This window comes from Ranitomeya variabilis, chromosome 5, assembly GCF_051348905.1.
Source record: "Ranitomeya variabilis isolate aRanVar5 chromosome 5, aRanVar5.hap1, whole genome shotgun sequence".
NCBI lineage: Eukaryota > Metazoa > Chordata > Amphibia > Anura > Dendrobatidae > Ranitomeya > Ranitomeya variabilis.
The window spans coordinates 507,992,768-508,064,856 of NC_135236.1; the positions used below are offsets into that span (position 1 = coordinate 507,992,768).

General features: G+C 42.3%; 2 protein-coding genes across 2 annotated transcripts in view; both read left to right on the forward strand.

Moving 5' to 3' along the window:
• Positions 1-34,537: 34,537 nt before the first annotated feature.
• On the forward strand, positions 34,538-44,570 carry LOC143773781 (uncharacterized). The gene is made up of 12 exons (XM_077261136.1): positions 34,538-34,657; positions 34,731-34,894; positions 36,597-36,659; positions 38,209-38,265; positions 39,416-39,460; positions 41,243-41,308; positions 41,459-41,491; positions 41,641-41,670; positions 41,761-41,811; positions 41,941-41,973; positions 43,638-43,719; positions 44,416-44,570. Exons 1-11 carry the CDS (start codon positions 34,588-34,590, stop codon positions 43,689-43,691), a joined length of 666 nt encoding a protein of 221 aa, XP_077117251.1. The 5' UTR covers positions 34,538-34,587; the 3' UTR covers positions 43,692-43,719; positions 44,416-44,570.
• Positions 44,571-68,355: 23,785 nt separating this feature from the next.
• Positions 68,356-72,089, forward strand: part of LOC143773782 (uncharacterized) — a 16,470-nt gene continuing 12,736 nt past the window's right edge. Inside the window, exons 1-4 of the mRNA XM_077261137.1 lie at positions 68,356-68,445; positions 69,892-69,938; positions 70,368-70,430; positions 71,935-71,991. Of these exons, the coding sequence (XP_077117252.1) occupies positions 68,397-68,445; positions 69,892-69,938; positions 70,368-70,430; positions 71,935-71,991 (216 nt within the window). The 5' untranslated portion in view covers positions 68,356-68,396. The remainder of the gene's footprint in view (positions 68,446-69,891; positions 69,939-70,367; positions 70,431-71,934; positions 71,992-72,089) is intronic.

Consider the following 72,089-nt stretch of genomic DNA (forward strand, 5'->3'; position numbering starts at 1 on the left):
AGAGGTCAGACGAAGTCCAGAGTAAGTATGCTGCCTCATTATAGTGAATGGATCCCTCATGGATTTATTCAGAATCATGTCACTCGGAGATAAGATGGAAACTCCAAAGTAAAGTCCTCAGCATAGAGTGTCGGATAAATGTGATCCCAAATGTTATGGAAAATGTTCCCAGTAAAAGCTTGAAATCAATTCACAAAAAAAGGCCACTCAGGTCCATTATCTGTCAATGGAAATATAGTGGCTTCCACGTTACGGGTAGTACAAGGGCTGTAAAAAAGCAAAATGGCTCTTTGCACCCCAAAACAAATCTAGCGAATTCTATGCTCCCAAATCACAATGCCTCCTTCCTTCCAAGCCTCACACTGTACTGGAACCACATTTAGTCTCCATGTGTTTGGCACTTCTGTGGCGATGAGAGCCCACCCAATCTACGAGTGCATGTCTCCCGCTAGTCACTGAGGCTGCTGAGCTCATTTAACAGTGGTTCTCAACCTGGAGGATCGCATCTTGAACTGTCCAGGTTGAAAACTGTTTATCCTCCAGACATGGATTACAGCGTGGGGCAGAACAACGGAGAAGTGAGGGATATTGCTGTTTTTTTTATTTTAGTTTTATTACAAAAGATGAGGGTTCAGCGGAATAAGGTGTTAGATGAGTATAACTGTTTATTATTATGAAAATTATTTAAATGAAAATGGAAAGTGTGTTTTTTATAAATTATTAATAAAGGACTGCTTTCTGGCTGTTATATATCAAATAGTTGTAGGGCCGCACCCTAAAGCACCATAGTCTCTCTGGACTCAGAAGCGCACGTCCTTACCAGGGGGTCCAACCCAGTCCACAGTACCAAAATGTAAATAAAGAAAGGACAGCGCCACTCCAAGATGTGAAGAAGACCAGTTACATCTTTAATCCGCCTCTTGTGGCAACGTTTCGGTCATACGACCTTTTTCAAGCACAATACAAAACACGTTTCAACCACCATTATATACCTGTAGACACACCCATTAGCTGAACACCACCCAATGGAATGACCACTTCCCTTGAAAAACACAATATGTTAAAATACAACAATATAAATATAAAAACAGTCCCACAAAGGCAGTCCCACATAAGTCCCATCAACTAACAGAGTTCCACTATACCTGATCGCTCCCACCAATGTATATACATCCATAAAACCCACACGACATACCCAGCTCCCAAAATGTAAACAGAATACATCGCACCAATCAGAATAATGCATCAGCAATTGCCATAGCGATATAGGCGTGTATAAGGCAAGAGTCACCAATCATACGGATAAGGGGCCATATCCGCTGACCGGCCCACAGCCGGCATGCAGTGCGCAGCACCGCGTCAGCTCCTAGGGCATTTACCCAGTCAGTTCATCCTTAGTGCCGGAAATGACGGCGAAGGGATCCTATTGCGCATGTCAAAGACTCCTTCCTTAGCGCGCATATCCATAAACTTCTCCTACTCCAGCGCTAAACTGCGCATGTCCGCGTCGTCATGGAAACATGATGTTATTTCGCCGGAGGGAGTCCCAGTACGCATATCGAAAGTACATCTATTAATCATGCCGCACAAATCCATAGGTTTCTCCTGTCCAGGGGTTGTACAGCGTCTCCCATCATATGTACGCTCCATAGCACGTATGTCCATAATTCATGTAACCCCATTGCCAATGCACATGACAATAGTTGCATAGTTGTCTATAATAGAACATATTGCACATATCCCAATTAGGCCAATATTCATGCAAATATCCCCGCTAATCCCCATACAAAAGAGGGGGCATTCCATACATAATATATCACGGAGATGCATCAAGTATTCATCTGGGGCAAAAAAGCATGTCATATAATAGGGCATATAGCAGGATCATATCAGATAGCAGTTGGATCTCATTACACATTCCAATATGTCGCAGGCTTCCATATTTAGGGTGCCCATATTTAGGGTGCCCAATATGTCGCAGGCTTCCATATTTAGGGTGCCCTCATAATACACAAACATATAAATAAACAGGGCTCACTCCTCGCAGGACACAAATCCACCCGTAATATAATATTACATATTGACCTAAAATTATAACAGTCAACACATAAATAAAGAAGAAAAGAAGAAGAAAAAAATATTTAGACATTAACACTTCAGGAGACTGTCTAATCCGGGACAACAATTCTCAAATAAAAACACTATAAGAGGTTAGCGCTGGAGTAGGAGAAGTTTATGGATATGCGCGCTAAGGAAGGAGTCTTTGACATGCGCAATAGGATCCCTTCGCCGTCATTTCCGGCACTAAGGATGAACTGACTGGGTAAATGCCCTAGGAGCTGACGCGGTGCTGCGCACTGCATGCCGGCTGTGGGCCGGTCAGCGGATATGGCCCCTTATCCGTATGATTGGTGACTCTTGCCTTATACACGCCTATATCGCTATGGCAATTGCTGATGCATTATTCTGATTGGTGCGATGTATTCTGTTTACATTTTGGGAGCTGGGTATGTCGTGTGGGTTTTATGGATGTATATACATTGGTGGGAGCGATCAGGTATAGTGGAACTCTGTTAGTTGATGGGACTTATGTGGGACTGCCTTTGTGGGACTGTTTTTATATTTATATTGTTGTATTTCACATATTGTGTTTTTCAAGGGAAGTGGTCATTCCATTGGGTGGTGTTCAGCTAATGGGTGTGTCTACAGGTATATAATGGTGGTTGAAACGTGTTTTGTATTGTGCTTGAAAAAGGTCGTATGACCGAAACGTTGCCACAAGAGGCGGATTAAAGATGTAACTGGTCTTCTTCACATCTTGGAGTGGCGCTGTCCTTTCTTTATTTACATTTTGCTTTCTGGCTGTGTCTTTATTTACCATATAACTATAGGATTAGTAATGGATAGGTATCTTATAGTCACCTCTGCATTACTAAGACGTTGGCTTGATGTCACCAGGCAATACAAAGGTGAAATCAACCCTACATATATGAACCCCACTTGCCACCACTATGGGGAAAGAGGGAAGAGCTGGGCAAAGTGCCAGAATTGGCGCATCTAATAAATGTACCTAATCTGGGCAGCCGCAGACTGCTATTTTTAGGCTGGGGAAGGGTCAATATCCATGGCCCCTTACCAGCCTGAGAATACCAGCCCCCAACTGTCTGTTTTAGCAGGCTGGTTGTCAAAAATGGGGGGATTCCACACCATTTTTTAAAATTATTTATTTACCAGCCTTGCTAATGCTGACAGCTGAGGTTTTCAGCTGTGATGTTTTGACTGTTTATCAAAAATACAGGGGAACTCAAGCCAGATTTTTTATTCATTTATTTATAGCGCATGTGGCGGGTGAGGAATACTCCCATCAGCCACTCCTGCTGTTACTGTTATTAGCGGCTGCAGGTGTAGGCTGATGGGAGTAATAGTCCCAAAAGCCGGCACCTGCTGTCATTGTTCTCACATGAATACAACTCTCATCATTTTCCCCTGCTGCTCTGATTGCCGGCAGAGCAGGGGAAAATGATGAGAGTTGTCTTCAGCACCTGGTGTCAGGGAACAGCGCTTAATCAGTAAGTAACGCTGCTTCCCTGGCACCTGCCATGTGGTACTGATGCGAAACACAGGTGGCACATAGTTGCCACACGTGTAACACACACTGATACATGGACACTGACATCTCTGGTACAATTTGTTTCCGGAATCGGAATCAGGACATGTGAAAGTGGTCTTAGGATGTAAATCGGATACATTTTAAAAATAGGACTGTAGGCTCATGAAAAATGCATGACACTTGAATTACATTCATAAGACTTTGTAGGTAAAAATCAGACCGATTTTACATTTGCTAGTGTAACTCGAGCCGTAGGGTATGTGCGCATGTTGAGCACATAAAAGCATATTTTGCCGCATTTTTTGGCTCATTTTTCCCGCGGTTTGTATGCATTTTTATACCGCAATAAATATTTTTTTGACTAAATAAAGATATTCAGAAAAAAGTTTAGTGATGTAATTTCTTCATTCAACAACTTTTTCATTCTAATGCAGTAGCATTATGTTAATGGAATTAGGGCTTGGTGTCAGCAGCTGTCATTGACACCATGCTGTAGGCTTAGGAATGAAAAGGTGTCAGCCAGACCCCCTCACTAAGCTGCTAAGTAAACACGCATGCATGCATACACTGTAACCAGTCTATGTGGGAGTGTTAACAGAATGAACCTACATAGGCTGTAAACACACAGCAGCTGTTAATTTTTACAAAAAATGAAAAAAATTGCGGGGGCTCCTGTGTAATTTTTAACCGGCCGGGGGAAAGCCGACTGCTGAGGGCTGATGTTAATATTCTGGGAAAGAGCCAATAGCCATAAAGGTTCCTAGGCTGTTAATATCAGCTCACAGCTATTTGCTTAGCCTTTACTGGCTAGTTTACAGGGGGACGCCAGAAAAAATTGATATAGGGTTCCCCTATAAAATCCAACTAGCAAACACTAGGCAGACAGCTGCGGGCTGATATTAATAGCCTAGGAAGGGGCCGTGGATAAAACTGATAAAACATCAGTTCTTAGTCACCCCAGAAAAGGTGCATCTGTAAGATGCGCAAAGTCTGGTGCTTAGCCTCGCAAGTGGGGTAATAGTTGGGCGATTGCTGTTACCTTTGTATTGTCAGGTGACATCAAGCCCACAGGTTAGTAATGGAGAGGCGTCTATAAGACGCTTCCACTACTGACCACAGAGTGATATAATATGTAAAAAAAATCAGAACTTTGGTTTATGTTGCCATTATTCAAAACTTTTAGTTTTAAGTTGATGGAGTTCTGTTTGGGCTTGTTTTTTTTGCATGGTGAGCTATTGTTTTCTGGGTACCATATTAGGCATATGCACTATATAATTCCATGATCAATTGCTATGTTGTTGAATGGAGGTGTAGTGCCCAAGTGTGGTGATCAGTTATTTTCATAGATTGGACTTCTATAAATGTGGTAAAACCAAATAAAATTACTTTTTAATTTCTTTTTTTAATTGCTTGTATTATATATACATACTGTACATAGCAAAAATCACAATCTCCTATGACGACATATCAACTCTTTAGCACCCTGCAAGTTTGTCGCTGGGAACTTATGGGTGCCTGAACAAACATCTCACTGGTGCCACACAAGGTACTGAAAATGTTGATATAAGTCAGAAATTAAACAGGATGCTTAGGCTGGTTTCACACTTGCGTTTTTTGCTGCTGCGTTTTAGCGCTAAAAAACGCATGCTTTTTTTTTCTATACTTAACATTAAAAACTCGTTTTTTAGCATGCGTTTTGACGCGTTTTCGGCAACGCATGCGTTTTTTGACGCGTTCGTTCAGTTGCAGAAATGCAACCTGTAGTAATTTCTAGCGGCGTTTTTTTGCGGCAAAAAAATGTATTGCTGTCTATGTAAATGCATGCGTTTTTAAGCACATGCGTTTCTATAGAAAAACACAAGAAAACACAAAAAAAACAAGAAAACCCTAACCCTAACCCTTGGGTTACTAGGGATCCTAACCCTAACCCTAACCCTAAGGTTAGGATCCCTAGTAACCCTAGGGATCCTAACCCTAACCCTAGGGATCCTAACACTAACCCTAACCCTTAGGGTTAGGGTTAGGATCCTAACCCTTAGAATTAGGGTTAGGGTTAGGATCCCTAGGGTAACGGTTAGGGTTAGGATCCCTAGTAACCCTAGGAATCCTTACCTAGCCCTAACCCTAACCCTAGGGATCCTAACCCTAACCCTTAGGGTTATGGTTATGGTTAGGGTTAGGGTTAGGATCCCAAGGGTTATGGTTAGGGTTAGGGGTAGGGTTAGGGTTAGAGGTAGGGTTAGGGTTAGGGTTAGGATCCCAAGGGTTATGGTTAGGGTTAGGGTTAGGGGTAGGGTTAGGCTTTGGATCCCTAGGGTTAGGGTTAGGGTTTGGATCCCTTTATCACCTTGATGGTGGGGGGTGGCTTATCAGTGATCTGGTGACCAGGACATTCTTCTAATAAAAAGCCACCCCTAACCCTAACCCTAGGGATCCTAACCCTAACCCTAACCCTAGCTAATTCTATTAATAGTTGGTTTTCTAGTTGATTTTGATGATTGGCAGCTGTCACACACTTCTCAGCATGCGTTTCAAAAACGCAAACGCAGGAAAAAACACATGTAAACGCGTCAAAATGCCGCATTTTTTTTCTGCATGCAAAAACACATGCGTCTAAAAAACGCAACGTTTGCATGCGTTTACATGCATTTTTTCACCAACTGCATTTTTTTTGCAGAACAAAACGCAAGTGTGAAACCAGCCTTACAAATTACCTAATATTTTTTTGCACTGTAAGTTGTAATAGTAACACTAGGCTACTAATGTGATTCGATTTGGGGTCAATGTTTCTGAAGCAAGCAAAAAAATCTTGCTGGGCAAAGATGTTTCTTTGATCCAGTCTAGGGTTTACAGAACTATTAAAAACAGCTTGGCTAGCTCAGCAGTGTAGAGTGTGATGAGACTGGAGAAAGGCAGATCTGTTGGTTAGTCTGATGTGCAAAGAGAGGTGTGTTTGAGCCAATCAGGCAATTGCTTGCTTGGTGAACACGTTTAATACAATTGTGAGCTGCTGCTGCTGGGAATACCAGGGTTGGTGGAGCTTGTACATTTATGTTGTTTCATTTTGCCTGAAGAAAAGGACTGTTTATGTTATGTTATCAATTGATACTGAAGGAAGGTATTTTCATTTTGGGGTTGTAAAGTTTATGATGAACAATAGAGTAGTGAATATACATTTTTTGATCCACAGTCGATTTTACAAGTTTTCCCACCTATACAGAATGGAGAGGTCTGTAATTGTTATTGTAGATACACTTCAAGTGTGAGAGACAGAATCTTAAAAAATAGTCCAGAAAATCCCATTGTATTATTTTGAAATAATTAATGTGCATTTCATTGCATAAAATAAGTATTTGATACAATAGAAAAACAGAACTTAATATTTGGTACAGAAACCTTTGCTTGAAGATGTCAGATATGTCTTGTAGTTCCTGACCAAGATTGCACACACTGCAGCAGGGATTTTTGCCCACACCTTCATACTGATCTTCACCAGATCTTTTAGGTTTCAGGGCTGTCACTGGGCAACATTTATTTTCAGCACCTTACAAAGATTTTCTATTGGGTTCAGGCCTCGAGACTGGCCCACTCCAAACCCTTGAAATGCTTCTTATGGAGCCACTCCTTAGTTGTCCTGGTGGTGTGTTTTGGGTCATTGTCATGCTGGAAGACCCAGCCTCAACCCATCTTCAATGCTATTACTCAGAGAAGGAGGTTTTTGGCCAAAATCTCCCAATGCATGACCCCATTCATCCTCCCTTCAAATGTTGGAGTCCTCCTGTCCCCTTTGCAGAAAAGCACCCCCAAAGTATGATGTTTCCCCCACTATGCTTCACGGTTGAGACGGTGTTCTTGGGGTTGTACTCATCCTTCTTCCTCCATAAACGAGTGAGTGCAATTGATACCAAAAAGTATGTTGCTCTCATTTGACTATATGACCTTCTCCCTTGCCTCCTCTCGATCATCCAGATGGTCATTGGAAAGGAGAAAACCGTTTCATTCAACCACTATCATGCAGCCACTATTTCAAAATGTGGCCAGCTTAAGATACCGATGAAAGAACCTCTTTAACACGTTTTTGGTGTCTTTTTCATTGGTGATGTACATTATTTATTTTCTAAAATCCTGCTACCTATTATACTTTACAGTGACAAATCAGTAGTCTACAAAGCCTTCTACGTATTTTGCCATTTTTTTGCATTTCCATTTTTAGGTTTTCATGGTAGAATTTTTGCAAAGCACAGTATGGTGTATGTATGAAGGTTTTCCTAGAAAATGAAAAATATCACATATACAAGCTTACAAAATAAAAATGGTATTAAAAATTCTTGAAATGCATGCTATTTTTTCAATTTAAAAAAAATTGAAAAGAGGGAGTCTAAGAAAAACCCCTAATGTTGCTTTTCTCAACTATTTTAAAAAAAATGCTTTCATGCTGCAACATGTCCTGATGATTTCAATTTTTGAGACACTACAGAAATATTAAGGACATTTGATTCATGGCTTCATTCTGATGATTGTATTTGCCATCTATAAGTTATGAATCTCGAACACAATGTACATTAGTGCCATATCTAAAACTCAGCTCTTTCACTGTAAAGGGTTCATCAAAGTTCATCAAGCTTATTCAAGCAATGGAGTTCTTTATTTTTATTAAGAATCTCCATTAAAAAAATAACCTTTACAGAAAGAAATAAGATAACAAGACTGCGTAGGTTGAAGATAAGTTCCCGGAACAATGCCTTCTAATGCATTAATAAAATAATCTCTATCAAATATTTAAATAAGAAATATTTTACTGTTAAGATTGCAGATCTCATTGATTAAAAATCACAAAATAAACTAGAACTATAAAAAACTATAAAACAAATAAGCTAGGTTTAAAGGGATTTTTCAGTTTATAAAAATAAAGTTGAAAAATGTGAAAAAAAAGACCAAACTTTCTGATCACTTAACATTTCTGATAATCTTTGTTTATCAATATAATATCTTGTAAAATGACCACGACTCCCAATTACTTCTGCAATATGAGGTGCTTCTACAGCTATTCTGATCTAGAAATTTTTTTGGATATGAGTAAAAAATAATCTAACTGATCAAAATCTAAAAAATATACATGTTTCAACAATAGATCACATAATTTAATCACTTCTGAAGTCAAATAAGCAGATCAAAGAAACTGGAGGTATAACATATGAGGAGTTGTCTTGCATGATATGTGAAAAGGAGAGCGACTAGCTGTTTGTTACTTTGAAACTGTACCTTAATATGGTAACATCAAATAAGTCCCAAAACCTTAAAAAATGCATGTATTCTAGAATTCTGTAAGCACTATAGAGTTTTGTTGCTATAGACTATACTCTACATTGTATTATCCATAAGTCAAAATGTTTATGGGAAAATCGAGTCCATATTCATAATTCTTATTACTGCAATTTCAAAAATAGTACCATTCTATGATAACACAAAACAAAAACATGGTAGGATATCTTTCATAGATACAGCATTATATTACAAGGCAAATAAAGCACTACACACCTCCTATTTTCACAGCTAAATCAGCCCTCAAAGCTCAAAATATTTATCCCAATCTTAATCTACAGAATCTTTGTCTATTTTTCCATAAAAAATTTGCATATTCTGTGTCTCTTGATAAGTTTGTGCAGCACATCACCATCACCTGCCATGTTACAGTTACAGTTGACCTGCAGACCTATCAAGGTCACTGTTTTTGAAAGATTGCTACTTCACATTAAACTTGCCGCCATGACCCCTTTCCCTTATAATAACAGCAGAGTTCCAAAGTTCTTCTTTACTTTACATCAGTACAAAACTGTGTGCTGGGTACTTCATGACATGGGATTCCATGACTGAGCAGATGCATGCAAGCCTCACCTCACTAAGCACAATGCCAAGCATTAGATGGAGTGGCAAAAAGTATGTCACTACTGGACTTTGGAGCCATTAAAAATAAAAGTTTTGTAGAGTGATGATTCACAGTTTTCTATCTAGCTGTCTGATAGACTAGTCTGGTCTGATATTGGCAATTGTTACTAATCTGATCTGCGATGAGAGGTTTTTTTAGGGGTCGACAAAGGCCCCTTAGTTCCAATCAAAATAAATCTTAATGCTTCAGCAAACCAAGACATTTTGGAGAATTGCATTCTTCCAACTTTGTGGGAAAAGTTTGAAAAGGCAGTTTCTTGTTTCAGCATTACTGTACTCTAGTGCATAATGTCAGGTTCATAAAGGCATGGTTGGGGGAGTTACTGTAAGTGTAAAAGTACTGTAATACCCTGCTTTTAGACCTGATTTAAACCCCATTGAACAGCTTTGTGATAAATCAGACAGAGATTGTGAGCCAGGCCTGCTAATCCAACATCAGTGTCTAGCTTTAGAAATTCTCTTCTGGGTGACATGGCAAAAATTTACACATGCTCTCTCCAAAATCTTATAGAAAGCCTTCCCAGTAGTGTTGAGCGATACCATCCGATACTTGAAAGTATCGGTATCGGAAAGTATCGGCCGATACCGGCAAAGTATCGGATCTAATCCGATACCGATACCCGATACCAATACAAGTCAATGGGACTCAAGTATCGGATGGTATCCCTGATGGTTCCCAGGGTCTGAAGGAGAGGAAACTCTCCTTCAGGCCCTGGGATCCATATTAATGTGTAAAATAAAGAATTAAAATAAAAAATATTGCTATCCTCACCTCTCCGACGCAGCCTGGACCTCACCGAGGGAACCGGCAGCGTTCTTTGCTTAAAATGCGCGCTTTTGCTTCCTTCCGTGACGTCACGGCTTGTGATTGGTCGCGTGCCGCCCATGTAGCCGCGACGCGACCAATCACAGCAAGCCGTGACGTAATTTTCAGGTCCTCAATGCCTAATTCTAGGCATTCAGGAATTTAAAATTACGTTCCGGCTTGTGATTGGTCGCGTCGCGGTCACATGGGCGACGCGACCAATCACAAGCCGTGACGTCACGGGAGGCAGGAGACGCGCGCATTTTTAAAATTACGTCACGGCTTGTGATTGGTTGCGTGCCGCCCATGTGACCGCGACGCGACCAATCACAGCAAGCCATGACGTAATTTCAGGTCCTGATGCCTATTTCTGCATTGAGGACCTGAAATTACATCACGGCTTGCTGTGATTGGTCGCGTCGCGGTCACATGGGTGGCACGCGACCAATCACAAGCCGTGACGTAATTTTAAAAATGCGCGCGTCTCCTGCCTCTCGTGACGTCACGGCTTGTGATTGGTCGCGTCGCCCATGTGACCGCGACGCGACCAATCACAAGCCGGAACGTAATTTTAAATTCCTGAATGCCTAGAATTAGGCATTGAGGACCTGAAAATTACATCACGGCTTGCTGTGATTGGTCGCGTTGCGGCCACATGGGCGGCACACGACCAATCACAAGCCGTGACGTCACGGAAGGAAGTAAAAGCACGCATTTTAAGCAAAGAACGCTGCCGGTTCCCTCGGTGAGGTCCAGGCTGCGTCGGAGAGGTGAGTATAGCAATATTTTTTATTTTAATTCTTAATTTTACACATTAATGTTGTTTCGATACCGATACCCGATACCACAAAAGTATCGGATCTCGGTATCGGAATTCTGATACCCGCAAGTATCGGCCGATACCCGATACTTGCGGTATTGGAATGCTCAACACTACTTCCCAGACAAATTGAAGCTTTTTTTTAGTTGGAAAGGGGAGGACTAATTTCACATTAATTCCAATAGACTAAGTATAACCACTTCTCAGAGAACAGGCAAGAGAAGCTTTGCTTAGACTTACCACAGCAGTCCAAGATGCCATTTCAACAGATATTTTGAGCATGAAGAAAAGAGCATCAAGCTAACACAGAACACTCAGAAATTTCTGTTCAGAAGTCTGAAAAATTAGCTAAGATTTATGCTAATAACCACCTCTCGAACTTCAATAAAATATTCCATGGCACTAGAGAGGGTTGCCTCTTGTACCCTTAACTGTTTGCCTTGGCAATTGAACCTTTATCTCAATCTATTAGGGACAATCCCTCTATTAAGGGGATACATACTCCAGTGTTGTGAATTCTGCTTTTGGGCTCCCTCCGGTGGTTGTATTTGGTAATGCAGTTGTCTCTGGGTTGCAGCCCTGGTCAGGTGTTTTTGCTGATTGCAGTTCTGACTGGGGTATTTAGGTGAGCAGGATTCATTAGTCCTTGCCAGTTGTCCATTGTTTTTGGAGGTTTTGTCCTTGCCTGGTTTCTTCTGCCTTGCTGCCAAATCTGCAAAGATAAGTGTCTGGTTTTCGTGGCACACATGCCGTGTGCTTATGATTTAGTGCTATTCAGTGTTTTTTTGTCCAGCTTAGATTGTATCAGCAATTTCTCAGTCTTGTTGGATTCTCAGGAGTTGCAGATATACATTCCATGTCTTTAGTTAGATTGTGGAACTTTTTGTATTTTCTGCTGTGGATATTTTTAGAGTTTTAATACTGACCGCTTAGTATTCTGTTCTATCTTTCCCTGTTTAACTAGAGTGGCCTCTTTTGCTGGAATCTGTTTTCTGCCTGTGTGTGTCTTTCCTCTCCTATTCACAGTCAATATTTGTGGGGGGCTGCCTATCCTTTGGGGTTCTGCTCTGAGGCAAGTTAGGATTCCTATTTCTATCTATAGGGGTATTTAGTCCTCCGGCAGTGTCGAGGTGTCTAGGGTTTGTTAGGCACACCCCACGGCTACTTCTAGTTGCGGTGTTAAGTTCAGGGTTTGCGGTCAGTACAGATTCCACTTCTCCTGAGAAAGTCTCATGCGGCCCCAAAGTCATCGGATCATAACAGTACAACTGGCAAACAATGAGTTAAATGCATCTCAGAAGAAGGGAAGAAAGGTGTTGAGTCATTTTTTTTTTTCTGTGGTTTGTTTTGCCTGTTCCTCCCTCTTTTTCCCTGGGTGGCTGAGGAGTCTTGTGTTAGCATGGATGTTCATGAATTAGCTTCTCGTGTAGACCAGCTTACTGTTAGGGTGCAGGGAATTTCTGATTATATTGTTTAGACTCCTGTTTTGGAGTCTAAGATTCCTACTCCTGATTTGTTTTTTGGTGACAGGTAGTGTTGAGCATTCCGATACTGCAAGTATCGGGTATCGGCCGATACTTGCTGTATCGGAATTCCGATACCGAGATCCGATATTTTTGTGATATCGGGTATCGGTATCGAAACAACATTAATGTAAAAATGTGTAAAAGAGAGAATTAAAATAAAAAATATTGCTATACTCACCTCTCCGACGCAGCCTGCACCTTACCGAGGGAAGCGGCAGCGTTCTTTGTTTAAAATTTGCGCTTTTCTTTCCTTTACGTGAGTCCCGGCTTGTGATTGGTTGCGTGCCGCCCATGTGACCGGGACGCAACCAATCACAGCAAGCCGTGACGTAATTTCAGGTCCTTCAGGATTTTAAAATTACGTTCCGGCGTTGTGATTGGTTGCGTCGCAGTCACATGGGCGACGCAACCAATCACAGCAAGCCGTGACGTAATTTCAGGTCCTTAAGGATTTTAAAATTACGTCCCGGCTTTGTGATTGGTTGCGTCGCAGTCACATGGGAGACGCAACCAATCACAAGCCGTGACGTCACGGGAGGCTGGACATGCGCGCATTTTAAAATGGGCGCGTGTCCAGCCTCCCGTGACGTCCCGGCTTGTGATTGGTTGCGCCGCGATCAGCCAATCACCAGCCGGGAGGCTGGACACGCGCCCATTTTAAAATTTTAAAATGCGCGCGTGTCCAGCCTCCCGGCTTGTGATTGGTTGACCGCGGCGCAACCAATCACAAGCCGGGACGTCACGGGAGGCTGGACACGCGCCCATTTTAAATAGCGCGCGTGTCCAGCCTCCCGTGACGTCACGGCTTGTGATTGGTTAATGGCGGCCATGTTGCCGGGACGCGGACCAATCACAGCAAGCCGTGACGTAATTTCGTCACGGCTTGCTGTGATTGGTCCGCGTCCCGGCAACATGGCGCCGTGACCAATCATAAGCCGGGACGTCACTGGAGGCTGGACACGCGCGCTTTTTAAAATGGGCGCGTGTCCAGCCTCCCGTGACGTGCCGGCTTGTGATTGGTTAATGGCGGCCATGTTGCCGGGACGCGGACCAATCACAGCAAGCCGTGACGTAATTTCGTCACGGCTTGCTGTGATTGGTCCGCGTCCCGGCAACATGGCCGCCCTGACCAATCACAAGCCGGGACTTCACGTAACCAAGTAAAAGCGCGAATTTTAAACAAACAACGCTGCCGGTTCCCTCGCTGAGGTCCAGGCTGCGTCGGAGAGGTGAGTATAGCGATATTTTTTATTTTAATTCTTTCTTTTACACATTTATATGGATCCCAGGGCCTGAAGGAGAGTTTCCTCTCCTTCAGACCCTGGGAACCATCAGGAATACCGTCCGATACTTGAGTCCCATTGACTTGTATTGGTATCGGGTATCGGTATCGGATTGGATCCGATACTTTGCCGGTATCGGCCGATACTTTCCGATACCGATACTTTCAAGTATCGGACGGTATCGCTCAACACTAGTGACAGGTCTAAATTTCTGAGTTTTAAAAACAACTGTAAACTGTTTTTTGCTTTGAGACCTCGATCCTCTGGTGATTACATTCAGCAGGTTAAGATCGTTATTTCCCTGCTGCGTGGCGATCCACAGGATTGGGCATTTTCCCTGGAATCTGGGAGTCCTGCTTTGCTTAATGTAGATTCCTTTTTGCAGGCTTTAGGACTATTGTATGATGAACCTAATTCTGTGGATCAAGCGGAGAAGACCTTGTTGGTTCTGTCTCAGGGCCAAGAGGCGGCAGAATTGTATTGTCAGAAATTTAGAAAATGGTCTGTGTTGACTAAATGGAATGATGATGCTTTGGCGGCAATTTTCAGAAAGGGTCTTTCTTTATCCGTTAAAGATGTTATGGTGGGGTTTCCCACGCCTGTCGGTCTGAGTGATTCTATGTCTCTGGCCATTCAGATTGATCGGCGCTTGCGGGAGCGCAGAACTATGCGTACTGTGGCGTTGTCCTCAGAGCGGAGTCCTGAGCCAATGCAGTGTGATAGGATTCTGTCTAGAACAGAACGACAAGGATTCAGACGTCAGAATAAGCTGTGTTATTATTGTGGCGACGCTTCTCATGTCATTTCAGTCTGCCCTAAGCGGACAAAGAAGATCGCTAGTTCATTTACCAACAGTACTGTACAACCTAAATTTCTGTTATCTGTGTCCTTGATCTGCTCATTGTCATCATTTTCTGTCATGGCGTTTGTGGATTCAGGCACCGCCTTGAACTTAATGGACTTTGAGTTTGACAGGCGTTGTGGTTTTCCCCTGCAGCCTTTGCAGAACCTTATTCCTTTAAGGGGCATTGATGCTACACCTTTGGCTAAAAAAAAAGCCCCAGTTTTGGACTCAGGTGACCATGCGTATGGCGCCGGCCCATCAGTAAGATTGTCGATTTCTGGTGTTGCATAATTTGCATGATGCTATCGTGCTGGGCTTTCCGTGGTTGCAGGTACATAATCCTGTGTTGGATTGGAAGTCTATGTCTGTGACTAGTTGGGGTTGTCAGGGGGTTCTGTTGTGATTCGGTTCGTGGGCTCCCCCGGTGGTCTCTTGTGGTACTGGTGTCCTGCAAGCTTTGCCTTCTCAGTTCACCTGTTCCTATCAGGATGTGGGAGTATCCTATTTAACCTTGCTCCTCAGTCATTCTAATGCTGGCCATCAATGTATCCAGAGTGATTCTGTTGCATGTTCCTGCTCCCAGTTTTCTGCTCAGCTAAGTTGGATACTTTAGTCCTTAAGTCTATTTTTGTATGTTTTGTCCAGTTTGCACTTATGTGAATCTCTGCAGCTGGAAGCTCTTGTTGGGCTGAAATTACCACTCCAGTGGCATGAGTTGTCACATGAGTTAAGGTAATTTCAGGATGGTGTTTTGAAGGGTTTTGCAGCTGACCGCGAAGTCCTCTGTTGTATCTTTCTGCTATTTAGTTAGCGGGCCTCTCTGTGCTAAATCTGCTTTCATACTACGTGTGTCTTTTCATCTGCTCTCACCGTTATTATATGTGGGGGGCTGCTATCTCCTGTGGGGACATTCTCTGGAGGCAAGCCAGGACTGTGTTTTCTTCTACCAGGGGTAGTTAGTTCTCCGGCTGGCGCGCGGCATCTAGAGACAACGCAGGAATGCCCCCTGGCTACTTCTAGTGTGGTGTGTAGGTTTAGCATCGCTGTCAGCTTTAGTTTCCATCACCCGAGAGCTTGTCCGTTTATTCTATGCTTCTGATGTTTCCTTGCCATTGGAAACCATAACAGTATGGCCAGCCAAAATGTTTAATCTATAGGCTGAAGCAGGAGAGAAAAGGAACTGTGTGAAACCTTTTTTTTTTTTTTTTTTTTTCCTTCCTCTGAAGTTGCACTCCAGCTCTAATTGCAGTCTCCTGTTTTCCTCTCCTCTTAACCCCTGAATGGCTCAGACTTTATCTGTTGAAATATGGATCCCCAGAGTCTGGCTACCAATTTGAATAATCTTGCCTCTAAAGTTCAGAATATACAAGATTTTTTGTTACATGCTCCTCGGTCTGAACCTAAAATTCCTATACCGGAGTTTTTTTCTGGAGATCGATCTTGTTTTCTAAATTTTAAATACAATTGTAAATTGTTTCTTTCGCTGAGATCTCATTCTGCTGGAGATCCTGCCCAGCAAGTAAAAATTGTTATTTCTTTACTGCGGGGTGACCCCCAAAATTGGGCATTTTCATTGGCACCAGGGGATCCTGCGTTGCTCAATGTGGATGCATTTTTTCTGGCTTTGGGGTTGCTTTATGAGGAACCAAATTTGGAGATTCAGGCTGAGAAAGCCCTAATAGCCCTCTCTCAGGGGCAAGATGAAGCCGAAATATATTGCCAGAAATTTCGAAAATGGTCTGTGCTTACTCAGTGGAATGAGTGCGCTCTGGCGGCAATTTTCAGAGAAGGTCTCTCTGATGCTGTAAAAGACGTCATGGTGGGGTTTCCTGCGCCTACGGGTCTGAATGAGTCCATGACAATGGCAATTCAGATTGATCGGCGTTTACGGGAACGCAAACCTGTGCACCAGTTGGCGGTGTCTTCTGAAGAGGCACCACAGAGTATGCAATGTGATAGCTTTCTGTCCAGAAGCGAACGACAGATTTATAGGCGCAAAAATCATTTGTGCTTCTATTGTGGAAATTCTACTCATGTTATATCAGCATGCTCTAAACGAACAAAGAAAGTTGATAAATCCTCTGCTATTGGCACTTTGCAGTCCAAGTTTATTTTGTCTGTAACTCTAATTTGTTCGTTATCTTCTATTGTTGCGGATGCGTATGTGGATTCTGGCGCCGCTTTGAGTCTTATGGATTGGTCCTTTGCCAGGCGCTGTGGGTTTGATCTAGAGCCTCTGGAAGTTCCTATACCTTTAAAGGGTATTGATTCTACACCATTGGCTAGTAATAAACCACAATACTGGACACAAGTGACTATGCGTATGACTCCAGACCATCAAGAGGTGATTCGCTTCCTTGTACTGTATAATCTACATGATGTGTTGGTGCTGGGATTGCCATGGTTGCAAACTCATAACCCAGTCCTTGACTGGAAAACAATGTCTGTACTAAGCTGGGGATGTCAGGGAAATCATGGGGACACATCTTTGGTCTCCATTGCTTCATCTATTCCCTCTGAAATTCCTGAGTTTTTGTCTGATTATCGTGAGGTTTTTGAGGAATCTACTCTTAATTCTCTTCCTCCTCACAGAGATTGCGATTGCGCCATAGATTTGATCCCTGGCAGTAAATTTCCTAAGGGTCGTCTATTCAATCTGTCTGTACCTGAACATGCTGCCATGCGAGAGTATATTAGGGAGTCCTTGGAAAAGGGACATATTCGTCCTTCTTCGTCTCCTCTTGGAGCGGGGTTCTTTTTCGTAGCTAAAAGCGATGGTTCTTTGAGACCTTGTATTGATTATAGACTTTTGAATAAGATCACAGTCAAGTATCAGTATCCTTTGCCATTGCTGACAGATTTATTTGCTCGCATTGAGGGGGCGAAGTGGTTCTCTAAGATTGATCTTCGCGGTGCGTATAATTTGGTGCGAATTAAGCAGGGGGATGAGTGGAAAACCGCATTTAATACGCCCGAGGGCCATTTTGAGTATTTGGTGATGCCTTTTGGTCTGTCAAATGCCCCTTCGGTCTTTCAGTCTTTTATGCACAATATTTTCCGTGAATATCTGGATAAATTTATGATTGTGTATTTGGACGATATCTTGATTTTTTCGGATGACTGGGAGTCTCATGTTCAACAAGTTAGGAGGGTTTTTCAGGTTTTGCGGACCAATTCTCTGTTTGTTAAAGGTTCAAAGTGTGTTTTTGGGGTTCAGAAGATTTCTTTTTTGGGGTACATTTTTTCCCCCTCGTCTATTGAGATGGATCCTGTGAAGGTTCGGGCTATTTGTGACTGGACGCAGCCGACTTCTCTTAAGGGCCTTCAGAAGTTTCTGGGCTTTGCTAACTTTGATCGTCGATTCATAACTGGTTTTTCTAGCGTTGTCAGGCCTTTGACTGATTTGACTAAAAAGGGTGCTGATGTTGCAGATTGGTCTCCTGCTGCTGTGGAGGCCTTTCGGGAGCTTAAGCGCCGTTTTTCTTCTGCTCCGGTGTTGTGCCAGCCTGATGTTTCTCTTCCTTTTCAGGTGGAAGTTGATGCTTCCGAGATCGGAGCGGGGGCGGTTTTGTCGCAGAAAAGTTCAGATTGTTCAGTGATGAGACCTTGTGCGTTCTTTTCTCGAAAATTTTCGCCCGCCGAGCGAAATTATGACGTCGGTAATCGGGAGCTTTTGGCGATGAAGTGGGCATTCGAGGAGTGGCGTCATTGGCTTGAGGGTGCTAAACATCAGGTGGTGGTCTTAACTGATCACAAAAATTTGATTTATCTTGAGTCGGCCAGACGTCTGAATCCTAGACAGGCGCGCTGGTCGTTGTTTTTCTCCCGGTTTAATTTTGTGGTTTCGTATCTGACGGGTACTAAGAATGTGAAGGCGGATGCCCTTTCTAGGAGTTTTGAACCTGATTCCCCTGGTGATTCTAAACCTACGGGTATACTTAAGGATGGGGTGATATTGTCTGCTGTCTTCCCAGACCTGCGACGTGCTTTACAAGAGTTTCAGGCGGATCGGCCTGATCGTTGTCCGCCTGGTAGATTGTTTGTGCCGGATGAGTGGACCAATAGAGTCATCTCGGAGGTTCATTCTTCTGCGTTGGCAGGTCATCCGGGAATTTTTAGTACCAGAGATTTGGTGGCTAGGTCCTTCTGGTGGCCTTCCCTGTCTCGGGACGTGCGTACTTTTGTGCAGTCTTGCGATGTTTGTGCTCGGGCCAAGCCTTGTTGTTCTCGGGCTAGTGGGTTGTTGTTGCCCTTGCCTGTTCCTAAGAGGCCTTGGACACACATCTCTATGGATTTTATTTCTGATCTCCCTGTTTCTCAGAAGATGTCCGTCATTTGGGTGGTGTGTGACCGCTTTTCTAAGATGGTTCATTTGGTGCCCTTGCCCAAGCTGCCTTCCTCATCTGAGTTGGTGCCCCTGTTTTTTCAGAATGTGGTTCGGCTGCATGGTATTCCGGAGAATATCGTTTCCGACAGGGGATCCCGGTTTGTGTCCAGATTTTGGCGGGCGTTTTGTGCCAGGATGGGCATTGATTTGTCTTTTTCGTCTGCATTTCATCCCCAGACAAATGGCCAGATGGAACGTACTAATCAGACCTTGGAGACTTATTTGAGGTGTTTCGTGTCTGCTGATCAGGATGACTGGGTCTCCTTTTTGCCGTTGGCGGAGTTTGCCCTTAATAATCGGGCCAGTTCTGCCACTTTGGTCTCCCCTTTCTTTTGCAATTCAGGGTTCCATCCTCGTTTTTCATCTGGTCAGGTGGAGTCTTCGGATTGTCCTGGAGTGGATACCATGGTGGATAGGTTGCATCGTATTTGGGGGCAGGTGGTGGACAATTTGGAGTTGTCCCAGGAGAAGACTCAACGTTTTGCTAATCGCCATCGTCGGGTTGGTCCTCGTCTTCGTGTTGGGGACTTGGTGTGGTTGTCCTCCCGTTTTGTCCCTATGAGGGTCTCTTCTCCTAAGTTTAAGCCTCGGTTCATCGGTCCTTATAAGATTTTGGAAATTCTTAACCCTGTGTCTTTTCGTTTGGACCTCCCAGCATCCTTTGCTTTGTCTTCCATCGGTCATTATTGCGGAGGTATGAGGTACCACTTGTGCCTTCTGTTGAGCCTCCTGCTCCTGTGCTGGTTGAGGGTGAATTGGAGTACGTGGTGGAGAAAATCTTGGACTCCCGTGTTTCCAGACGGAGACTTCAATATCTGGTGAAATGGAAGGGCTACGGTCAAGAGGATAATTCTTGGGTTACAGCTTCTGATGTTCATGCTTCTGATTTGGTCCGTGCCTTTCATAGGGCTCATCCAGATCACGCTGGTGGTTCTTGTGAGGGTTCGGTGCCCCCTCCTTAAGGGGGGGTTACTGTTGTGATTCGGTTCGTAGGCTCCCCCGGTGGTCTCTTGTGGTACTGGTGTCCTGCAAGCTTTGCCTTCTCAGTTCACCTGTTCCTATCAGGATGTGGGAGTATCCTATTTAACCTTGCTCCTCAGTCATTCTAATGCTGGCCATCAATGTATCCAGAGTGATTCTGTTGCATGTTCCTGCTCCCAGTTTTCTGCTCAGCTAAGTTGGACACTTTAGTCCTTAAGTCTATTTTTGTATGTTTTGTCCAGTTTGCACTTATGTGAATCTCTGCAGCTGGAAGCTCTTGTTGGGCTGAAATTACCACTCCAGTGGCATGAGTTGTCACATGAGTTAAGGTAATTTCAGGATGGTGTTTTGAAGGGTTTTGCAGCTGACCGCGAAGTCCTCTGTTGTATCTTTCTGCTATTTAGTTAGCGGGCCTCTCTGTGCTAAATCTGCTTTCATACTACGTGTGTCTTTTCATCTGCTCTCACCGTTATTATATGTGGGGGGCTGCTATCTCCTGTGGGGACATTCTCTGGAGGCAAGCCAGGACTGTGTTTTCTTCTACCAGGGGTAGTTAGTTCTCCGGCTGGCGCGCGGCATCTAGAGACAACGCAGGAATGCCCCCTGGCTACTTCTAGTGTGGTGTGTAGGTTTAGCATCGCGGTCAGCTTTAGTTTCCATCACCCGAGAGCTTGTCCGTTTATTCTATGCTTCTGATGTTTCCTTGCCATTGGAAACCATAACAGGGTTCATAATAAGGTTCCTTTAATGACCATCTCCTCTTCTTCCTCTTCCGAAATTCCAGAGATTTTGTCTGATTTTCAGGATGTATTCGATGAGCCCAAGTCCAGTTCTCTTCCACCGCACAGGGATTGTGATTGTGCTATTGATTTGATTCCAGGCTATAAGTTTCCTAAGGGCCGACTTTTCAACCTGTCTGTGCCTGAACATACCGCTATGTGGAGTTATGTTAAGGAGTCTTTGGAGAAAGGGCATATTCGGCCATCTTCTTCACCGATGGGAGCAGGGTTTTTTTTGTTGCTAAGAAGGATGGCTCCTTGAGACCCTGTATTGATTATCGCCTCTTGAATAAGATCACGGTCAAGTTTCAATACCCTTTACCCTTGCTTTCCGATTTGTTAGCTAGGATTAAGTGGGCTAGTTGGTTTACAAAGATTGACCTTCGGGGGGTGTATAATCTTGTTCGTATTAAGCAGGGTGATGAATGGAAAACTGCGTTCAATACGCCCGAGGGTCATTTTGAATACCTTGTGATGCCGTTCGGGCTCACTAATGCTCCATCTGTGTTTCAATCTTTCATGCATGATATCTTCCGGACTTATATTGATAAATTCTTGATTGTATATCTGGACGATATTTAGATTTTTTCTGATGATTGGGAGTCTCATGTAGAGCAGGACAGGATGGTGTTTCAGATCCTTTGTGACAATGCTTTGTTTGTGAAGGGGTCTTAGTGTCTCTTTGGGGTGCAGAAGGTTTCTTTTTTGGGTTTTATTTTTTCTCCTTCATCTATTGAGATGGACCCGGTTAAGGTTCAGGCCATTCATGATTGGATTCAATCCATGTACGTAAAGAGCCTTCAGAAATGTTTGGGTTTTGCAAATTTTTATCGCCGTTTCATTGCTAACTTTTCCAGCATGGTTAAACCCTTGACCAATTTGACGAAGAAAGGCGCTGATGTGGCGAATTGGTCCTCTGCAGCTGTTTCTGCCTTTCAGGAGCTTAAACGTCGATTTACTTCTGCTCCGGTGTTGCATCAACCTGATGTTTCTCTTCCGTTTCAGGTTGAGGTTGACGCTTCTGAGATTGGGGCAGGGGCCGTTTTGTCTCAGAGGGATCCTGCTGGTTCCTTGATGAAACCGTGTGCCTTCTTTTCCCGTAAATTTTCGCCTGCTGAACGCAATTATGATGTCGGTAATCGGGAGTTGTTGGCTATGAAGTGGGCGTTTGAGGAGTGGCGACATTGGCTTGAGGGAGCTAAGCACCATATTATGGTCTTGACCGATCATGAGAATCTGATTTACCTCGAGTCTGCCAAACGGCTGAATCCTAGACAGGCTCGATGGTCTTTGTTTTTTTTCCCGTTTTGATTTTGTGGTCTCATATCTTCCGGGTTCTAAGAATATTAAGGCTGATGCCCTTTCTAGGAGTTTTTTGCCTAATTCTCCTGAGGTCCTGGAACCGGTCGGCATTCTGAAAGAAGGGGTGGTTCTTTCTGCCATTTCCCCTGATTTGCGACGGGTTCTTCAGGAATTTCAGGCTGAGAGACCTGACCACTGTCCAGTGGGGAAATTGTTTGTTCCTGACAGATGGACTAGTAGAGTGATTTCTGAGGTTCATTGTTCTGTGTTGGCTGGTCATCCTGGTATTTTTGGTACCAGAGACTTGGTTGGTAGGTCCTTTTGGTGGCCTTCTTTATCACGTGATGTGCGTTCTTTTGTGCAGTCCTGTGGGACCTGTGCGTGGGCCAAGCCTTGTTGTACTCATGCTAGTGGGTAGCTTTTGCTATTGCCGGTCCCTGAGAGGCATTGGACGCATATTTCTATGGATTTTATTTCGGATCTTCCGGTTTCCCAGAAGATGTCGGTTATCTGGGTTGTTTGTGACCGGTTCTCTAAGATGGTTCATTTGGTGCCTTTGCCTAAATTGCCTTCCTCCTCAGATTTGGTTTCGTTGTTTTTTCAGCATGTGGTTTGTTTACATGGTATTCTGGAGAATATTGTGTCTGACAGAGGTTCCCAGTTTGTTTCTAGGTTTTGGCGAGCCTTTTGTGCTAGGCTGGGCATTGATTTGTCTTTTTCCTCTGCATTTCATCCTCAGACAAATGGCCAAACCGAGCGAACTAATACGACCTTGGAGACTTATTTGAGACTAGACTGTGGCCCGATTCTAATGCATCGGGTATTCTAGAATATGCATGTCCCCGTAGTATATGGACAATGATGATTCCAGAATTCGCGGCAGACTGTGCCCGTCGCTGATTGGTCGAGGCAACCTTTATGACATCATCGTTGCCATGGCAACCATTATGACATCTATGTCGATACTGTGCCCGTTGCTGATTGGTCGAGGCCTGGTGGCCTCGACCAATCAGAGACGCGGGATTTCCAGGACAGACAGACAGACAGACAGAAAGACAGACAGACAGACGGAAAAACCCTTAGACAATTATATATATAGATGCTTTGTGACTGCTGATCAGGATGATTGGGTGGCCTTTTTGCCGTTGGCCGAGTTTGCCCTTAATAATCGGGCTAGTTCGGCTACTTTGGTTTCGCCTTTTTTTTTGTAATTTTGGTTTTCATCCTCGTTTTTCTTCTGGGCAGGTTGAGCCTTCTGACTGTCCTGGTGTGTATTCTGTGGTTCACAGGTTGCAGCAGATTTGGACTCATGTGGTAGAAAATTTGGTGTTGTCTCAGGAGAAGGCTCAACGTTTTGCTAACCGTCGTCGGGGTGTTGGTTCCCGGCTTCATGTTGGGGATCTGGTCTGGTTGTCTTCCCGTCATGTTCCTATGAAGGTTTCTTCTCCTAAGTTTAAGCCTCGGTTTATTGGTCCTTATAGGATTTCTGAGATTATTAATCCAGTGTCTTTTCGATTGGCGCTTCCGGCCTCTTTTGCTATCCATACTGTCTTCCATAGATCTTTATTGCGGAAATATGTGGTACCTGTTGTTCCCTCTGTTGATCCTCCGGCCCCTGTATTGGTTGATGGGGAGTTGGAGTATGTGGTTGAGAAGATTTTGGATTCTCGTTTTTCGAGACGGAGGCTTCAGTATCTTGTCAAATGGAAGGGTTATGGCCAGGAGGATAATTCTTGGGTTTTTGCCTCCGATGTCCATGCGGCTGATTTGGTTCATGCTTTTCATCTGGCTTGTCCTGATCGGCCTGGGGGCTCTGGTGAGGGTTCGGTGACCCCTCCTCAAGGGGGGGTACTGTTGTGAATTCTGCTTTTGGGCTCCCTCCAGTGGTTGTAGGTGGTAATGCAGTTGTCTCTGGGTTGCAGCCCTGGTCAGGTGTTTCTACTGATTGCAGTTCTGACTGGGGTATTTAGGTGAGCAGGATTCATTAGTCCTTGCCAGTTGTCCATTGTTTTTGGAGGTTTTGTCCTTGCCTGGTTTCTTCTGCCTTGCTGCCAAATCTGCAAAGATAAGTGTCTGGTTTTCGTGGCACACATGCCGTGTGCTTATGTGTTATGACCCCAATGGCGAGGGTCTCAGAGAAACAAGTAAGTCTGCGACGTACAAAAATCCAGCTCATAGGGCAGTGGTAACTGGGTTGACCATATATCTACTCCTAACGCCAACACTAGAAGTAGCCGGGGAACATGCCTATGTTGGTCGCTAGATGTCTCGCGCCAGCCGGAGGACTAACTACCCCTAGAAGAGGAAAACAAAGACCTCTCTTGCCTCCAGAGAATAGACCCCAAAAGTAGGATACAAGCCCCCCACAAATAATAACGGTGAGGTAAGAGGAAATGACAAACACAGAGATGAACTAGGTTTAGCACAGAGAGGCCCACTTACTAATAGCAGAATGTAGTAAGATAACTTATATGGTCAACGAAAACCCTAACAAAAATCCACACTGGAGATTCAAGAACCCCCGAACCGTCTAACGGCCCGGGGGGAGAACTCCAGCCTCCCTAGAGCTTCCAGCAAGGTTAGGATACAGATTATGTGCAAGCTGGACAAAAATGCAAACAAAAACAAATAGCAAAAAGCAAGAAAGCAGACTTAGCTTAATTTAGCAGGAACCAGGATCAGTAGACAAGAGCACAACAGATTAGCTCTGATTACAACGTTGCCAGGCATTGAACTGAAGGTCCAGGGAGCTTATATAGCAACACCCCTGACCTAACGACCCAGGTGAGCATACAAGGGATGGCAGACATTCCCAGAGTCAAATCACTAGTAACCACTAGAGGGAGCCAAAAAGATAAATTCACAACAGTACCCCCCCCCTTAGTGAGGGGTCACCGAACCCTCACCAAGACCACCAGGGCGATCAGGATGAGCGGTGTGAAAGGCACGAACCAAATCGGCCGCATGCACATCAGAGGCGACCACCCAGGAATTATCCTCCTGACCATAGCCCTTCCACTTGACCAGGTACTGAAGCCTCCGCCTGGAGAGACGAGAATGTAAGATCTTCTCCACCACGTACTCCAACTCGCCCTCAACCAACACCGGAGCAGGAGGCTCAGCAGAAGGAACCACAGGCACAACGTACCGCCGCAACAAGGACCTATGAAATACGTTGTGGATGGCAAACGACACCGGAAGATCCAGGCGAAAGGATACAGGATTAATGATTTCCAATATCTTGTAAGGACCAATGAAGCGAGGCTTAAATTTGGGAGAGGAGACCTTCATAGGAACAAATCGAGAAGACAGCCATACCAAATCCCCAACGCGAAGTCGGGGACCCACACCGCGGCGGCGGTTGGCAAAACGCTGAGCCTTCTCCTGTGACAACTTCAAGTTGTCCACCACATGACTCCAGATCCGCTGCAACCTATCCACCACGGAATCCACCCCAGGACAGTCAGAAGGCTCCACATGTCCCGAGGAAAAACGAGGATGGAAACCAGAGTTGCAGAAAAATGGCGAAACCAAGGTGGCGGAACTAGCCCAATTATTAAGGGCGAATTCAGCCAACGGCAAGAAGGTCACCCAATCATCCTGATCAGAAGAGACAAAACACCTCAAATAAGCCTCCAGAGTCTGATTAGTTCGCTCCGTTTGTCCGTTAGTCTGGGGATGGAAAGCGGATGAAAACGACAACTCAATGCCCATCCTACCACAAAAGGATCGCCAGAACCTGGAAACAAACTGGGATCCTCTGTCCGACACAATATTCTCAGGAATGCCGTGCAAACGAACCACGTTCTGAAAGAACACAGGAACCAGATCAGAAGAGGAGGGCAGCTTAGGCAAAGGAACCAAATGGACCATCTTGGAGAAACGATCACATATCACCCAGATGACAGACATGCCCTGAGACACCGGAAGATCAGAAATGAAATCCATAGAGATGTGTGTCCAAGGTCTCTTCGGGACAGGCAAGGGCAAGAGCAACCCGCTGGCATGAGAGCAGCAAGGCTTAGCTCGAGCACAAGTACCACAGGACTGCACAAATGACCGCACATCCCTTGACAAGGAAGGCCACCAAAATATCATCCAGATAAACAATCAAAAATTTATCCAGATACTTCCGGAAAATGTCATGCATGAAGGACTGAAAAACTGAAGGTGCATTAGAGAGCCCAAATGGCATCACCAAGTACTCAAAATGACCTTCGGGCGTATTGAATGCGGTTTTCCATTCATCGCCCTGCCTAATGCGCACAAGGTTGTACACACCACGAAGGTCTATCTTGGTGAACCACTTGGCACCTTTAATCCGGGCAAACAAATCTGACAACAGCGGCAAAGGATACTGAAATTTGACAGTGATCTTATTTAAAAGCCGATAGTCAATACAAGGCCTCAAAGATCCGTCCTTTTTGGCCACAAAAAAGAATCCCGCACCAAGAGGGGAAGAAGAAGGACGGATATGCCCCTTCTCAAGAGACTCCTTGATATATGAACGCATCGCGGTAAGTTCAGGTACCGACAGATTAAACAGTCTCCCCTTAGGAAACTTACTGCCAGGAATCAAATCTATTGCACAGTCACATTCCCTATGAGGAGGCAGTGCACTGGACTTAGACTCGCTGAAGACATCCTGATAATCAGACAAATACGCCGGAACTTCCGAAGGCGTAGAAGAAGCAATAGACAAGGGCCGGGAATCTCCATGAATTCCATGGCAGCCCCAACTTGACACTGACATAGCCTTCCAGTCCAAGACTGGATTATGGGTCTGTAACCATGGCAAACCCAAAACAACCAAATCATGCATTTTATGCAGAACAAGAAAACGTATTACCTCCCGATGTTCGGGAGTCATGCACATGGTAACCTGTGTCCAAAACTGCGGTTTATTTTTTGCCAATGGCGTAGAATCAATACCCCTAAGAGGGATAGGATCTTCCAATGGCTCAAGAACAAATCCGCAGCGCTTGGCAAATGACAGATCCATAAGGCTCAGGGCAGCACCCGAGTCCACAAACGCCATGACAGGATACGATGACAGTGAGCAAATCAAAGTTACAGATAGAATAAATTTAGGTTGCAAATTACCAATGGCGACCGGACTAACAACCTTAGTAAGACGTTTAGAGCATGCTGAGATAACATGTGTAGAATCACCACAGTAGTAACACAAGCCATTCTGGCGTCTATGAATTTTCCGCTCATTTCTAGTCAGGATTCTATCACATTGCATTAAATCAGGTGCCTGTTCAGACAACACCATGAGGGAATTTGCGGTTTTGCGCTCCCGCAACCGCCGGTCGATTTGAATAGCCAGGGCCATAGAATCATTCAGACCTGTGGGAATGGGAAAACCCACCATCACATTCTTAATGGCTTCAGAAAGGCCATTTCTAAAATTAGCAGCCAATGCACACTCGTTCCACTGGGTCAGCACGGACCATTTCTGAAATTTTTGGCAATATACTTCAGCCTCGTCCTGGCCCTGAGACATCGCCAGCAAGGCTTTTTCTGCCTGAATCTCAAGATTGGGTTCCTCATAAAGCAAACCGAGCGCCAGAAAAAACGCATCAATGTCAGCCAATGCCGGATCTCCTGGCGCCAGCGAGAAGGCCCAATCCTGAGGGTCGCCCCGTAAAAAAGAAATAACAATTTTTACTTGCTGAGCGGAGTCTCCAGATGAACAGGGTTTCAGGGACAAAAACAATTTACAATTATTCCTGAAATTTCTAAATTTAAATCGGTCTCCGGAAAACGGTTCAGGAATCGGTATCTTATGTTCTGACATAGGACTTCTGATAACATAACCTTGTATGCCCTGCACACGAGCAGCAAGCTGGTCCACACTTGTAATCAAGGTCTGGACATTCATGTCTGCAGCAAACACAAGCCACTCAGAGGTAAAGGGGAAAAGAAACAAAAATGAGAGAGAGAAAAAAAAACTCAGAACTTTCTTTCTTATAATCCCGCTTCTGCAATGCATTTAACATTTAATACTGGCCTGGCAAACTGTTATGACCCCAATGGCGAGGGTCTCAGAGAAACAAGTAAGTCTGCGACGTACAAAAATCCAGCTCATAGGGCAGTGGTAACTGGGTTGACCATATATCTACTCCTAACGCCAACACTAGAAGTAGCCGGGGAACATGCCTATGTTGGTCGCTAGATGTCTCGCGCCAGCCGGAGGACTAACTACCCCTAGAAGAGGAAAACAAAGACCTCTCTTGCCTCCAGAGAATAGACCCCAAAAGTAGGATACAAGCCCCCCACAAATAATAACGGTGAGGTAAGAGGAAATGACAAACACAGAGATGAACTAGGTTTAGCACAGAGAGGCCCACTTACTAATAGCAGAATGTAGTAAGATAACTTATATGGTCAACGAAAACCCTAACAAAAATCCACACTGGAGATTCAAGAACCCCCGAACCGTCTAACGGCCCGGGGGGAGAACTCCAGCCTCCCTAGAGCTTCCAGCAAGGTTAGGATACAGATTATGTGCAAGCTGGACAAAAATGCAAACAAAAACAAATAGCAAAAAGCAAGAAAGCAGACTTAGCTTAATTTAGCAGGAACCAGGATCAGTAGACAAGAGCACAACAGATTAGCTCTGATTACAACGTTGCCAGGCATTGAACTGAAGGTCCAGGGAGCTTTGTTGTGAAATTAGATTCTGGGCTCCCCCGGTGGCCACTTGTGGAATTGTACTTGTGTGCATCATCCCCTCTGTTCACCTGTTCCTATCAGGATGTGGGAGTCGCTATATAACCTTGCTCCTCTGTCAGTTTCATGCCGGTCAACAATGTAATCAGAAGCCTTCTGTGCATGTTCCTGCTACTAGACAACTCCTAGCTAAGTTGGACTTTTGTCCTTGTGTGTTTTTGCATTTTGTTCCTGTTCACAGCTGCTGTTTCGTTACTGTGTCTGGAAAGCTCTTGTGAGCGGAAATTGCCACTCTGGTGTTATGAGTTAATGCTAGAGTCTTAAAGTAATTTCTGGATGGTGTTTTGATAGGGTTTTCTGCTGACCATGAAAGTGCCCTTTCTGTCTTCATGCTATCTAGTAAGCGGACCTCGATTTTGCTAAACCTATTTTCATACTACGTTTGTCATTTCATCTATAATCACCGCCAATATATGTGGGGGCCTCTGTCTGCCTTTTGGGAAAATTTCTCTAGAGGTGAGCCAGGACTGTCTTTTCCTCTGCTAGGATTAGGTAGTTCTCCGGCTGGCGCTGGGCATCTAGGGATAAAAAACGTAGGCATGCTACCCGGCCACTTCTAGTTGTGCGGCAGGTTTAGTTCATGGTCAGTATAGTTTCCATCTTCCAAGAGCTAGTTCTCATATATGCTGGGCTATGTTCTCTCGCCATTGAGAATCATGACAGAGCTTATATAGCAACACCCCTGACCTAACGACCCAGGTGAGCATACAAGGGATGGCAGACATTCCCAGAGTCAAATCACTAGTAACCACTAGAGGGAGCCAAAAAGATAAATTCACAACACTTATGATTTAGTGCTATTCAGTGTTTTCTTGTCCAGCTTAGATTGTATCAGTAATTTCTCAGTCTTGTTGGATTCTCAGGAGTTGCAGATATACATTCCATGTCTTTAGTTAGATTGTGGAACTTTTTGTATTTTCTGCTGTGGATATTTTTAGAGTTTTAATACTGACCGCTTAGTATTCTGTTCTATCTTTCCCTGTTTAGCTAGAGTGGCCTCTTTTGCTGGAATCTGTTTTCTGCCTGTGTGTGTCTTTCCTCTCCTATTCACAGTCAATATTTGTGGGGGGCTGCCTATCCTTTGGGGTTCTGCTCTGAGGCAAGTTAGGATTCCTATTTCTATCTATAGGGGTATTTAGTCCTCAGGCTGTGTCGAGGCGTCTAGGGTTTGTTAGGCACACCCCACGGCTACTTCTAGTTGCGGTGTTAAGTTCAGGGTTTGCGGTCAGTACAGATTCCACTTCTCCTGAGAAAGTCTCATGCGGCTCCAAAGTCACCGGATCATAACACTCCAGCCCGTCATTTCAAAATTGGACTCTTCACGGATGACCTGATTCTGTCTTTAACAGATCCTGCTGATTCCATCAAAGAATTGTTATTCACCCTGAAAGCCTTTTCGTATGTCTCATATTTTAAAATTAATTCCAATATGTTTCAGATTCTTCAATTTTACCAAAAATAATCTAACATATTTGGGTATTACCCTTTTAAAAAATCTTAAATCTATCATCCCAAAAAACAGCGTCAGACTGGAGCACCTTGGGCCCACCAGAGAAAATCATTCTTGGGGCCCACTATGTAGCTACATAGAAATAAATACTAGACCACCAATTGTGTTGTAAAACACGCTAATATCAGGGTATAATATAAGGTAGTGCACGTCTTAATTATGTAGCAGGGTTTGGGGTAGAATCATAGAGGGGTAGCCCCCTCATAGAATATAATGCAGCCTCCCTCAAAGCATATAATGTAGCCCCCTCATAAAATAATGTAGCCCCCTCATAAAATATAATACAGTCCTCTCTCATACAATATAATGCAGCACCCCACAAAATATAATGCAACCCCCTCAGGTATTACGCTGTCCCCACCATAGAATATAATGTAGCACCTCATAGGATATAATGCAGCCCCCCTCATATAGTATAATGCAGCCCACCACAGAATATAATGCAGCCCCCCATAGAGTATACTGTAGCCCCCTCATAGGGCATACTGCTGCCCCCTCATATAGTATAATGTAGCCCCCCAGAATATAATGTAGTCCCCTGAGAGAATAATGCAGCCCCACCACAGAACAAAATTCAGCCCCCCCATAGAGTATACTGTAGCCCCCTCATATAGTATGATGTAGCCCTCCCAGAATATAATGTAGTCCCCTGAGAATAATGCAGTCCCCCCACAGAATATAATGTAGCCCCCTCAAAAAGAATCATGCAGCCCCTCTCCACACCCATAATTGTCCTCATCACCACCTCCATCATTGCCTCCTCCCCACCACCATCACTGTCCATTTCATCACCTCCATCATCACATCCATCATTGCCTCCCCCACCACCATCATTGCCCATCACCTGCATCATTGCCTCACCCCACCAATATCATTGTCCTTCCCCACCACCCCTCTCTGTCACACACACAAAGCACCACATCACTCTCTCACACTCACACACAGAGCACAGCACCACATACACACAGGCAGGCACACAGCCACACAGCACAGCTCACCTCCCCGCAGCAGCACATCCCGGCAGCACATCCTGACAGCCTCTTCCTCGCCGACAGCTTTCTGTCTGAGACAGCGCGCTGGATGATGATGTGATCCAGCTGGGCTGTCTCAGACAGGAAGCAGGACGCTGGGATGTGCTGCGCTGTGTGCCTGTTTGTGTGTGTATGTAGTGCGGTGCTTTGTGTGTGCATATGTGTGGTGCGGTGGTGGGGCTTTACATGCGGGCAGTGTTAGCTGCAGCCTGCGGCTAATGCTGCCCGCTATTAAAGAGAAATGGTATTCACAACTCTCCATGCCCATAGGGGCGTGGGGAAGTGTGAATAATCATTTTGCTTTAGCAGCGGGGACAGGATCCTGTATCCAGCTGTTGCTAGGCTGGTACATGGTGGACCCCCTTGACTCAGGGGCCCCTTAGCCACTGGCTCGGGGCCCCTGGAGCAGTGAAGGCCCTTGAAGCAGTGGGGGCCCTAGGCAGCTGCTGGCCAGCATGCCAGCAAGTGTTAGTGCCTGGGCACATCAGAGAATCCTCCGGTTCTCCGGTGGGCCAGTCCGAGCCTGCCAATAAATATGGATAACATTACTTTAACAATCTTCAATGATCTTTCCACCTTTGGTAGCTCTGAATTGTCTTGGGTGGGACAAGTTATGGTAGTCAAATCATTTATCCTCCCTAAAATCTTTTACATTTTTATGACCCTCCCAGTGATCATACCTCAATTCTACATCACCAAGACTCAAAATATACTGAACAATTTCATTTGGAACCATAAAAAAGCTAGAGTAGCAACAAATATTCTATTTAACAATAAGCTACATGGAGGTTTGGGTCTTCCTAACCTTTCTGCATACTACCTGGCTAATTTAATTAAACAAAGTAATTGCTAGTTCACACAAGAATCCATTCCTGTATGGCTGGATCATGGATTGGCGCATAACAAATACTACCCCATCAGAGATCTTCTATTATAACATCTTCTTAATCCTAAGGTACAGGAACCAAAACACACGATTTTTCCAGCCATCATCTTAGCCTGGAAGAAACTAGCTACAGCTGCTAATGAAGTGGGAAAAAAATGGCCAAATCAAAAACCTCACCCTCTTGTTAGTTCATGCTATTTTCAACCACAAGCTGCTCCCCTCCTGGTCCTTAGCTGGCATCAAGAAGATCCAAGATGTACACAATGGGATAGATTGTATTCCTTTTAAAGGTTTAAAAATGAGACATAACCTCTCTATGACGGATTTTTTACATTACCTGTTAATAAAAGACCTTATCAAATCTGTTCAATCTAGTAAAGCCCCACTATCTGAAGTAGCATGCAATCTTATTAATAAAGCTGATTATAAAATCTTTTGGAGTAAACATTACGTTTATAATATCTTCAATAATGGCGCCTCCTTTACTAAAACATACTATATGCTCAAATGGGAAAAAAAACTTGGTCAGGTTGTTCACCCCAGAACAGAGGGAAAATGCATTGGATTATTCATATTCCTCCAATATTTCCATGCTACTTCATGAATCTTTTTTAAACTTCAGCCAGATGGTACTTCACTCCTGTCAGGTTAGCTCATTTTTATAACAATTGTTCTCCTTTATGTTGGAGAAATTGTGGTTAACAAGACACTTTATTGTATATATTTTGGAATTGTCCTAAAGTAAGGACTTTATGGTAGGGGGTTTTCTCACCAATCACAGGACTATTCAATAAAAAAATTATGATCACTCCACAGATGGCCCTCCTTTCAATCGCGATGGAGAGCTTCGAATCTGCCCATAGACAACTCTTGATTCATATTTTTCTTGTAGTCAAAAATTCCTTTGCTTTTTCATGGAAAAATGCTCTACCTCCTAAGTTGTGAGATAACATTGAGAAAACCTCTTTGCATAGATCTTTAGCTAACAATTTCCATCAAAATATCTTAAAAAATGGGATTATTGGACCTCAATTTTCCCCTAGATTTCTGTCTCATCACCGAATCCACGTAAATATTGTTTGTCTCTTTCTTATATATGTGGTAATATTGTGGGTAACTAATCCTACTTTATAATTTGTTTAGTTGATATAGTTATACTGTTACTTTATTTCTTTTGTTCATATTTCAGCGTAATTTCCCCCTATTTGATATGTTGCAACAAACAAGTTCTCTCTATGCTGTTTCCCAATGTCCCCCTTTCCCTTTCCCTCTCACCCTCTCTGTTAATATACAAACCCCTCAATTCCCTCCCTACTTACCCCTTTTCTCTTACCACTCTCCCCCCTTGTTAATTATAAAAGATTCAATAAAAATTATTGGAGAAGAAGTCTGAAAAATTGCAAATTGAGTTATGAAAGTGAGATAGCTATAGGGCATCTGTTACGCAACACAAAATGATTAATTACATATATTTGTGAAGTTGTGTAAGGTTTTATGTAAAATATGCTGAATGTAAAGACATGCACTTTAGATAGCTGTCAGTCCATAGATATTTTAGCAGTTCGTATATACGGCAGCTATCTCCTCCAACTCTTCTATAAACAGAAGCGCTCAGCTGACAAAGTGTTTTTGTGTTTTCTATGAGAGCCACTGCTAGGCATCTCCAATGGTGGCTTATGTCTTAGGGAAAAAAAGAAAAAGCATTCCGAAATCACACATGCCAGATTCTTCAGACACCTATCATCTATCAGGGGACTGTCATAAACATTAGACTGTGGGCCAAACCAGTTCATATTAGCAGTTAGGGACACCATTAAGTCTAATGTGTACAGGGGCCTTAACATGATATTCTTATTTCTGCTTTAAATTATATGAAAGGACACAATGTATAACCTTTGCACAGCAAAAAATAATTTCTTATCAACAGCCTACTGGAAAAGAAAAATTAGATGAAATATTTATTGTCAGATTTCAAAAGCCAGACACATTTTACTGATAAGAAAATGATAGAGATTTTGGCACCATCAATGTGTCCTTTTCACCTTGCTCCAGTATAAAACAAGGCGCTGTCAAACCATGATTCGCACAGTTCTTGTTTGGTACTGGTATTCAAGGCTTACTACCAAGAAAAATACCACCATGAAGATCACTATTGCCTTTCTCTTGTTGTCTTTAAGCTGCTGCTTTACTCTACCAGTTGACAAAAAAGGTTAGTAACATAAATGCAGCTAATCATAAAAATAGCAATACATGTTTCATATTTTTGCTATGTCTTTTTGTAGATAAACCAGCTGCACCAGTGCCAAAACCTGTCGTAAAGCCTGAACCAAAAGTTCCAGAAACTCAACCAAAACCTGTTCCAAAAATACCCCAGCCTGTTCCTAAACAACCACAGCCTGCTCCAAAACCAGTCCCTAACCTAGACTGTCTTATACAGCTGTTGAAGGTATGTTTTACATACTGTAATTATAAAAGCTTATCTAAATAATAAAAAATTGCATAAAAACACAAATTGGTGAAAATGGGAGCTATTCTGCTATTGGGCATTGGGATGATGTTCAATACTCCTTCAGCTCTTCAGAATAATTATGCTATGAATCGTGCAAAGAGAATATTTATGCAAAGGAATCTCTCATTCGCCCATAAACTGCAGTAATAAATGAACAGTTTAAAAGGAAACTGTAAGCATATTTTAAAATATAGAAATAGTGTATTGGCTGAATTGGTGCTTATCCATTAATAAAAACTATTGATTTTATGTATATACCCAATGTGCCCATCATGGGAAATCTTCTGTAGAAGACATATCCAAATCAGGATGAAAGTGCACTGGGGATGTGTCAATGCACTTGGAGTAGTTTATCCCTTACCCATCCCTAATCTACTTCCTGCATGATTTTCATATGACTTCCACAAACAACAAACTAAAACCAGAATATAGTGGAGGTCTGAACCAGCAGGATGGAATCAATGCAGGATTAGAGTTAAATCAGTCCAGAATTAGCCATAGGTAACCATCCAAGAGTCAGACAGGGGCAGCGAAAATGCTCTGGGTCAGATATTAGAATCAGAAAACAGGTAATGCCTTGCTAGAAACAGTACACACCTATAACTGGCAAAGACTTAGTCTCAAAAATTGTAGTAGACATATGCAAATCAGGCTGGAAGTGAACTGGAGGTGCGTCCAGCACCTGAAGTGCTTCTTCTAAATGCACTGACTCTAGTGATGAGTGGACCTGTGGAAGTTCAGGTTCTGGTACCCAGAAAGCCATGGGGGAAAGCCATGTTTGAGATTTAGCACTGGACATTAACTGTCCGATATGAACCCCAAGCATTAAGTTCAGGTTCGCTCATCTCTAATTGACACTCATACCCACATTCAGTGTACTTCTGGCATGATTCGAATATGGCTTATCGCACATCACCTATGATCAGAACCAAGAAGATAATATCAGTGCAGTAGCAGGGTTAAATCAGTCCAGGATCGGACACAGATAGCAATCCAACAGTCAGACAGAGGCAGCGAAAACACTCTGGGTCAATTATCAGAAGCAGGAAACAAATAGTACTACACTAAAGTCCGTACAAGACTATAACTGGCAGAGACTGAGTGTCAACTAGGCTGTGGTGCTCAAGAATAGTCTGATGACCCACTCCTGTGGATTAATCAGTGACGCTCGTAAAGTTGGAGTGTCAAACAGCGTAGACAGATTGTGCTTTGTGTGGGGGACACCTATGCCATTTGATTTTTTCTGTGTTTGAATGATTTTGTAGAATTGCACAAGTCAAGAATGAACTGATTTTATTCTGGAAACTGTTATGAGATCGTTTGAATTCATCCACCAAATCTAAATCTGCATTGTTAGCCAATATTAATAAAAAAGATAATAAATATTAATTACATGAGGACTGTACCTTTAATGTTTACAGTCCAAACCAGGTGGGATCCTAACCTAACAAAAATGTCATTTTGTAGAATTTAGCAAGTCATGGATGCTTCAAACCTCTGTGCGGGAATTGTTGTTTGTAGACATCAACACAGTTAAAGTTTTGAAATTTCAATTAATATAGGCATTATTCTAAAGCAAAATATACTTTGAAATACTTAATCGCATATATTGACCTCTCTTTTATAAAAACAATTTCAGAAAGATGCTCCAGCACTGCTGAAGAATTTAGGAACTCTCCTATGTAAATTCAACATAGCACAGGTAAAGATTTCCATTGGTTACAGTGTTTATGGATATTATTCTCTTTTGGTTTGGACAGATTGTTTCTACACATATACCAGTTGTTTTAAGTTTTTTAAAATAAATCAATAGTAGAAGATTAGAAACTTCTTAACACTTTGTAGACTATTAGAAAAAAAGCCGCTTTCTTTTCTTGGACTGATATTTTACTCTCAACTCATGGGTAAAATCTGTCCAGAGTTGATAGTTGCTGCCTAAAAGAGTCTATGGAGAGGATAGGGTAGAGGAACATGAACCAGATACAGGAAACAACTGTATGGCAAGGATCACACATGCAAGAAATACGTCCGAGTCTCGCATGATAATACCCGGCATTGCCGCCGTCTCTCTGGAGTGGAGCATGCAGCTCCATTTTTTGCTATGCGGCCGCACTCTCTGCTCCTGAGTGACGGCGGCAATGCCGGGTATTACTATGCGAGACTCGGATGTATTTCTCACATGTGTGATCCCGGCCTATCAGAGATAAAATAATGGTGGAAAGTATCTGTCTTACTTAACCTTTGTTCACACCGTTACAAAATGAGTAAAAAAGTAGCAATAAATGGTAGGAGTGTACTGCAACTCGTTTCATATTGCTGTTACTATGTCCCTCTCTTAGGACATCCAATCCACACTCTTTCCAGTGTGCAGATCATTACTATGGTCTCTATTGGAATTACTTTATAAGCATAATGAACAAACCCAATTCCAAAAAAAGTTGAGACAATAAAATGTAAAGAAAAGAAGAATGCAATGATTTGGAAATCTCTTATAGCCATATTTTATTCATAGAATAAAAGAACATAGGACACATATCTTAAGTTGAAAAAAAATTTGTTACATTTAAAAAAAAAATAACTAATCTAAGAATTGACGACAGCAACACATCTTGAAAAAGTTGGGTCAGGGCCATGTCTACCATTATGCAGTATTCCCTGTTTTTTTTTACAACAGTCTGGGAAGTGAGGAGCACAATTAGTGGAATTCGAGGAGCACAATTAGTGGAATTTTGGGAGAGGAAAATTGTCGAATTCTTGTCTGATGTAGGATTCTAGCGAAACAGTCCGTGATCCTCTTAATAAATTTGGAGTATCTTACAACTGCAGTGCATCTTCACAATAAACTGTACTTCAGGCGGGGCAGATGCACCTTTCTTGCGTAATTTATGCCACTTTTGTGGTATATATTTTGAATTTTGAAAAATTTGGCAAGTACTTGTGTAAAAACTTCAAAAGTTGCAAAATTTTTGCCCAACATCAACTTGTACAAAGATTGTGACATTTCAAGTTGTTCTATGACAGAATTATGATGAAATCACCTTAATTAATTGGGTCTTCAATGTTTAATCCAGACTTATATCTGGTTACAACGCTACGTACTAATTTATAACACTAGCCCTCCCTCAATGTGATAATTTATTTAGGACAAGCTGAATAAACGGTAAATATACCCCTAATTATTTTTTAGTATTACTCTTTTTTGCATTGACTTATATGAAATGATTTAATGCTTTATTTTTATTCTTTTTTAGAGAGATCAAAATGTTCAATACTTTCTTTCCTTCCTGCAACAAGTAGACAATATCCTGGTAAGAATTTTTTTTATCTGTAAAATCATAGGTAATAGGTAGAGGCAGACTTTAATCTGTATGCAGGTGGTACCACAGAGGGTACTGAGCAACTGCAGCAAAATAAAAACTAGCTGGGGTTCACGCCAAAATAGCATTTATTACCTAACCAGGGGTGTACATATACAGAAGAATGTCCCTGTCCAAGAACAATGTATAGGACCCTGGCAGTCCAACAACTCATCATAATGCGCAATACCATCTGCTTTGGAGGTAGAAGTGGGCCCCCTTACTTCTTGGGCCCTTGTACGGTTGAACAGGTTGCACCAATTGTTTGCCCACACCAAATCTAAACACTATAACCTTTTAGTTCCACCCTGGTTATACATTTATACCAACTGTCACAAAAGCTAGATGAAAAGCAAATAACTGTATAGTAATCTTCAGTGACCACAATTATCAACCTTATAGTACAAATATTTTCTGATTCTTACCATTGAGTTTTTATTGTAGGGTACATTATTATATGAGAATTTCATAATCACAAGTATTATGCTAAAAGAACATCATAGGTGATTTAGTAACTACAATATGAGAAAATCAACTTAAATATGCATGTTAACATTTTATACAAAAGAATAAAGAAGTAGTGGTGCATAGACCCTTTATTGAAGTGCAAACATGTGACTGTGTCCGGTATTGTGACTCAGTCCTGTTCATTTGAATGGACTGTGGTGTGCACTGTCACTGTGTCCTGACTGCAGTGACAATTCACTTTGTAGATCTGAGGAGCCTCAGAGGTGGGAACTCTAAGGTCAGCAAAGCAAAATGTTACTGCAGTATTTGACACTGTAATGCTATGTGTTCAGCACTGTGTTTATTCCTATCATTCATATTGATGGGCTATCATAAGATTATACCATCGATATAGAATCCCAGAAAACCAAATTAACATTGAATTTGAAAAAGCAAACAACTAATTTACATAATATGCATGTTAACTTTACGTAATTTAACACATATAGTTATATTTTACAGTTTACTTAAAGAAAACATGCTAGAATACAAAACTTGGAGACTAATGTTGTACAAAAGCCAATGTACTTTACTGAAATGATATTTAATGACATTTATATGAGGATTGTAATATTTTTCCATTTATATAACTTAGCAAGAAGTTGGCTGCACTATAAGCAACCTTCTGGGCATTCCAGTGGTAAGAGGACCTTATTTTTCTATCATTTGTTAATATTTGCTCAGATAATAATGCTGGGGAGACAGCCAAAATATGTCACTGATTGCTCACAACATATTATATTGCTATAATCCAAATAGTAAGAGTAAATAAAAGGTGTAGAAATGGAAAAACTTGATGATAGAAGTGTTTGCACAGTATTAACCCAAGAGACCTGCCATGACGCTAAAATGACACTAAGTCAAGTAATTTTGCTGGGAAATCTTAAACACATCTGATTGAATGACATCTAGACAGCTGTATTTTTACTGCAATATTATTCTAAAAACAGCACAAAAGAATAAAATATAACCCCAAAAAACTAAACTAAACTATTATGTGATTCCAACTAGCTGGCCTATGAAGTCACACAATCAACAAAATAAATATTACTGTTAAAATGAAATCTTTGAAACAGAGACATACCTTATTGGGGTATAAGTCACACCTAGGCTCTGGTGGCTGAGAGCAGACCCTTATGATAACGTCTTTGTTTTCTGCACCAATTAATATAATAAGTGATTGGGTCTGTCATGTGGATATGTTCAAACTCACTTTACGCATTTTTCTTCTGCTGGCCACATCTGACCATATTAATTTTACACACGCTGAATTGCACAAAGTAATTCCAAGTTACAATATTGTATTTATATGCAATATTGTAACTTGTAATAACCTATAACAGTATATATGTATATGTACAGATAGATAGATAGATAGATAGATAGATAGATAGATAGATAGATAGATAGATAGATAGATACCTGGTTGAATGGAGTCAAAATCAAAAGTCCTATAGTCCCGAAAGCTTGCAGAAAAATTATATATATATATATATATATATATATATATATATATATATATAAACTTTCTGCAAGTTTTCGGGACTATAGCACTTTTGATTTTGACTCCATTCAACCCGGTATTTATATGAAGCTGTTTTGGGGCCATAGCAAAAACGAATTCCAGCCAGAAGCTGATATATTCTTTGGCTAAATTTACTGAAATAAAGAAAAAAAAGAGAGAGAAAATGTAAATTCACGAAAACATTGAGACCAGAATTAATAATTGCAATGGTGTGTGAAAATATGAAGTTTTTAGTGCACAGTATATTTTTGAATGTGGCATAAATTGACCCCTGTTGCATTTTTCCCAAAAATGTTGTTGGGTTTTCAACCCATACACCTATTTATTTTTTTAAGTTGAGGAAAATGCCTTAGGCCGGGTTTACACTGCGTTACAGCAGCCCGTTCAACACATACGTTAAATGGGCTGCAAACGCAAGTGCCGACTTTGGCACATCGCTAGCGCAGATAGAGCATCTGCTAGCTCTATCTGCGTTAGCAGTGACGGACCCGGAAACGCTGCAGCCCGCGTCTCAGGGTGCGTCACTCAATGACGACACATGGCTAGCGCACGCCCATTGTGGGCGTGCGCTAGCGATGCGTCCGACATTGCAGTCAATGGCGGCGCTAGTGGACTACGTTACACCGCGTTATGCAGCGGTGTAACGTAGTCCGTCTAACGGACTGGGGAACGCAATGTGAACCCAGCCTAATATTTTGAAACCTTCTTCATGAATAGGTTCACTAAGAATAGCTGCTCAATTCTGTCACTTGTGCGTATTGGAAGCAGATACTTTTTATGTCTACATTACACAATAAGTCTGACTGCTTTTTTTTTTTACCAGAAAACCACCAGATTTTGAAAAGAAGGTGATATGTAATAATCTCGTGCAAACAGAATTTTGATTTCTTTTTACAGACAATCGATGCTCAAAATGCCGCACAACTAGCTAATCAAGTTTCCCTTGTCCTGTTCCAATTCCTGGTAAGAATTATTTTCTTTGAGTCTTTTATATGTATATTTTCCTCTAACTTTGTCAACCAATGCTTAATATAGTAATTCTCTTGATTTTCTTTTTTTGGTGTCGAATGCACATAAAATAAAACTTATACAATATTTTTTGCTTCCCTATAGCAAAACATCATTGAAACAGTCACGAAGGTCTTGGTAAGAAGCAGTCTTTATAAATGTTACACTGTTTATTAAAATATTTTCAGTGATAATAAGTGATATAAAAGGTAAATGGTAATTTATTATTCCAAATCTCATTATATAAATTCATAACTGGAGTTATTTTATCTACTATTATTTTTTAGGATGAGATTCCCCTCATCGGTGACCTGATCGTAAGTCAAAAGTCTTAATTTTTCACAAAAATTTCAGGAATTATTAAAAGCAATCTGATAACATAGGGTATATTTTTAATATAATTTTAGAATGATGTTCCTCTTACACAAGATATCCAAGATCTGGCCTGCAGTGTGCTGGTAAGTATATTCACAAATACTATAATTTAATAATTAGGTTTAATAATTTAAAAATAGTATAATTGCATGTACATATGTATGCTAAATTGATACATTTCAATCTCTGAAATCTTCTTCTTATCAATATAGCACCATTATCTTACAGAGATTGCCAGCATTCTGGTAAGTTTTTCAAGTTGTATTAATTTCATTTTTTCAAAGAAATGGATGTCCACCACATTTTAATTTTCAAAACTAGTTCATGTAACCACAGCTCAACACTGGTCTCTAGATGTATACAATAACTTCCTATGCTGCTCCAACCAGGAATGTATTCTGCAGGTTGTGCTGTAAACACTCTGCCAATAAAAAGAGTGGGCTACTACTGTAGTAATCAAACAGGTATATGGCACACCCAGTGAAATAGAGTTAGCTTGAGAAGGATGCTATTTCCTCTGGAGCCAACCACTGAGCTTCTGTAGACCAATAGTAGACAGAGTGAATGAACTGCCTTAAATAGGATTTATTGTCAATATTTCATATCCATTGGTTACATTGCAGTAAATACATTATTACGTTAACATTTCGGAAGAGGACCATTCATCAGATATATAGGCTATGTTCAATGAGTATAGGTCAAAAAAGTCCAAACTGTGGTGTGGGATTCCCCTGAAAAGAGACAACCAAGATCCAGCTGTATCAAATCCGGTGGTGTGCGACATACACCGCAGGCCTTGATACAGCTGAACAGTCCTGGTTGTCCTTGTTTAGAGGAATCCCACACAGTTTGGACCTTTTTGACCTACACGCATTGAACTTAGCCTATACGTATGATAAAGGGTCCTCTTCTGAAACATTAGTGCATTACTGTAATTACCACCGGGTAACCAATGGATATGTAATACTGGCAATAAATCCTATTTGAAGCTTCTCTAACTTCTCCTTTACGTGTTCAGTTCCTTCACACTGGTACTGGTACTATGTTTCACTATACTAAAGTAATACCGAGCTAAAATGATCAGGTCTCTAACAGAAAGTTCTACACACAGCAGTATCTGGAGTTTTGTGTTTACTACTGGGGCTTGAGTATGGAAAGTTTCCGTCTTGAATTTGGTCATTGTTGTAGAAACATGTAATGTCATACACACCGATGTCATCATTTTCTTTTTTATTACAAATGGAATTTTGGAAAACCGTGTTGCATATCAGTAAAAAAAAACTATTTAGGTGCTCACATCAACTATTTTACATGTTTTTGCTCTATAGTCATGTTATAGTTACATACATAATCATTATACACTATAGCTCTGTAGTATACAGCCACAGAGCATCCCTTTAACATCATACAGTCTCCTTTATGTGACATTTATATAAAGAGGTTTAATCATTAAAAGACAGTATTAATTCAATATTTAGACCCAGGGAAATTTAGAAAAAAACGTAAAACACTGCTATATTTTAAGAAAACTCCATCTGTAAACAAATTGTCCATAAATGAATTTGAAGCATCTGAAAAGTGGCACGCGCCTCTGTGTGTTCCTCACTACAAATTTACCACATGTAAGATTTGTGGCAGAAGGAATACCACCACTCATCATAAATTTTACAAGCAGTAGTTGCAGTTGGCATGCCCTGTCCTGCTCCAGCTTCACCCACTTTAACAGAGCTGGGTGAAAATAGAGTGAGACCACCAAAGGTCGCAACATTTTAGCACAGACTTGAAATATGACAGCATTTTGTGATCTTGTAAAGCTTTTTAAACCAGAATTTTGACCTGGAAGCTTTGATGAATCAGGCTCATCATGTGTATAAAATGAAAATGTATTTTTGATCCTTCTATTCTAAAGACCATTGTTGGTGATATTACTGGAGGACTCACAAAGATCATCGCTGGGCTGTAGAGAGGCATTTTGAAACCAACCATGAATAGTAAGTATGATGCCTTACAAAAGCTTAATATTCATAAGCAAATTTTCATTTACAATGAAATCATTAAAGGTTATTTGGGTGCAAATACAGTATAAGACTACCTTCCAAATAAAAACATCTTATAATCTATTAGCCTATCCAAAGCCTATCCAACAACAGAACCATTGATGTTAAGGTTCAAAATGGCATCAATTGCGTGGTGCGATTGGTAGTATTTATAGGATGATGAGCACGCATCCAAGTGCAGTCCAATATACAGTATGCCAACTCAAAGAATTGGTAAAAAACTGGAAGAAAATAAAAGCACAAAAGGGTCTTATCTGGGTATAAGGAGATAAATTCTATTAAAATTTACTCACCAGATCGAGCTCTTACACAGGCTCATAGAAATGTAAGCTGGTGCAGATCCACCGGTCTCCTCATGACCAACCAAAGTGAAAAAAATGGGATGAAAGGGTAGATTCGTCTTTGCGCCGCTTAAAAGATATAAAATCCAAAAATAGGTAATTCAATGAAAGAGTGGCTTTATTCAACGTGTTTCGGAGCAACAAGGCTCCATCATTTTTTGTGTGAAAACATATTTAACTTCACATTTATAGGGAAAGCTTGTGACATGATAGCATCAGCTTGCCTGTACATTTTGGCACATTTGTGTTTAATTAACTACTTGTATTAATTGTAACAATTCTTTTTCAGGTAGCATCATGGTGGCTCGTGATACATTTTTCCAATCTCCATCCCATTCTCTTTTCACAACTAACTGTCTCCTGTTTATGCATATCATGTAAATTGTATATACATGTATGGGAGACCAATGTTCTTCAAAGTCATAAATAAATAAGCCTCTATGCACACCTGTGTCCTTGTATTTTTTTTACAAAGTTGCTGTGAAATTTTTTTATAATGTTAGAATAGTAAGTTTCTAATGGAACTGAGGTTTAGAAAAATGCTCAAAACTCAACTAATCTTGAACTAATCATCGCATGTTTAATGGTGAACTGCTAGACACAGTTAATGGTTCCTTACAATAAGAAAATAATTTCAAAGGGCTTCATTATGATTTCAGATCAATAAATTTGTTAGCTAACCAGGAATGGAACCTACACATACAAAAATCTAAACCACCTCTGTCTGGAGGCAACTGAAACCACTTGTTAGGGCTGGCGAAACGCACCAAATAAATATAAAGATAGTAATAAGGTGCGTTCGCAGTCTGGGGTCCACCGTACAGAGATGTAAACTGCTGCTCAGTAATGGTGGTATAGTAACGAACTCACACGGGTTAGCTGTCACCTGGTGTGAACCGCAGTGGAGTCTGATGCTTCACAGAACCGCAGGAAATATTTAGCGCACAGATTGTGGGCGGCGTCGCACTGGCGAATGCCACTTACAATGCAAATAAGGAATTTAGCGCACAGAGTGTGCTCAGTGCCGCACTGGCGAATGCCTCTAACAAACGCTAACTAGCGGAATTAGCACACAGAGTGTCACACTGGCGTACGCCACTAACTGATGCTGCACACTATGTGTTGTTCCAATACTTGGCCCTGTCGTTTGCTCCAATCACTCTATTCACCTACACAACCAGAGGGAAGGGAATCAGGAGCTTTCACCTGAGACAGACACGCTTGCACACACACACCATAATTAGGATATACTAGCACATGGCCGTGCAGCCGTGCGATCATTTTATAGCCATAGCCTTCCAGGACGTTGCTGAAGACCCAATCCGAGATGCTTGAGGACCTGAGCATGTGGCCTTCGACCACCAATGAGCGGTCGTCTCACGGGCATGCTCAGATGGAGAAAAGCAGGACTTAGTCCCAGGAGCTTCTGCTCGCCGCTGACTAATGCCGGTTGCTATAGGTAAACCTCGGATGGCAGCCGCAACCAGATGCACAACATTATCCTGAGCAAGATACTGGGACTGATGTCTCTGCTAAGCAGGATGCTCTGTGGCTGAGGAAGAATGGGAGACCACAGAGGACTTGGCATGAGATTCTCCCTGTGCAGTGGCGGGAACTCAATGCCTGAAACCATTTCTTCTGACTTTTCTCCTACATGCTGCAAGTTCTTTTACTGTAATCCCATTAGGTGAATCAAAACTTTCAAGACGTAATTGATTATTTCAGATAATAAAGAACTGACAGTATTACATTTATTTTCTGTTTTATTTCTAAGGAGTCGACCAGGTTTTCATTAAAGGCTGCAGTCACTCTACAGTATGTGACTGCAGACCTGTAAATCCTCACATCATGTGCGCTGTGTGCTATCAGGTTTCTCTGGTATCGGTGGAGATATGCATAAATCTGGCTATATTCTGACGAGATGTGAGTGACCTCACTCAATACAAGTGAATTGAGTGAAGCTGTGGAGAGTATAGCCAGCATCAGAATATTCTCACAGTGCACGCTGCACGCATTGCAAAGATTTGCAAGTCTACAGTCACATAGTATGACGGCAGAATTTTGTGATAAACCAGGACAACCCATTGAAGACCCATGAACTTTTTTTTAACAAATATGACTCTAATTTAGAGATAATTTTTACTTGCATATTACTTTAAATTACTGTTTGCTTGGATAGTAATACAATCATTAACATAAAATATTTTAACATTAACCAATTTGCGTCATTAAATATTTACCAATTGGAGGTCGTATAATAGCTGTATAGCTGTATAATAGCTGACAGATCAAAGTTAGCTATGCTCACAGAACGATCTGTAATAGATTATTCAGTGCAAAGGCTGACATTGTTCTCGGGAGCATCAGTCCTGTTTACACAGGAAGATAGGCTGCAGAGAATGATGATCTTTTGTCCAGCACAAAAAAAAATTATTCACCCAATGACCCATGATTTTCAGCCTCTATGCACAGCAAGATTGTCGTGAAATGAGCATTCGTTTGAATGACCAATCACAATAATCTTTCAGTGCAAATGCATCTTTGCTCTTCAACGGAATCCAGGGGGAGGAGAGCTACTGGAAATGGATGAAGGAAATTGTACTCTGCCATCCAAATGGCTGCTGCTGAAGCCAAAGCCACTCTTGCAATGCTGAGGAGCACACAAGGAGCCACAGTATGACAAAAATAGCTATACATGTTAAGGATATAGTAGAAATGTTGTACGGTAATTCTGTGTGTCATAATAACCCTGCAGACTTCTGTCAAAAGTTTCACCTAAATGGTAGAAAACGCCTTTAAGAGCACTTTAGAACATTTCTCAAGCTAAACTATACCATCAAACATAAAGTATAAGTTAAAAATAAATTGAAATTTCAATCTAAATAACATTATACAGCAGATACATCAAAAGGCAAAAATAATAGCAAAAGATGATGCAATTCAAAATAATAACTAATATAGCCTTGTTGAAAAAAAATGCTGAAATGGTTGTTATATAAAGCTATACTGTAAAAAATGAGTTACCTCTAATATGAAAAAATGAAGATAATTGTAAAAAATTTCAAAATAGCATTAAATAACCCTAGTCTGGAAGAAAAACCTGATTATAGGTTGATCAGAGTGTGATCCGATTTTCTCAGATGAGAAGAAGATGGAAAAAAAATTCTCCATCTTCTCCATTCTGTCATCAGAATGCAGTCTGATGTTTTCCATGGACTCATTGACTTGCATGGCCAAGTGCGATCCAGATATCGGATGCAAATTGAGCGTGCTGCGATTTTTTTCCTCTGTCTGAGAAACAAATTAGACATGTGCATGGCCCCATAGAATAACATTGGTCCATGTGCGATCCAATGTTTTGTTGGATCGCACTGAAATAAAAATATGGTCATCTGTACAAGCCTTTAAAGTAGGAAATCTGCTCCATATATAGGATTTCTGTTAAGATTTACAACACTTTTGGGAACATATCCCTGGACTATATCCAGTACAAAAATTGCAAAATGCTGCTCAACTAAGCGCTGTGCAAAAACTTGTAACTTTTATTAGGCTATGTGCACACGTCCGGAATTGCCGCAAAAATTTCCACGGCAATTCCAGAACTCCTTGCCAGGGGAAAAACACATGTGGAATTGGCTTGCGTTTTCCCGCTAAACACTAGCGTTTTATAAGTGTAATTAGCTTGCAGAATGCTAGCGTTTCCCAGCGATCTGTAGCATCGCTTGGAAAACTGATTGACAGGTTGGTCACACTTGTCAAACATAGTGTTTGACAAGTGTGACCAACTTTTTACTATTAATGCAGCATCAATAGTAAAAAGATATAATGTTAAAAATAATAAAAAAATGAAAAATCATGATATTCTCACCTTCCAGCGTCTCCCATAGTGTTCCCGATGCTCGCGATGCTTCCGTTCCCAGTAATGCATTGCGAAAATTACCTGTGATGACGTAGCGGTCTCTCGAGACCACTACGTCATCACAGGTCAGTGCCGCAAGGCATTATTGGGAACGGGAAGCATCGCGAGGAGCGGGAAGACTGTCGGGGACGCCGAAAGGTGAGAATATCACAATTTTTTATTTTAATTCTTTTTTTTAACAATTATATGGTTACCAGGGCCTGTAGGAGAGTCTCCTCTCCTCCACCATGGGTACCAACCGCACATGATCCACTTACTTCCCGCATGGTGGGCACAGCCCCATGCGGAAAGTAAGCGGATCAATGCATTTCTATGTGTGCGGACTCCCCACGATTCCGTTTTTTTACGGTTTTATCACATTTTTATGGCGAAAAATCATGAAAAATGCAAAAAATCCTGTATGTGTGCACACAGCCTTTTATGCTTGATTTTGATTGCTTGATAAATGACTCCTGTTTATATGTTTATTAGATTCTCTATAAGTGTTTTTTTATGTATTCATTGTATATCCATGCATCATGGGAAACTATTTATGTGAGTAAGAAAAGACTTGTCAAAGTGAAGATGCTCTAGCAATTCCCTAGATTTTCCTACAGTAATACAAGCTGCAAAATCTAAGGCTAGGGTCACATTGCGTTTATGGCTGAGCGCTAATGGACAGCGTTGCACGGGGAAATTAAGGCCGTGCAATGCGTCCGTTAGCGCTCCCATTGCCCGCAATGTTAAAACGCATTGCTAGCGCGTGTCGTTTTCGGCACGCACTAGCGATGTGCCGGTCTTTTGTAGCGCGCCTCGGACGCTGCTTGCAGCGTCCGCGACGCACCCGAGGTCCATTCCCCGCTCTCGCAGATCGGAGATCTGCGCTAGCGGGGACGTTTAACGCGACCCCGAAAAAGACATTGCGTTAGCGCAATCCGCTAGCGCTTAGCGCTAAACGGATTGCCCTAACGCAATGTGACCCTAGCCTTAGACTGTCACACTGTAGAAAGATGTTCCTAATTGATTTGCACTCCCCTTAGGATCACTTGCCATGCACCTCCCCAAACAATGTTACTCTAGCATGGGCTAATTTACTAAACTGGCATGAATTTTGATTAATTTGCTGGGAAATCTTTACCACGCTCTACTCTGTTGAAGCTCAAACTCACGGTTGCAGAACTGACTGCTGTAAAAAACAGTCTAAAGTAGTAAACTTTTCCTAAAAGTTTGAGTTAGGCAACAATTTTTGTTAAATTTAACGTGTTTTAGGCCAAAAAACTGGTGAAAACACCTTGAGGAATCGAGTCCTCCTCCCCTCTAAGGGCGTTGAATGTCAAAAACTGCATTGGAGTCTAGCTATGTTTAGTATGATTTTACCAATATCACTTAAATATACAGGTCCTTCTCAAAAAATTAGCATATAGTGTTAAATTTCATTATTTACCATAATGTAATGATTACAATTAAACTTTCATATATTATAGATTCATTATCCACCAACTGAAATTTGTCAGGTATTTTATTGTTTTAATACTGATGATTTTGGCATACAACTCCTGATAACCCAAAAAACCTGTCTCAATAAATTAGCATATCAAGAAAAGGTTCTCTAAATGACCTATTACCCTAATCTTCTGAATCAACTAATTAACTCTAAACACATGCAAAAGATACCTGAGGCTTTTAAAAACTCCCTGCCTGGTTCATTACTCAAAACCCCCATCATGGGTAAGACTAGCGACCTGACAGATGTCAAGAAGGCCATCATTGAGACCCTCAAGCAAGAGGGTAAGACCCAGAAAGAAATTTCTCAACAAATAGGCTGTTCCCAGAGTGCTGTATCAAGGCACCTCAATGGTAAGTCTGTTGGAAGGAAACAATGTGGCAGAAAACGCTGTACAACGAGAAGAGGTGACCGGACCCTGAGGAAGATTGTGGAGAAGGACCGATTCCAGACCTTGGGGAACCTGAGGAAGCAGTGGACTGAGTCTGGTGTGGAAACATCCAGAGCCACCGTGCACAGGCGTGTGCAGGAAATGGGCTACAGGTGCCGCATTCCCCAGGTAAACCCACTTTTGAACCATAAACAGCGGCAGAAGCGCCTGACCTGGGCTACAGAGAAGCAGCACTGGACTGTTGCTAAGTGGTCCCAAGTGTTATGACCCCAGTGGACAGGGTCTCAGAGGAACGTGTAAGTCTGCAAGATACAAAAATCCAGCTCATAGGGCTGTGGTAACTGGGTTGACCAAATAGCTACTCCTAACGCCAACACTAGAAGTAGCCGGGGATCATGCCTACGGTGATCGCTATATGACTCGCGCCAGCCGGAGAATCTAACTACCCCTAGGAGAAGAAAACAAAGACCTCTCTTGCCTCCAGAGAAAGGGACCCCAAAGCAAGATACAAGCCCCCCACAAATAATAACGGTGAGGTAAGAGGAAATGACAAACACAGAAATGAACCAGGTTCAGCAAAGAGAGGCCAGCTTACTAATAGCAGAATATAGCAAGATAACTTATCTGGTCAACAAAAACCCTATAAAAATCCACGCTGGAGATTCAAGAACCCCCGAACCGTCTAACGGTCCGGGGGGAGAACACCAGCCCCCTAGAGCTTCCAGCAAAGGTCAGGATACAGATAGGAACAAGCTGGACAAAAATACCAAACAAAACAAAAGCAAAAAGCAAGGAAGCAGACTTAGCTTGAAAAAACAGGAACCAGGATCAGAGGACAAGAGCACAACAGATTAGCTCTGATATCAACGATGCCAGGCATTGAACTGAAGGTCCAGGGAGCTTATATAGCAACGCCCCTGAACTAACGGCCCAGGTGAGGATATAGGAAAAGACAGACGCTCCAGAGTCAAATCACTAATGACCACTAGAGGGAGCAAAAAGCAAAATCACAACAGTACCCCCCCCTTAGTGAGGGGTCACCGAACCCTCACCACGACCACCAGGGCGATCAGGATGAGCGGCGTGAAAGGCACGAACTAAATCGGCCGCATGAACATCAGAGGCGACCACCCAGGAATTATCTTCCTGACCATAGCCCTTCCACTTGACCAGGTACTGAAGCCTCCGCCTGGAGAGACGAGAATCCAAGATCTTCTCCACCACGTACTCCAACTCGCCCTCAACCAACACCGGAGCAGGAGGCTCAGCAGAAGGAACCACAGGCACAACGTACCGCCGCAACAAGGACCTATGAAACACGTTGTGGATAGCAAACGACACAGGAAGATCCAGGCGAAAGGATACAGGATTAAGAATTTCCAATATCTTGTAAGGACCAATAAAACGAGGTTTAAATTTGGGAGAGGAAACCTTCATAGGAACAAAGCGGGAAGAAAGCCACACCAAATCCCCAACACGTAGTCTGGGACCCACACCGCGGCGGCGGTTGGCAAAGCGCTGAGCCCTCTCCTGTGACAACTTCAAGTTGTCCACCACAAGATTCCAGATCTGCTGCAACCTATCCACCACAGAATCCACCCCAGGGCAGTCAGAAGGTTCCACATGACCCGAAGAAAAACGAGGGTGGAAACCAGAGTTGCAGAAAAACGGCGAAACCAAGGTGGCGGAACTAGCCCGATTATTAAGGGCAAACTCAGCTAACGGCAAGAAGGTCACCCAATCGTCCTGATCAGCAGAGACAAAACACCTCAAATAAGCCTCCAAAGTCTGATTAGTTCGCTCCGTCTGTCCATTAGTCTGAGGATGGAAAGCAGACGAAAACGACAAGTCAATGCCCATCCTACTACAAAAGGATCGCCAGAATCTGGAAACGAACTGGGATCCTCTGTCTGACACAATATTCTCAGGGATGCCGTGCAAACGAACCACGTTCTGGAAAAACACAGGAACCAGATCAGAAGAGGAAGGCAGTTTAGGCAAAGGAACCAAATGGACCATCTTGGAGAAGCGATCACATATCACCCAGATAACAGACATGCCCTGAGACACCGGAAGATCAGAAATGAAATCCATGGAAATATGTGTCCAAGGTCTCTTAGGGACAGGCAAGGGCAAGAGCAACCCGCTGGCACGAGAACAGCAAGGCTTAGCTCGAGCACAAGTCCCACAGGACTGTACAAATGACCGCACATCCCTAGACAAGGAAGGCCACCAAAAGGATCTGGCCACCAGATCTCTGGTGCCAAAAATTCCTGGGTGACCTGCCAACACCGAGGAATGAACCTCGGAAATGACTCTGCTGGTCCACTTATCAGGCACAAACAGTCTGTCAGGTGGACAAGAATCAGGCCTATCAGCCTGAAATCTCTGCAACACACGTCGCAGATCTGGAGAAATAGCTGACAAGATAATACCATCCTTAAGAATACCAACAGGTTCAGCGACTCCAGGAGCATCAGGCACAAAGCTCCTGGAAAGAGCATCGGCCTTCACATTCTTTGAACCTGGTAAATACGAGACAACAAAGTCAAAACGGGAGAAAAACAATGACCAGCGGGCCTGTCTAGGATTCAGGCGTTTAGCAGACTCGAGATACATCAGATTTTTGTGATCAGTCAAGACCACCACACGATGCTTAGCACCCTCGAGCCAATGACGCCACTCCTCAAATGCCCATTTCATGGCCAACAACTCCCGATTGCCCACATCATAATTTCGCTCCGCAGGCGAAAACTTCCTAGAGAAAAAGGCGCAAGGTCTCATAACAGAGCAACCAGGGCCTCTCTGCGACAAAACGGCCCCTGCTCCAATCTCTGAAGCATCCACCTCAACTTGAAAGGGAAGCGAGACATCAGGCTGGCACAAAACAGGCGCCGAAGTAAACCGACGTTTCAACTCCTGGAAAGCCTCCACGGCAGCAGGAGCCCAATTAACCACATCGGAGCCCTTCTTGGTCATATCCGTCAAAGGTTTCACAATGCTAGAAAAGTTAGCGATAAAACGACGGTAGAAGTTAGCGAAACCCAAGAACTTCTGAAGACTCTTAACTGACGAGGGCTGAGTCCAATCAAGAATAGCTCGGACCTTGACTGGGTCCATCTCCACAGCAGAAGGGGAAAAAATGAACCCCAAAAAGGGAACCTTCTGTACACCAAAAAGACACTTTGAGCCCTTGACAAACAAAGAATTTTCACGCAAAATTTTAAAGACCATCCTGACCTGCTCCACATGCGAGTCCCAATTATCAGAAAAAACCAGAATATCATCCAGATAAACGATCAGAAATTTATCCAGATAGTTCCGGAAAATGTCATGCATAAAGGACTGAAAAACTGAAGGGGCATTAGAGAGCCCAAAAGGCATCACCAAGTACTCAAAATGACCTTCGGGCGTATTGAATGCGGTTTTCCATTCATCCCCTTGCTTAATGCGCACAAGGTTGTACGCACCACGAAGGTCTATCTTGGTAAACCACTTGGCACCTTTAATCCGGGCAAACAAGTCAGACAACGGCGGCAAAGGATACTGAAATTTGACAGTGATCTTATTTAAAAGCCGATAGTCAATACAAGGCCTCAAAGATCCGTCCTTTTTAGCCACAAAAAAGAATCCCGCACCAAGAGGGGAAGAAGACGGACGGATGTGTCCTTTCTCCAGAGACTCCTTGATATATGAACGCATAGCGGTATGTTCAGGTATCGACAGATTAAACAGTCTTCCCTTAGGAAATTTACTGCCTGGAATCAAATCTATTGCACAGTCACATTCCCTATGAGGAGGCAATGCACTGGACCTGGACTCGCTAAAGACATCCTGATAATCAGACAAGTACTCCGGAACTTCCGAAGGCGTAGAAGAAGCAATAGACACAGGCAGGGAATCCTCATGAATACCACGACAGCCCCAACTAGACACTGACATAGCCTTCCAGTCAAGGACTGGATTATGGGTCTGTAACCATGGCAGCCCCAAAACAACCAAATCATGCATTTTATGTAGAACGAGAAAACGTATCACCTCGCGGTGTTCAGGAGTCATGCACATGGTAACCTGTGTCCAATACTGCGGCTTATTTTCTGCCAATGGCGTAGCATCAATACCCCTAAGAGGGATAGGATTTTCTAATGGTTCAAGAATAAAACCACAGCGCTTAGCAAATGAGAGATCCATAAGACTCAGGGCAGCACCTGAATCTACAAACGCCATGACAGGATAAGATGACAGTGAGCAAATCAAAGTTACAGACAGAATAAACTTAGGATGCAAATTACCAACGGTGACAGGACTAACAACCTTAGATATACGTTTAGAGCATGCTGAGATAACATGTGTAGAATCACCACAGTAGTAGCACAAGCCATTCCGGCGTCTATGAATTTTCCTCTCATTTCTAGTCAGGATTCTATCACATTGCATCAAATCAGGTGTCCGTTCAGACAACACCATGAGGGAATTTGCGGTTTTTCTATCACATTGCATCACATCAGGTGTCTGTTCAGACAACAACATGAGGGAATTTGCGGTTTTGCGCTCCCGCAACCGCCGGTCAATTTGAATAGCCAGGCACATGGTATCATTCAGACCTGTGGGAATGGGAAAACCCACCATAACATTCTTAATGGCCTCAGAAAGGCCATTTCTAAAATTTGCGGCCAGTGCACACTCGTTCCAATGTGTCAGCACGGACCATTTCCGAAATTTTTGGCAATACACCTCAGCCTCGTCCTGGCCCTGAGACATAGCCAGCAAGGCTTTCTCTGCCTGAATCTCAAGATTGGGTTCCTCATAAAGTAAACCGAGCGCCAGAAAAAACGCATCAATATCAGCCAATGCCGGATCTCCTGGCGCCAACGAAAAAGCCCAATCCTGAGGGTCACCCCGTAAGAATGAAATAACAATTTTTACTTGTTGAGCAGAGTCTCCAGACGAACAAGGCTTCAGGGACAAAAATAATTTACAATTATTCCTGAAATTCCTAAACTTAAATCGGTCTCCTGAAAACAGTTCAGGAATCGGAATCTTGGGTTCAGACCTAGGATTTCTGGTAACATAATCTTGTATACCCTGCACACGAGCGGCAAGCTGGTCCACACTTGTAATCAAGGTCTGGACATTCATGTCTGCAGCAAGCTTAAGCCACTCTGAGGTAAAGGGGAAAAGAAAAAAAAAAAATGAGAGAGGGAAAAAAAAAAACTCAAAATTTTCTTTCTTATAATCCCACTTCTGCAATGCATTAAACATTTAATACTGTCCTGGCATACTGTTATGACCCCAGTGGACAGGGTCTCAGAGGAACGTGTAAGTCTGCAAGATACAAAAATCCAGCTCATAGGGCTGTGGTAACTGGGTTGACCAAATAGCTACTCCTAACGCCAACACTAGAAGTAGCCAGGGATCATGCCTACGGTGATCGCTAGATGACTCGCGCCAGCCGGAGAATCTAACTACCCCTAGGAGAAGAAAACAAAGACCTCTCTTGCCTCCAGAGAAAGGGACCCCAAAGCAAGATACAAGCCCCCCACAAATAATAACGGTGAGGTAAGAGGAAATGACAAACACAGAAATGAACCAGGTTCAGCAAAGAGAGGCCAGCTTACTAATAGCAGAATATAGCAAGATAACTTATCTGGTCAACAAAAACCCTATAAAAATCCACGCTGGAGATTCAAGAACCCCCGAACCGTCTAACGGTCCGGGGGGAGAACACCAGCCCCCTAGAGCTTCCAGCAAAGGTCAGGATACAGATAGGAACAAGCTGGACAAAAATACCAAACAAAACAAAAGCAAAAAGCAAGGAAGCAGACTTAGCTTGAAAAAACAGGAACCAGGATCAGAGGACAAGAGCACAACAGATTAGCTCTGATATCAACGATGCCAGGCATTGAACTGAAGGTCCAGGGAGCTTATATAGCAACGCCCCTGAACTAACGGCCCAGGTGAGGATATAGGAAAAGACAGACGCTCCAGAGTCAAATCACTAATGACCACTAGAGGGAGCAAAAAAAGCAAAATCACAACACCCAAGTACTTTTTTCTGATGAAAGCAAATTTTGCATGTCATTCGGAAATCAAGGTGCCAGAGTGTGGAGGAAGACTGGGGAGAAGGAAATGCCAAAATGCCTGAAGTCCAGTGTCAAGTACCCACAGTCAGTGATGGTGTGGGGTGCCATGTCAGCTGCTGGTGTTGGTCCACTGTGTTTCATCAAGGGCAGGGTCAATGCAGCTAGCTATCAGGAGATTTTGGAGCACTTCATGCTTCCCTCGGCTGAAATGCTTTATGGAGATGAAGATTTCATTTTTCAACACGACCTGGCACCTGCTCACAGTGCCAAAACCACTGGTAAATGGTTTACTGACCATGGTATTACTGTGCTCAATTGGCCTGCCAACTCTCCTGACCTGAACCCCATAGAGAATCTGTGGGATATTGTGAAGAGAAAGTTGAGAGACGCAAGACCCAACACTCTGGATGAGCTTAAGGCCGCTATTGAAGCATCCTGGGCCTCCATAACATCTCAGCAGTGTCACAGGCTGATTGCCTCCATGCCACGCCGCATTGAAGCAGTCATTTCTGCCAAAGGATTCCCGACCAAGTATTGAGTGCATAACTGAACATTATTATTTGATGTTTTTTTTGTTTGGTATTAAAAAACACTTTTATTTGATTGGTCGGGTGAAATATGCTAATTTATTGAGACAGGTTTTTTGGGTTATCAGGAGTTGTATGCCAAAATCATCAGTATTAAAACAAGAAAAGACCTGACAAATTTCAGTTGGTGGATAATGAATCTATAATATATGAAAGTTTAATTGTAATCATTACATTATGGTAAATAATGAAATTTAACACTATATGCTAATTTTTTGAGAAGGACCTGTATATACATGGAACAATGGTTAAAACCACTTAGCAAATACCAGGGAAGAGCTTTGCCATTGTTGCCTTGTTGACCACAACCAAATTCAGATATGCACAACCCACTTGAATTAACAATAGCTTGTTACAGATCCATTAATGCATTTAAATTTACATCAGTCATTTTCAGAGACTATTTAATCAGATTAATAATTGCTCTGTGGAAGTCTAGGGTCACACGGCAGTATGAAAAATTGGTCCAATTTTTATCTAGAAAAGTGAGAATATTTTTTTTTTCACTTGTCATCCCTGTGCTGCCGGTGTCCAGTCCGTATGCAAACAGTTTTATTTAACAAGCAGCTATTAATTATTTACAGTTGCTTATCTTACAGAACTGCAATGAATCCATAATTATTGGATGTTATACTGTGGCTCTGTATGACTTCTGATTTTTTTCTCACACCCATAGACTTGAATGGGTGAGTCTCATCCAATTTTTGGAGGAAAATCGTGCATGCAACAATTTTTTTCACACAGATTCAGTCAGAAAAATTATTCATCTGCACTGCCTCAATGAATAACATTGGTCTCGAGTGTAATCCTTTATTTAATGGACAGCCCTCAGACCAAAAATATGGTTGTGTGCATGAGCCCCAAAACTGAGACTTTTAGGTACACTAGATGACCAGACCAGGAAAACTGTAAACTCCTTCACAGGTGAATGACTTTGGAAGGAAAAGAGAAAATACATTTTCTGTATAACTGACTTCTGACAAAACAATGATACTTGTCCTTTGCCATAAAAAGGAGTGACAGTGGATGACATTGCAAGACGTGTCAAATTTTCAAATATATATATTAGCAAATCAGGAACAATTTAGTTTCCCTAATTATATATATTTGAAAAAGACTTTCTAATTAGGTCTCCTTTATTCATAAAGTTTTCGTGGCGGTGATATGTACTCTCCTTTTTAATTTTTCTAGAGTCCATTCGTTTTTCTTGCTTGCTGGACTAAGTCACATATGAACCTATTGTGATCCTTTTTTATGGCAAATGACTGAGGTGTTCCCTTCATCATTCTAAATCTTATATTCAAAGGTGTTATTTGTCTGCTTAGTCAAAAGCTCATGATAAGCAAAACAATATTTTCTATTTAAATTATTTTTCTGCGATTTGGACAGCATCCAAGAGAACAGTGAGTCCTTATAATTAGAAATAGGAATTCGACACAAGTGGATTAATTGAAACTGGAAATTGGCAGCTTCATCAAATTTTACCCCCAAATTTTAATTAGAGCAAATTAATTATTCCACAAATTGCAATATTTCAAACTTCTAATATCCCAGAGAATATGGGGTCTTCTAGGACTGTTTAAACCACATTTGAAAAATACAGAATCAACCAGAAATGTTAGGCATCATTTTTGTGACACCCAAAAAGGTTAATGAGAATTTAAATGTGCAGGAACAAACCTCCACTGTTAAATGTCTCAATTTTCTGTAATAATCTGTTTGCATATTTCAGGTTATAGCAGATTAATTTCCCCAGCACAAAAAGGACCACATATTAACAAGTGCCAGGAGGTGGGAACATGTCCTAAAAATACTTTAATATCCCACACTATAGTTGTGGGGTGTTCACAGGAAAACAGAATTCAAAAATCTGGGTAGTACATAGAAATAAATCCTCTTGGTTTTCAGGCCTTCAATCCAAAGCATAACTGGCAGCGTAATGAATCAAACAGGTTCTGCCAGGAGTTGATACTCTATGGAGGCAACAGTCAGGGGACAATCCAGACATTGTATGTGGAGCTCAAGTCGATGGATGAGATCTAGATGAATGAAGTTGCCCACGGCACCAGAATTCATATGGGTAGCAGTGGAGAGGGACCTCTCATTCCAAGTCAAGATATCTTCAGACAATAGCCATGGAGAGCAATTACTCTCCTCTAGGATCAGATGCTGGTGGAGTTACTTGCAATAGCAAAGGAACCCGGAAGTTTGGAATCAGTCTGGATGGGTGTGAAGAATATAGGAGATATAATTTCACATCATTTGCAGCCTGTCAGATGATTATAAAACCCCCTTCCCATGTGCAGCTGTAACAGGACACCTAATTCAGCATGGGGGGTCAAGCCTCAAAAGGCAATGACAGATCTCACACCTTGAGGCAGCTAAGCTCAGAACAAAAGGCTTGCTTACAAAATAGATACCATGAGGTCTAACTGCTTTGTTGAGTCAGCTCTTATTTCCTAAGGAGAATATGGACTTATCTTATATTCTTGTCACACACTGGTTACATTTTTGAGATCTCCTTCAAGGGTCTCAATCCGTTTTAGCACCACCGGGTAATAGGTCTAATGGCTAGTAGGAGCCAGGTAGCAAAACAATGTTTAGTCTCATCATGTAGCAGTGCCCGGCTGGATCCAATGGCAACCAAACCACCTTCCTAGGCCCATCCATTAAAGAGGTATGATCCATTTTTGCTTTTGGTGTTTTTAGCTGCTAGAGGCAAGGAGAAAAGATTTTGGTTCAGCCCAGAGGGCAGTAGGATAGTGACCCAAAGGGGATAAAGGCTAGTATAAGGCCATGTGAGCTCACTCTCTGTTATGCTTGCAGTTCACTCCGAAGGTGGGAACCATGTTGAGCACCATGCTGTGAAGGACCTAGGAACCAGGTGGCAGCCCATGCTGCCAGCGGCCCAGCACACACATGGTTGAACATCAGCCTGGTAATTGACATGATCCATCTGCTTATATTTTTGTGCTACCACTATTTCTATTTACAATGTATATGTATATCAATAGTGTATTTAGTGTATTCTTTAGTGTGTCCTTAAGGTAATATAATAAATATGTAATTTAAGGTGATATAATAAATATATAATTTAATCTTGAGCTGCTCTTTTATCTTGATCCACGAATCCACACGTCTGTTTCTCGGTTTAACTTTCCATGCTACCGAGTTGGTTTTTATATAATCCTATTAACACACCAGGCTTAAATTTAACGAGGAACTGGTGACAGTCCTATCAAGCTGATCAGGGGCTGTTTCACTGGTGCTGGTAAAAGGGGCCTCTCAGCCTGTCAGAGTTGTGGGCGAGTGTGGTGTCTCATCAGTGACTGCATGGGCTATATCCTCTCATTCCCCTTGCCTCACTGGGCCCATGTAGACAGGGGGTATCTGTGCAAAACTGTACCGAGCTGACCTTACATGTCCCCAGGGGGTGCAGAATATCATGTTGATGCAAGTGGGGAGACTGTGTTACGTGATCCTTCTGACATAATAGTGATGTCTGGTGGGGTGGCGAGGTGTGGATTTATCACAGTGGGCCTTTAGCATGAGGAGACACTGAAGCTTGTCCCTGAGCTCGCTTATGGAAGCTGAGATCTATACTATTGGTCTGGTGTATAATGAGGCCCAGAGAGGATGATAAGTCTCTGCCAGCCAAATCATCCTTAATTCAATCGGAGAGACCCTGCCAGAAGGTCACCACCTGGTCTTCTTTGTTCCAAGTCAGCTCCACCTCCAATTTACGGAATCATGAAATATACTGGGCCACAAAATCGGTGCTCTGACTTAGACACAACAGGGATGAGTCAGCAGAAGAGGTATGACCCGGAACCTCAAAAACTGCACATAATGTCTCCAGGAACCTCCCATTATAGCAGGTTTCCGGACATCCACACTCCCAAATAGGGTTTGCCTCAGTCAGGGCTTGTCCAGACTGTAGAGAACATAAACGCTATCGTTGTCTGGTCCAAAGGAGGTGAGTGTGGAATGTGAAGTGGATCTTAGACTGATTAATGAAGCCACGGTTTTCCTTAGGGTCTTCATCATAGTGGTCAAAAGTGGAATCTATAGCTTGGCAACTGGAGCATTAGGTGGTTCCATCAGAGAGGTTAAATGTCCAGAGGGGGGGTGGGCCAGACATGTTAGAAGCAGGGGGCAGTGATGGAAAGACCCTGAAGCTTGGTTACTACCACATTGACGGCCTGCATCAGCAGGTCCTGATGCTCATGCTGAGAGTGAACCTCTTCATACAATACTTGTACCCTTGTTTTTGGGATCCCTTGGTCCTGATTTGTCAGTGGGGTCAATGGCCAGATTGTAATGTAACGCTGTTGAGTGTGGACTCACTGCTCCACCGGCTGGGCTTATCCTGGAGGGGCATAACTAAGTGAGGATAGGCTTTGACACCTGTAGTCACCAGGTATCACTCCAGGGCACTATCCAGTTCTGCAGCAGCAGACCGGAAGGTCAGAGGCATTGGTGAGAGCTACAGAAGGGTAAGAGAGAGGTGTAGTCAGATGGTCCGAGGTCAAGGCCAGCAACACCGGATCAGTAAACGACACTTATGTCAGGAGAGGAGAGGTCAGACAGGATGAATAATCCACATGGATAGTTAATGGGATACAGAATATGGAGGAATGCATAAACGGATGCTATCAAGATAGGCACCAACATTCGGGTGAGGAATTGTAGGAGAAGGTGCCTAATAAAGGCCCTGCAAGCACAGGATTGGTCAGACAACCTTATCTCTGCAGGACATAGCAGGGCTAAAGAGACTGACCACGCCTCCTAAGGCCAATTGAATGCCGCAAGCAGATTGTAAGGCCACACCTACATCCCTGCACAATCCCTTCTTCCTCCTCCCAGTAGGGATGCCAACATTCTTTCTCACTCACTCTCTCTGCTCCAGTCCCCACTGCATCTTCTTCCTACTAGCACCTGCGCACAGTGTGCATGTCTTCTGGGAGTATGCTTAGGGCACACATATGAGCGTTCCTGATTCTTAAAGGGCCGCACATAATTCTTAAATGTGCACCTTGAACTTGATCCTGTCCATACTGTCAGACCTTGATCCTGTCCATCCTGTTGAAACTGTTTCTGAACTCATTCTGACTTTTACTTAGTTCTTAGCCTGATCCGCCTAGTCTGTAGCCTGTACCACTACTCTCTCCAGTCTAAACCAACACCTGTCATCCTGCACCCAGGTTCGCTCTGTGTTTTTGAACCTATTCTGTCCGTGCCCGATCCTGTATCCATTCTGTCTACCAGCCATGCATCCTTTACAGACTCTGCTTTGTCTAGCCAGCCATATATCATCCATCCCTACTGTTGACCAGTTCCTGGCCGGTCTGACACTCCTAGTTCATCCCTGCTTCCCTGCCTCTTTGGGGTCAGCTGATGCATCTCTGAGTTGTTTCCTGGTATAGCACCTGGCACCCACCTGGGTTCAAGTCTAACCACAGCATCTAGGGCTCCCCAGTCGGTTTTTCTTAACCAATAACCAAGAAGTGTAACCCCAAGTTATCATCAAGAATTCTAAGATGGTTACCATGGCTCTGGTGAACTCATCTCAGATCCCTCCAGGGAAGACTTTAGTGTCGGAAACAGATAAGCGGCAAGTTCTGCTATGGGAGCACTCCTCAAGGGTGGCTGGCCATGCCAGACAGAGAAAGCCCTTGCAGTTCATCTCACATCACGATTGTTGGTCTACCATGTGTTAGCCTTCGGGATTCTCTAACTGCACAGTGTAGATCCCAAGCCTTGTCTGCATCTGTAGTCTCCCATTCTGCTTCAAGTGGGAGCTGCTCAGCAAAGACGTCGGTCTCAGCATCTTGATCAGACTCTTGCTGTTCACTTGGTTACTGCTGACTCTCCAGCAAAAGCTATAGTAACTAGCAATAGGCAGTGCCAAACAGGCATTCCTGAGGCTAAATCCAGAAATCACCCTACTGAGCATGTTCGTGAGGTGGCGACCTCTCATTGGTGGTTAGTCGTCAGCTGCTTGAGTGACGTGGCAGTTCCGGTTTGGTCCAAGAGCAAGGTCCACTCTGACTAGACTTGAACAGGAACGTATAAAAGACTTCCTGGAATGTGCATTGGCAAGCTAAGATCATTTCTATTATATGTGTGTGGAACATAACAGTAAAGTGGACTTGTCTGTGTGTGCTCAGGGCAGGCGTATAGCCTATAGAATTCCGGCATCTCTGGAGAGGAGTTCATGTGCATGCACATGCTGTGATTGTGTTCACAACCTGTTCCCTTGCCCCTGTGAGGGTTGTGTTCTCCTGTGAGGTTAAAAGGGATCGTGTTTAGCCCCATACCTGCTCTGTTACTGTGTGTGAATGACACAGCTCTATTGCTGAGCATCTTTTCTGTTGCTGTGTGCGAGTGACACAGTCTTGTGTTCTATATGTTGTGCGAGCCAGCTGGCGCTCACTGTATGCTCCGCCATTTCTCACATTAGCTGCAGTTTCCATCTCTGCACGGTGTACCCCAGGTTGCGATCGCACTTCATCATAATTTATTTTTAGTGCAATCTCCCAAACCTAACACCATGTGAAAGGATATAATGGAATTTGTTTCCTCCTGTCCAACCTGTACCCACAGGAAGACTCCCAGGCAGCTCCTGTCTGGGCAACTTCTCCCAATTCCTTTGCCTTCTGCATCTTGACAGCACATCACTATCGACTTTATCATGGAGCTCCCTGTGTCCTCTGGATACTGTGTCATCTGGGTAGTGGTGGCGAAAAGATAAGACTATTGTCCAGATAGACAGTAAATAACAACTCCAGGATATGTCATTAACAAAGTCTTGGAAGACAGCTGAAGCGTTACACAGGCCAAACAGCATCACCAAATATTCATAGTGCCTGCCCCGTGTGTTAAATGCAGTCTTCAATTCATCTCCTTCACAAATTCATATCAAGTTGTATGCGTCATACACACTAGCAAGTTTCAGCCTGTCAAAAAGCTCCGAGATGAGAGGTAGAGGGTATTTGTTCTTGATGGTGAAAGCATTCAAACCCCTGTAATAGATACATGGATGAAGTTCCCCACATTTTTTCTAAACACAGAAAAAACCAGCTCCCGCAGGGGACACAGACTTCCTAATAAACCCCCTGGCCAGATTCTCCTTTATATACTCTGACATTGCCTCAGTCTCCGGGAGCAACAAAGGGTAAACACGTTCATGAGGTGGCTCAGCCCCAGGGATGAGGTCAATCGGGCAATCATAGGGAAGATGGGGTGGAAGAGTCTCAGCGGCTTTCTTGAAAAACACATCCGCATACTGCCATTAATGCATGGGGAACGAAGTTAGATTTGCGGGAACCTCAGACAACCCAACCTGAACCTGGGCCTTGAGACACTGACCCTGACATGCCTTACTCCAACCCTGTATGCTCCCCATGGCTCAATCGATATGAGGTGAATGATGGCGCAACCAGGGGATACCCAACAACACCTCATCGATACCCTTGTGAATGACGAGCAAGGAGATTAACTCCTGATGTTTTGGAGAAACTTCAAGGGAAAGGGTAATGGTTTGATGGGTGATCTGATTGGGTAATGTACAACTATTAACCACTTTAACTGTATCAGGCCTGATACCATGACCAGGGGTATTGGGTGCTGTAGGGTGAAGGAAAAGAACATAATATGGCCCTCTGCCCCGAAATCCATGCAAGCCTCTGCAGAGAGAGAGATCGACCCATGGGATAGTGTCAACTTAAACGTAATTTTGGAGGACAACACCACTGTGTCTAGTGAGCCTCATCCAATGGAAACTAGATGTGGACGATTTCCCTGCCTCTGGGGACACTTGTTGGCATAATGACCAGACTTCCTACAAACATGGCAGATTGGAGGTGTTCGAGCGGGACAAAACTTGGATACCGCTCAAGTAATCTTCATGGTGTCCTGCGGCTCCAAAACTTGGGCAAGAGATTCTAGAGGTTTGGCGAAGTTTGGAGCCAGCTGAAACCTGTGCCGACACTGAGTTCACTCCAACTGTCGCTCATAATGATGAAGGTCAATGCGAGTGAAGACAGAAATGAACTCCTCCAGTGTGGAAGGAATCTCCCTAATGGCCAGAGCATCCTTTACATGATCACCCAATCCCTTCCAGATGACAGAGATAAGTACTTTATCCGGCCATTCCAACTCAGAGGCTAGAGTCCGGAAACAGATGGCGTAATGGCTGACCATGGAGGAGCCCTGAGTTAAAACCAGAAGTTGGAGTGCGGTATCATGGGTGAAACGAGGCCCTAAAAAGACCTGCTTCAGGGCACTGAGAAGACACAAGACACTTTGCACCACCTGATCATTGCTCTCCCACAGCGGCGTTGCCCACTCCAATGTTTTGTCTGTTAACAGGGAGATCACGAATCCCACCTTAGCCTGTTCAGATGGGAAACGTTACGCCAGTAACTCCAAATGTATAGCACACTTGTTCATGAATCCCCTACAGGTTTTACTGTCACCCGTGAATTTATCAGGCTGAGGGAGACAAGAGAGGAAAGGAACAGAGGTGGCAGGGGACACATGAGACGCAGCTTCCGAGGGTGCATGAGTTGCTACTGTGGTAACATCCACAGCTGAGGTTGCTCAAGAGCAGACAACCTGCCTTCCAGCTGCTGAATGTACCACTGTAAACGCTGCTCGTCCACCATTGCTAGCCAGACCCTGGCGCTAAGTTACTGTTAGGGTTCGCGGATTGCACAAAATATAAATTAAGATGAAGTGCGATTGCAACCTGGTGTCCACCATGCAGAGATGGAAAACTGCAGCTAGTATGAACAGTGGCGGAACAAGACAGCGGACGCTAGTTATCTCGCACTGAGTTCAACGTCACTCAGTGCATAGTACATGAGGCTGTGTCAATCGCACACAGCAACTGAAAAGGTAGGATCTAAACATTAACCCTGTTAACTTCACAGGGGAACGCTACCCTCGCTGGGGCAAGGGAACAGGTAGTGGACACAAACACAGCGTGTGCACACACACGAACTCCACTCTGCAGGTGCCGGAATTCTAAAGGCTTAACGCCTGCCCTGAATTCACTCAAACTCCTCTTCAGAGGTGCTGGAATTCTAAAGGCTATAAGCCTGCCCTGAGCACATGCAGAAAAGTCCACACTACCGTTAGGTTCCACACACTAACAAAACATAAATGATCTCAGCACACCAATGGGCACACCAAAGATCCTTTTATAGATTGTGCCAATCAGACAGGACCTTGCTCGCGGGCCAACCTGGAGCCGGCACAGGACCTGAGCAGCTGACGACCGACCAATAAGAGGTCACCACCCCCCGAGCATTCTCAGTAGAGAAAATCCTGGACTTAGTCTCAGGAATGACAGCTCAGTGATGTCTATTATTAGTTACCATAGCTGAACCTGGAGAGGCAGCAGTAACAAAGCGCACAGCCCGAGTCTGAGCAAGATGCTGAAACTGACCTCTTTGCTGAGCAGCATCTACTGTAGTCAAGACCGAATGGGAGACTGCAGGAGAAGATAAGTCTTGGGATCTATCCTGTGCAGAGGAATAATCCTGACGTCTAACAGTATGTATCGATCACAGGGCCACATCCAACTAAAAAAAATGATATTCTCTGTCGGAGTGCTGAACAGAAATATGTGCAGTATGGGACATCAAACAGATGCTTCATTGTACGTCTAGAACCAGATGCTGATGATATTCACTGCTGTGTATCTTGCCATGAATCTGCATTAAATCTCCAGTGACTCCACAGCAGAACAAACTTTTAAGAGCAGATTCATACAGGCATATAAAAAAAATCGTATGATTTACATCCAAAAAAACCCCATACATTTTGATCCATATTGCCATTGGTATTCAATTCATTAGCTACCAGTGTTTTATCCATATGTTTGTTTTTTACATTTGCATGACTCCCAAATGCATCCATTTTTATAATCAAATTTACAATTCCATTTTTAAGAACTGCGCTGTATCCATAAAAATCAGATGCAATACAGATGAAGTGATCTGTTTTTATTTTGTGCCTATAAACTTGAATAGCCAAGTCTCAACTGAAATATGGATGAGACTATTGCATATGTGAGGACACAGCATTGTATCTTAATTAACCAGACATCTATTTTAAGCAAGCCAGAAAGAATAGACTGTTATCTATATGTTGACTTTTGAATTTGTGTTTCTTTCTGGTTGAAAGAAAACAGACTTTTGCTTGGGTAAGTATGTAATATTGTTAAGTGGACATTAGATGTAACATACTGTGCTCTTATCTTGGATGACTAGTGATGTTTGCTGATATGCTAAAAACGCATTGTCTAGGCCAGCTAGTTTGTTGACTTAAAATAGAGGAAGAAAAGCTATGCAGAAAGATCTCCATTTTCCCCTTTTATTTGTCAATACTGGATTAAGTACAGTTTCTAATTATAAAAATATGTTATATACCTCTGTAAAAAGATATAGAGATTCAGAAAAGACATCCAAACATGCAGAGACTCTACAGGACTGCAGCCAAGACATCATGGCTTAGTCACGAGGGACACAGATTTATCATTCTACAGGATGCCAGCTTAAGGGACCTCAGTCCCAGCTAGAAGAGTACAGATCTGTGCCATTGACCATCACTGAAACATGGATACATTTGGGGAAAGCCAGGATTGGGACCTGCCAGTTGCCTGAATCCATTGAGATGTTCAGATAAGACAGGTTGTGCCCCTCCAGTCAACTGGCCTTGTACCTCAATGGACTGTCTTCTTCCAAAGCTTGCTGTTACCTCCTCTCTGTGTTTGCCACAGGTGGGGTTGTTGGCCTTGGAAGATGAAGCCAGTTTGTGACCCTCTGGTCAACTGGCCTTGTAACTGAATGGACTGTCATCTTCCTAAGCTTGTCATTATCTCCTCTCTGTGTGTGTGCCACAGGTGGGGTAGTTGATCCTTGAAGTTCTGAACTAACAGCTGCTCTTATCCTGATGAGTCAGCAGAAGGGTGAGACCCTGTAATGTGCACCATGTTGGAGTTTTTTGCTGGAACTGTTCTACGTTTTATCTGCCTGTTTTGTGGTTCAATAAAGCATTTCCACACTGTTTTACCCTCACCCTGTGTTGTCTGATTAGCATTATGCACACATTAAAAAGAGAGCGAGCATTCAGTGGGACGATCCCTGATCCACTCGGTTTCGGCTAGAGGATCGGGGCACCTGCTGACCCCCCTTGTCTCCACAGCATGCTATGATTATTTTTTCCACACAGACACTTCTATACTCGTCTGAACAAACCCTTAAACTGAGGTTGAAAATCCACAGCATTTCCACTACAGAAAAAGCATGCTGCAGATTTATTTTTACTATTAGTCTTCCCTCTTTTGCCACAATTTACTGAATCGACAACTTTTATAAATTAAATAAACTTGTGAATAAAAAACTGAGTTAAAATGTCAGCCAACTTATTGTTAAATTAAGTTCTAGGCCAAATCAGCACTTTAACCAACATTGCCTCATATATTACATTAGGTATGTGTTTTCCAAAACTGATATGTATTCCAAAAGTAAAGATTTGCAGATCAGAATCAAAATAAAACAGATTGTACCAACTTACTCTAAGCTGTGTTCATATCAGGACAAGTTTTAATCAAAAATAAAACAGAAAATGTGATGTAATAGAAGCCATGGCATTTGGTTCCCACAGGACATACAGCAGATATAGTCAGCACAATAATTGCCCTTTGAGCTCTTTAGCTCCATATAAATTGAACAATCTCAAATTGACTTTACATTACGTTTCGGCTCAGAACACAAGACTTGTCCCATCCCACCAAAATGAAAATAGCTGTTGTGTTTTTAATTGCGGCTTTTGCCAGCTCTTTCGGTAAGGAAATGTTTTAAAATATCAGGGGAATTTAGGGTGAGGTACATCAGATGTGTATAGTAGGCATACAGTATGTGTATAGTATATTTTCAAAACTGAGCTTAGCTATGGAATAAAAGGATTTGGAAACATTAAAAAAGAGAACTTTAGCTTTTTCAGTTACTAGTAGTGACTAAGTTTACTGATATGTTCCCAATGTTATGTCTCTATTCTAGGGTTAAAGCAGCATACTTGCTAATGTAAAATTGGTGCACAAATTAGTAAAATAGATTATTAAGTAAGTTTGAAGATATCACTCATCACTTAAGGGCAAAGTCAGAAGAGCTTGTGAAAAATTGTCCAATTTTCATCCGTAAAACTTATTTATACATTTTAAGACATTCCTGATCAAATACTTAACCCATTACTTGCCAAATTAGCAATTTTCATTTTTTTGTTTTTTAATGACAGATTTTTAATGATTTGGGTCCTAATGAATCAGAAACATAATTAGCAAAATTTTTTCAAGTACAGATTTTTCAAAAAAAGGGCGTCCCAATATTCAATTAAAAATGACAATGACATGATTTCCTATTTTGTAAACATTCATTTTACAAACACAACATAAAAAAATTGGACGTAATTATAAAAATTATAAAATCTTAGTTCCTAGAAGCTAAAGATTAGGCGTCCCAAAAAAAGGACATTGGTAGATATAATGGCACTCTATCTGTTAAAATCTGATACAACATGGATGTTTTGTTTAGTTTCTAGTTTTTCTTTCGTGCACCCATAGACTTGAATTGGCAAATCTCATCCAATACCCAGAAGAGAATAGTGTATGGGATGATCTTTGTTTCACATGGAAACTCAGTTCATATAACAATCTGTCATCTGAACATCTCCATTGATTTACATTGGTCATCGTGCTGCGCGATTACAACTCAGACAGCGCTCGTCTGTTTAATACACTTGTCTGAACGAGCCTTTAAAGCAGTTGGAATAGAAGAGCACAATCCTGTCTGTTTACTGGGTGCACATCAAACCCAAGCCTGATTAAAGGCAACTGATATAACTACTTAATAAAACGGATTTTTCAAAGATACATATATTGCGGTGCAATTTTTTAAACAGTTTAAATAATGACCTTTACAGTAGATGTATAGCTGTCATTTATCACTAATAAAGCTTATTGTATTAAAATTTATGTTCTCAGCAAAGAATGATCAGATCTACTATCATTGGGAAATACTATATTAGTTAAATTGTTATGCGTAAAAAATAAAACAAGAAGTGCAATTCTTACTTGGTTTTGTACAGTAAGAACAGCTTATATAAAAACACAGAACATAAATATTGCAGATAAATTTCACTAAATAATTATTGCTAAAATATAAGATGTATATTATTTAGCTTTAAAATGACTGAGACTGACATTGTGTTTTTCCTCTTCTATTTTCTACACAGAAGCTACACAAGTCACACAGTATAATTGTCTTGAGCAGCTATTTAAGGTAGCAATCATAATGTAATAGCGTAACTTCCAATTCAGCTGCTGCTTGCCTTTGTCATTCTTAATTAACCTATGTGGGTTGGATCATTTACCTATATGCGGATCCAATACGGTAGATTTAGGATAGACACTAGAATTGACATGGGTCTTTATGTTACTGTGTAATTATAAACAGTGTGTTGCAATTATGACACCCCTTAATCTCATAATCCCAAATTATTCTATGTTCCACAGTGATTTTCTAGCTTGGCGATGAGCAAAATCGCATTCAATGACAGTAATTTAAATCTTGTGCCACTAGTAAAAAAAAAAGACCCTGATGTATTATAAAGTAGCTTCTGATGGTAAAGCTCAGCTGTACTATTTCAGTACACAAGGATTTGTAAAGTTTTATAATACAGGTTTAATATCTGTCCATTTAATATTTCAGCAAGATGCCCCTGTTCTTCTTCAAAGTTTGGCCACTCTTCTCTGTGACTACAAACTAGCAAAGGTAACTTGCAATGAGATATATGTTGCAATGAGATATATGTTGCATTCTAAGAACTGTATAATTTGTGACATAAGATCTGTTTTTACTAGACATAGACATTAAAAAAATAATAATGTAAACTGTTTTCAAGGTCATTTCCATATTTTGTCACGTAAAGTTTTAGGGCTAATACACATGGCCATAACATGACTTCTTTCAGAGACCGTTAAGTGATTTCATGAAACCATTTCAACTTTTCTGGAAATGTTTTCCTGATCTTGGCTTTAAATGTATAGCTTCTATTCTGCATGAGCCTGTTTTAAAGACATATGCATAAGGCCTTAAACCGAGGCATAACAAGCCCAAAGATATTAGCTAACAGATGACAAGTTATAAGTGGCTGTGTAGAATCAACTGAAATGCCATAGTTCATCTGACAGCAACCTAATGTGTATGACGAACTAAAGGCTAACAACCATGACCATGACACAGGTCAAGTGGCCAAAGATTGCTTTATATCATTGCTACATTGAAGCAAAATGTAGGGGAAACGTTGGCTAGCATACTGAAACCATGACGAGCAAGTTGCAAAAAGTCGGATCTAGATGGATGTTTTGCGACTTGCTTGTTATAGTTGTACTACCTGAGGGGTCGCAATGAGACCACTTTCACCTGAATTGTTCTGCAAGGTCACCACATATCTGCAGCCTAAAGATTACATTTTAAACCTATCATTGTCTAGTAGCCACCTACATATTTGTCTATAGCGTAGAACCAACTATGGTTTGTCTGCTTGCACCGGATGTTTCTATAGGCATGGATATACAGTGAATTACTGCTTGAAACATACCATATACATATGATTTTATATATATATATATATATATATATATATATATATATATATATATATATATTCATTAGACATCAATAACTTGCATTGAGTCTAAATATTTAATTCGCAAGTTTAAAACTTTTCATAGAATACTTTTTTGGTTTTCTCAAGATTTTGTTTTCTCAAGTTTTCTCTACCAAAGGCCATTCACAATTAAAGGGAGCCTGCCACCATGAAAACATTGCACATTCTGCAGACATCATGTTATAGAGCAGGAGGAGCTGAGAAGACTGATATATGGCTTTGTGATACAAGATTCAGTACAATCCTGTATTTTAACCAGGCTAACCAGTCCTAACAGTGATTGACAGCTATCTGTATGTGCACAATTGTACATAGAAGGCTGTCAGTCACTGATAGGACCACCTACTAGATCCAAAATGCCAGAAAGAGCAGAGGATTAAATAAATAAAACAGGCTATATTGAATCTTTTCTCAAAAAACCATATATCAATTGGCTCAGCTCCCCCTGAGCTATACCATGGTGCCTGCAGATTGTACTGCATTTTCATGGTGACAGGTTCCCTTTAATGTTTAATATTTTTAATGACTGTGCTTTAATAGTTCAATGAATTGCCTAAAAACATCCAATGAGCATAGCAAAAATAACATTATTTCCCTTGTTTTTAGACAAAACAAAATGCTCAGCTTTTTGAACAATTCCTTCTTAAAGTAAATACTCTTCTGGTAAGTTTATTGTTCTATCGGCACTTCATACACAATTCTCCATATTTATTAGCTAAACCACTATAGGGAACCTCTCATGTTGAGTAGCATTATTATCC

Excerpts from the sequence above, each read along its gene's own strand:
- LOC143773781 (XM_077261136.1), top strand. The coding sequence starts at position 34,588 with ATGAAGATCACTATTGCCTTTCTCTTGTTGTCTTTAAGCTGCTGCTTT. Across the intron at positions 34,895-36,596 it reads GTCTTATACAGCTGTTGAAG|AAAGATGCTCCAGCACTGCT; the intron begins GTATGTTTTACA and ends AAACAATTTCAG. Across the intron at positions 41,492-41,640 it reads AAACAGTCACGAAGGTCTTG|GATGAGATTCCCCTCATCGG; the intron begins GTAAGAAGCAGT and ends ATTATTTTTTAG.